Genomic DNA, 55,000 nt, shown 5'->3' on the forward strand with positions numbered 1-55,000 from the left:
TCCAGTGTTGGGACACATTCAGTACGGAGGTTTGGGTCATTTAGAGTCACTGAGTTGGTTACTAGTTTTATTGTTTCCTTTATTTGTTGTTTGCTTTATTCTGAAGGCCCGTTATCTGTCTCCTTCCCGCAGGATCCTGGACTTCCGCCGCGTCCCGCCTGTCGCCGGCAGACTGGTCAACATGACCAAGGAGATCCGAGACGTCACACGAGACAAGAAGCTGTGGAAGACCTTCTTCATTTCACCAGGTGAGCAGTGACGGACGCTTCCAGAGGGGAAACGGAGAAAAGTTCTTAAATATACAGGAATAAATGTGTTGACATGCTGGTTTCACAACCAATCAACTGAATATTGAAATCTACCGTCTTCAGTAAATTCTTCAACCTGCTCAAATTTAAAAATCGCAGCAAACACGGAAGAGGTTTTGAAACATAAAGCTCATCTGGTGGCCTGTTTCAGCAGGGATTAGTATCATCAGGGGACTTTAACTTGTGCCTGAGCATGACAGTTAATTAGTGGTGCAACTTTCTTTAATGTTTTTTTTTTTTTTACACATGGAAAATTCTCGCAGGATTAAAATTATTGCCAAATCAGCAATTAATGCAGGCCGGTGTGGAAACCTCCCGGCAGTTCCACTCGTGTGCAGAAGTGAGTTTTCGAGTGAAAGAGCAGAAAAGACTTGAGTTGAAGGTGTTTTGTTTCTCTGACTTTCAGCCAACAACGTGTGTTTCTACGGCGAGTGCTCGTACTACTGCTCCACCGAACACGCTCTCTGCGGGAAGCCGGACCAGATCGAAGGATCGCTGGCGGCCTTCCTCCCAGACCTGGCCCTGGCCAAGCGCAAGACCTGGAGGAACCCGTGGAGACGCTCGTACCACAAGCGCAAGAAGGCAGAGTACGAGATCCGCACGCAGGCTGTCTATCATCCTCACTGCCAGTTATCAGCACAAGTTATGTTCCAGAGCGAGATGTTCAGAATGCACGTGTCTGAGATGACAACACAGATTATTCCCTGTAAACAATTAACTGCAACGAGACGAGCAACACACAGATTAATTGTCTTTCAATTTGAATTGAGCCTCTTATTGTTATAGCTGAATATTAACCGTCATGTAACTGTAACTTCTTAAAACGCACCGTCCTCCTCAGATACATGTAAACCAGTGTGGCGTTTCATCAACTATACAAGATATGAAAGAGACGATCTAACACAGGGGTCTGCAACCTGCAGCTCCGGAGCGACACCTGGCTCTTTAGCCCCCCCCTGTGGTGGCTCCCTGACATTCTCAGAAGATTATTTATAAATTTGCTCAATACAGATTTTTAAAAATGATTTCATCTACTACTACTACTACTACTACAACTACTACTACTACTACTACTACAACTACTACTACTACTACTACTACTACTACTACTAATAATAATAATAATAATAATAATAATGATAATAATAATAATAACAATAATATTAATAATAATAGATATAATTTTTTTATTATTATTCATTAAATAATTAAATATAAATTGTAAAACAAAAATTATCGGAAATGCTCGTACAGAGTTTTGGGGTTTTTTTCTGGGAAAGAAAAAAGAAAAATAGGAATAGACAGAAAAAGGAGAGAAGGGAAAAAAAGATTGAAAAGGTAAAAAAAGAATTGGAGGGAAAAATATATAAAAAAAAATGACTGGTATCGCTAAAACTGCTCGAACCACGAGGAAATGCACACTGGCTATGAATAGTTAAATTGTTAAATTGGGGAAACATACATGAAGAGATGATAAGAGCAACAACAACAGAGAAGAGAAGAAACCAAAACCAATAATGAAACTCCAGCAGCCAACAGGTTATTTACAGATGCATTCATAAACAGCATAATATCCTTTAGGGGTTATAAATCAAACTGCAGGTGATAAATGGATCTATTAGCAGAAGCTCCTTGCAGGTAGAAAAGCCGCACTTAGTTTCCTCATTAAGGACAATGTGCTAAATAAGTTGGTTTATTTGCCACTTCCATGTTTTCCAGGGATTAGATGAGCTCACACGTGTGTCTGGGTTTCATGTCATGGTTGCAAACAAATTGGGCCCAATGTCTCCAAATCATTAGTTTTCAAACTAAACCTCCTGTATCGAAGACGTGTGAACCTGTTGTGGGGAATCTGCTCGAGTAAGACATGTCATCATCTTACAAATGAAGCGGGAAACACACATAAAAAGGCTCTAAATGAAGTTTTCCGACTGTTCAGGTGGGAGGTGGATCCAGATTACTGTGAGGAGGTCAAACAGACGCCGCCTTACGACAGCGGGACGCGGCTGCTGGACATCATGGACACCACCATCTTCGACTTCCTCATGGGTGAGTTTTTATAACACCTTGCTAAATATTATCCAGCTTTTCCACACTTTCACTTTGGTCCAGAAACTTTGTATTCAGAGTTTCTAGCTTTTTTCCTCCATTTGAATATTGGATCATAGGAGCTGCATTCAGAATCTGCTGTGTCTGTGTGAGCTGGACTGGCTCCGCCCACACATGCCCATCTTGGGAAGAGGAGAAAGTACTTCCCCTCGTGGTGCCATGTGCCAGAGCAGAGCTGCCTAATTGTGGGAGGAGTCAAAGGGAGGGCCTACCTTGATTGGGATTGGCTAAACCCCCGATGACACTATATAGGGTTTGTTAAGAAAGACATTAGAAAGTGAATCCTGCAGAAGATGAGTATTTAAAAATAGTCCCAGTCGGAACCAAACGTGATCCTTGCATTATCAGTGGAAGTCATATGTGTATTTTAAAGGTGCTGTTGTTATTCTATGTTTTTTCTTCCATGCAGGGAACATGGATCGTCACCATTACGAGACATTTGAAAAGTTTGGCAACGAAACCTTCATCATTCACATGGACAACGGCCGAGGGTACGTCTGGTGACGATATTGTACTTCCTGACGCTCTTTCAACCGATCAGTGAGAGAAAAAAGCACAATAACGTTTGATGGGTTTCTGACGTTAGGTTTGGAAAACACTCCCACGACGAGCTGTCCATCCTGGTGCCGCTGGTCCAGTGCTGCAGGTACGACCTCGGCTGTGGGAGGAGTCTGATCAGACACCTACAATAGATATGATTCAGTTTTGTTTCAACGACAAACATCAGTGGTGAGACTTTACGACTGCGACCTGCGTCACTCACTCCCGGCCTTGCCTTGCCTTGCCTTGCCTTTCTGCAGGATAAAGAAATCAACCCACTTGCGTCTGCAGCTGCTGGCGAAGGAAGAGTACAAGCTGTCCATGCTGATGGCGGAGTCCCTGGTGAGGGACCGCCTCGCTCCCATCCTCATCCAGCCACACCTGGATGCTTTGGACCGACGCCTGCGTCAGGTCAGTGCTGCCTTCCTGTTTCTACCGCACATTTAGACGAGACCATCGACATGCTCCACGAGTTTATTGCTCTAGATGTATGCAAACTAGATCTGGATGACAGGAAGAACTAGAGTAATGTGAATTATCCGTCCCCACCTGACAGGATTTAAAGGAGTTAACTTCTCCCGTTTTATTTCTCCTTGTGACGTGGTTCATGATCGCACTGACATTTCTAGATTTGTTTATATATAATAAAACAGTACATGAAAGAAACTTGACTTGAGACTTGCATGTGTGACTTGTCTGGGTGTTAGTTGGATTAAATGAATGATTTTTATTTCACTAAGTATGTCAGTAGCTTCGGACTCTACTTCCTGTCCTTGACCAAGACGTGATTTAACCTTAAGGTCTGCGATCAGTTTGATTCATTAATGTGAATCGAGTGAATCACAGACGTCCGTTCGCTGCCGCCAGGTGCTGAACGTTCTGTCGGAGTGCATCGAGAAGGAGGGCTACAGCTCGGTGGTGGAGGACGACCTCCAGGGGAACCGGGCGACGGACCAGGCCCACAACGCCGCGGGGCGGAGGTAGCTGCCTCGGGACGGCTGGACTGGACGCAGGAAACCGGACTGAGCCGATCCAGTCCGTCTGTCAAAACTGATCTTGATACGCAGATGAGCTCCATCTGTGCTGAATTTCTCAGAGGGCTTGAATTTTGGGGTTTTTTGTTTTTTTTTGCCCGCCTGCCTGTGTTTGTACGAGCAGAGGCTGGATGGGACAGGACCTATTTCTTTGGAGGCGATACCAGAGAGTGGAGGACAGAAGTGACCCTCCTGCTCCTGAACCCCCCCCCAGACTGTAGTGTAGGATCATCTCACCGACACCCAGCGACCCGCCGCAGCTACCAGACGCCTTCGCTGTGTCTGGTTCCGGAGCCTTTGGTTGAATTCAGTGAATTCTGAGGGAGCTCTGACGGGATCCCCGTCCCCCTTCTCAAGCTGAATTATGTGTTTCTACTTGTAGTTGGCAGGTGTTTGGCTTGAACTTCTTGTTGTCTATGTTATCCAACTCTTCTTTTGGTTTGCTGCCAAAGCGTTCTCTTGCAGGGTGTCTTTTTCTTCACTTTATCCTTCGAGATGGAGATATTTGATTGGAGTGCAGGTTTACTCCTGGGTTCGTCCATTAATTTTGCCCATAAATGTTCATTGTCCTTGAGAGAGTATTTATTTAAAAAAAAAAAAGAAAGAATCATATTTATTATTTGAAATGGGTACTGATCAGTGTCGCGTCATTATTGTTTTTATTGTTAAAGTGAGGGTGTAATTCCCTGTTTGTCCATAGGAGGGCGAACCGAACACATGGTGAAGTGGCAGGCGCCCAGTGAGGCTGAACCCACTTCACATTTCTGCCCATCATCACACATCAAAACCTGCTTTAAAATTGGTTTACAGCCACCACGAAATCCCCCACGTGTGTTTACAACGTTCTGTTCTACTGTTCCAGCTGCTTTCGGTGCAGCGGATATGAAGTTAGATTTATCGTACCAAAAGCCAAATGTGACAGGAATAGTTTTATATTATTGTTTCTTTGTAATATATTTGATGTCCAGGTGTTGCTGTCGTGGAGAGATTATTTTTCAGGTTGTATATTTCATTCATTGCCAACAGCTGATAGCTTAACTGTTGGAGTCAATGATTCAGTCACTGGCTGAAAGTTAATATATACAGTAGGAAAATCTAGTGCCTGTGCAATGATAGAAATACTTGAATGTCTGGTTTTCATAGCAGAAGGGTTCAAACTCCTCCAAGGTACGAGCTATAGATACGATTCGGAGGTCTTCATATGTGAATGTGCTGACTCCTTTTCATTGACAAGGGTTTTCTTACAGTCTTACGTTTCCATGTCCTGTGTGTGTGTGTGTGTGTGTGTGTGTGTGTGTGTGTGTGTGTGTGTGTGTGTGTGTGTGTGTGTGTGTGTGTGTGTGTGTGTGTGTGCGTGTGCGTGTACGTGCGTGTGGGGGTGGGTGAGTGTGTGTGTGTGTGTGGGGGGGGGGGGGGGGGGGGGGGGGGGGCCAATGAGTGGGTGAGTGGCTGAATCCATGGAGAACTGTAGACGGTGTTCTTGAAGTGAACATGCTTCTTCTTTTGGTTTTTAATTCCTCTCATTGTTTCTGTGGATTTTAGTTTGAAATTTCTTTGCATCATGGTAAAAGTGCAATAAAACACAATGAGCATAATGTTACTGCAGCGGGTTGTTTGTGAGGTTCGATCACATTGAGTAACATCAACAGGGATTCTCACAAACATAAACAAGCCCACATACAGTCCAAAACAGAGCATCGTCTTTTTGTGCATCTTCTTGAGAAGTTTAAGATATTTATATTACAAGCAAGCAACATATTAAGAAACAAGTCAGATTCTTAAATTAAAAAAAGAAAGAAAGATATTTGATCCTCAGTAGAAATGAAAGAAAAACTAAAAAGTCTTGTGGTTAGTGGCTCGAAGTGTTATTTGTGGGAGTGAGTAAATAATCATAGAATAGAATAGAATAGAATAGAATGGTTTTATTGTCAAACAAGTGCAATGAAATTAAAAGACAACTCTTGTGGAGTATAGAATAAGGCAAAGGGATAAAACCTATAAACATAAGAGATAAAATCTATAAATATATAGATATACATGGGAGCTAATAAAACTAAGTAGGGTAAAAAGAACAAGCATGACAGCAAACAAACAAAACAAGGTCTAAATATATTGCACCACTGATAAATATATATCCCATATATTCTCCATTAAGTCTATTTGTCAATCAACTTCCAACATCACAGACCATGTTCCTGGGCTCAACTTTTGAACTCAGACATTTAGTGAATTTGTGTTTTTTAAAGACACGGAGAAACACAGAAGTGCAATACTGATGCGACAGGAAATGACAAAGGTATTCGCCTCGTCGCACCACTAGAACCCCATTTTTAAAGTTTTAGTTTTTGCATCTATTATTGAAATAAACTGCTTTATTCTTGTCAACTTCTGCAGCTTCAGTGTTGATAACTTCCAATTTAACTGCTGATCATCCTCTGGAAAGACTAAGACAGTTTTGATAATGCGAGTAGTAGAGCTCACGGATTTCTGTGTTCGGATTTGGAGAGTAAAGAAAAACCAAACCGTTCCAGCAGCTTGCGGCCGGCCTGCAGGTGAACCCTGCCCAGTTCTCCAGGTCTTATCGCTGGTATCCGGGGGAGGGTGTCGTTGGACGGCGGCGAGGATGGCGTTGGATGGAGGAACGGCAGCCGCGAGGACGGCGGCATCGAACCGTGCAACAGAAAACGTCCCCCAGCTTCCCGCCACAGGCACGGCCGTGTTTACAACTTCCCACTGCACGGCTGTGTTTTCATAACCTTTCCTTAAAGAACAGCCTCCGGAAAAGCTCCTCGCTTGGTTTACATAAATGCATGTACACACACACACACACACACACACACACACACACACACACACACACACACACACACACACACACACACACAGAGCGTTGGATGGAGGCAGCGGCGTCTGGGACGACCACCAGAGGGACGGCGAGTGACCAGAACAGAAGCAAAGGGCCTGTAATCACTTTTAGACGGGACACGAGAGGAAACCTGGTCATGGGAGCGAAACACGAGCAGCTTATCAGATCTCACTTTAATTCAGTGGCCTCGTCTGTCCTCGCAGCTTCGTCTCAGTCAGTGTCTCTGACCAAACAAGTCACATTGGCCATTTGGCATCACTGGTGGGAGGACGACTCTGCGGACGGGTGAATCACGGGACCAATCTCCAGTTCTGAATCCAAAAGACTTGTGTGGGGAGAAAAAAGAAAAGGAGCAAAAAAGAAAAAAGAAAAGGGACAAACGTGTGTATGCGGAATAAAGCGTCTCCACTATCTTTTTTTATCATTTCTACAAAATACCTCAACCTGAAATATAGAAAAGCTAAATATTTGAATGCAGATTTGAATTCTTGTTTTCAACAGATTGAATTCAGAATACAGGAAAACGTACTGGACAGAAAAAGAGTGGAGCCGCCAAACCCTCCAGTGCTCCAGTCCGGCTGAGTGACCACCAAACCCAAACTACAGTACTTCTGGCTCTTGTACCTCAAACTCTCGGTGCACCTTCCCTCAAGGGATGTATTATATCATGAAGGCGGACAGGTAATAGACGGCACAGAGAAATCCTCTGAACTGATCCAAAATAAAGTGCGTCCTAATAGTCCCTCCTATCTCCTAACAGTCCCTCCTATCTCCTAACAGTCCCTCCTATCTCCTAATAGTCCCTCCTATCTCTTAACAGTCCCTCCTATCTCCTAATAGTCCCTCCTATCTCCTAGTAGTTCCTCCTATCTCCTTATAGTCTCCCCTATCTCCTAATAGTCCCTCCTATCTCCTTAGTCTCTCCTATCTCCTAACAGTCCCTCCTATCTCCTAGTAGTTCCTCCTATCTCCTTATAGTCTCTCCTATCTCCTAATAGTCCCTCCTATTTCCTAACCTTTCCTAACTCCTTTAGGAAGGTGGATAGGAAAGGAGGTAGGAGGGACTACTAGGATGCCCCCTAGATGTGCAGCAGGCCCAGTACAGAGCCAGTGTGGGACTCCTGTAACACACACCGGCCACACACGGAGGCCCAGCAGACCCCGGGGCTGTTTTCCCGGCCTCTGTCGCCTCCGATTGCCCCGTTAAGAGCCCTTGGAAATACACATCCCCCCGTTTCATAGACACGGAAACAATTTATAGCCATTATGGAGCATTATAGATAACATCTACAAAACTTCCCGTTGTTGACTAAACGTCTGCCAGACAGACACACACACACACACACACACACACACACACACACACACACACACACACACACACACACACACACACACACACACACACACACACACACACAGCGTTAGCAGCAAGAGAGTAAAATAAAACAAGTTTGCAAAGGATTTTGTTTGTTGATTGAGGCTGGGCTGTTTTAAGTAGAGTTGGAGAGATTAAGTCTATAAAAAGAAGCAGGGTCAAACATGAAGGCGGAGCGGCGGCCCGGCGGAGCAGCGGCCCGGCGGACCACCCAGAATCCCGCTGGATGTTTGCTGAGATGAGTCAAATGGTCGGTGTAATGGCTGAGACGAGCCACTACTGTTTCACATGGCTTCATGTCGACTCTGTTTGTTTATCAAATAAACTCGTGGGGTAAAATCTGGGTCGAGATATTTTATGTGTTTCGAAAGATTTTCTGCCATATCTGACAAAATCCAATATTCTAGGGCCTGAGTGGAGTTTGTAGTTTGGAGGAAAAGCAGACGAAGTGAAGCCTCATTTCCAATATAAAGTGATAAATATGTACATTTTAAAAGTGCGGCATTGCCTCACAGAGGCCAGAAGAGGCCAGTTTAGTTGCCACACACATTTAAAATATTACATTCACTTTGGACAATTCCATTAATATGAATTGTTTGTATTGTGCGTCTCAAAATTGTGAGTTGATGAATAATCGTGGGACATGAGGATCAATGTTAGACCTTTCATGTGAAGATTAGAAGGTGTTAATGTTTGTCAGGTGATGATGTTTAAAAGGCATTATGGGAAATACAGAGTCCAGGACTTTTTTTTTTTATTGCTTGATCTTCAGAAAACATCAGGTTACAAGTTATTTGTAACTTTAGATATTGACGTGACCAGTTACAGCTATGATTAAAAACGACTGTCCAACATACTAAAGTATTGACTGGTCCACCTATATTATTATTATTATTATTATTATTATTATTATTATTATTATTATTATTATTATTATTATTATTATTATTATTATTATTATTATTATTATTATTATTATCATTATTATCATTATTATTATTATTACTATAAAGTGGGCTATTCTCTTTTTTAAATTTTTTTTTTAATTCTTCTTCTTATGAGTTGAGTTGTGTCGTGTTTGTCGTATCCTGTCGTTTTGTTTTGTTTCATGTTGTGTCGTGTTAAGTCGTGTCGTGTCGTGTTTAGTTGTGTTGTGTTCAGCAGCTTTTCAGTGACACAACCAGGAACAGAATTTTTTACCGAACGCGGGGATTTTTAATATTCTATTAAAGTTCACATGTGGAAATCAACGAGGCTTCAGTCATTCATTTCACAGCAGACCACCATGACAATCTTCTATTTTTCCTTTTTTTAAACAAACAAATCAATTAGAAGGTCTTTGTGGGGGTAGAAAAGCAAGTGGGTGGTAAAAGCAAAGTGTCAGAGGGGTTGGGGGGGCGGAGGGCGGGTGGATCTGGAGCAGGAGGGGGCTGAGCAGAGCATGGTGGCAGCCCACTGCCGAGGCACTGTGGGGGCTTCGCTCACAACGATCTGACGCCCCCGACTCCTCGGAGCGCAGAGATGTTCGACAACTCCCACTACCCCTTCAACTGCTTCAACTACGACGGGGATGGATACCCTTCCTCCAGCACCGACCAGGAGAAGAAGATGTGCAGACCGGCGTACAGGTAAGGAGAGTTTCCAAGACTCTTGTTCAGTATTTTGGTATCTTCTAGTGAGTTTTACATAATTTCATACTAGAGTTAAAAGTAGCACACACCGCTTCTGTTCCACCACACACACATTTATTTCTTTAAATGTTGGTAAAAGGCAGAAATACAGATCTTAAATTGCAGTCATGATTCTTGTTTTGCCTACTAGTTTGAAAAATAAAATCAGTTATTAGTGGAAATTGTTTTTGTTTAATATGACTGAATGCTGAATTTCTTTTGATATAGTTTAAAATATTCAAAACAAAACCTGATTTTCTAACTTCATCTTATTTTAATTTCGTGATTCAACATCTAGAATTTGTGGTAAAATATTCACACAGCAATAAACTATATATGTAAAAAGAGAGAGAATCTTATTGAGGATTTTTTTGGTGGACGTTTAAGACCTTTAAAACTACTGATGTTTTTAGATGGACTGAAATTAAAAAAAACTCACAAACGGAATGATTTGCATACAAACAGTGGAATTACTGAGTGAATGAAATGAGGTAAATGTTAAATGAAGGATCCTCCTCATGTGATATGACTGTGTGATTTAAGTGTGTGTGTGTGTGTGTGTGTGTGTGTGTGTGTGTGTGTGTGTGTGTGTGTGTGTGTGTGTGTGTGTGTGTGTGTGTGTGTGTGTGTGTGTGTGTGTGTGTGTGTGTGTGTGTGTGTGTGTGTGTGCCAGTTACATCGCTCTGATCGCCATGGCGATCCAGCAGAGCCCGGAGCAGAGGGTCACTCTGTCCGGCATCTACGAGTTCATCATGAGGAGATTCCCTTACTACCGGTCCAACCAGAGAGCCTGGCAGAACTCCATCAGACACAACCTGTCCCTGAACAGCTGCTTCATCAAGGTGAACACACGCCTCACACAAACCTCACACATACCTCTCACACACCTCACACATACCTCACACACACCTCACACACACCTCACACACACCTCAACGCTCTGCAGGTTGTCCTGAACAAACACACCGTCACTGTATGTTTTCATCCAGTTAACTGCACTTTTCACTCCATCAGTGTTTTATAGATTCTGGAACTAAAAGAAAAAGAAAAGGTGTTGGCCTTTTGCCATGTTTTTTCTCTATAGATAGATAGATAGATAGATAGATAGATAGATAGATAGATAGATAGATAGATAGATAGATAGATAGATAGATAGATCTGATGGACTGATGTTCCTCCTCTCAGGTTCCACGGACGGAGGGCAACGAGAAAGGAAAAGGAAACTACTGGACCTTCGCCACTGGCTGCGAGTCGATGCTCGACCTCTTCGAGAACGGCAACTTCAGGCGCCGCCGCCGCCGCCGCAACATGAAGATCGGCCTGCGCGACTCGGCGGAGGCTCCCTTCCTCGCCCTGGAGGGCCACGGCAACCGGCAACCGGCCCCCTCGGGCCGGCGGGCCGAGCCCGTCGCCACGCTGTGCCCTTTGACCCCGGACAGGCCCCAACAGCGCCGCCTCGTCCCCAGCGACCCCCCACAGGGCAAACCCGAGTCCGAGATCAAGTTCAGCATTGACTACATCCTGTCCGCTCCAGATCCAAGACCCCCCCATGGCCACGCCCACTCTGGACCTACAGCCCCGCCCCTTCACGTCCTGGAGCCCCAACACCTGAACCTGCACTTCTGGACTCTGTGAGACATGGAAGTGACCGGACGTTAACGGGAGGATGAAGAGGTATAGCACACGCGCGTGTGTGTGTGTGTGTGTGTGTGTGTGTGTGTGTGTGTGTGTGTGTGTGTGTGTGTGTGTGTGTGTGTGTGTGTGTGTGTGTGTGTGTGTGTGTGCGTGTGCGTGCGTGTGTGTCCAGCGATCACGTTGTCATTAAAGTGTTTGTGCAGGACATAGTTTACAGTTTCCTCTCGATGCGTATAAACACACGGGAACCGGGTTTAATGACGTGTTCTAAAGGTTCTAAATGCCGTCCCACTTCTGTTGTGGACAAAACGACTTTCTTCACTCGAGAGAAAATATCTGGTTTCATCATGGCTGCTGTGATTTTATTTCATTTTTTTTTAAATATGAGTCAACTCAAGAAGATTGAAAATTCAAATGAAGAAGTTTCCATCAGTGTCACACGGGAAGTTCTGAAGAGGTTAAGAATATTAAAAACTTTATTGGGTTTTAACCTAAAACTCCTTTAGAAACAACTTTGTTTCACTGTCATTTTCATTCTGTGTGTCAGCTGGAAAAAATGAAGTCGTACCTGCATTCTTTGTATGTAAACGTTTCAGGGTTATTAGCAGCTTTTCTCTTTATAATTATAACTCTCGGTCCAGGTCATCATAATTAGGATGTGAACAGAGGAGGTGAGTGCGACGGCAGAGGCATCGAATAAAGTTGAATAAGTTAATTATTTAAACTCAAAACAAGACTGTGTGTGTTTTTATTTTCACTTAACCAAACTATAATAATAATGTGTTTCATCATGAGGGAACTGGTTCCTATATTCTACAGTTTGGAGTCATTCTGTCACACAAGATATTGATATATATATAAACAAAAATATATAACTAAAATAATAATAAAAAAAAATTTTAATTAAAAAAAAAAAAAAATATATATATATATATATATATATATATATATATATATATATATATATATATATATGTTAGTTTGTTTGTTTTTTAATTTAAACTTTTTATTTATTTTTTTTCTATAAATACAGCACATATATTTTATTTAAATTTTTTGTTGTCATGTATGTCATGTCATATTATAAAAAAAAAAATTTATATATATATATATATTTTTTTTTTTTTAATAATATGACATGACATACATTTTTTTTTTATAAAAAAAAAAATATATATATATATATATTTATATATATATTTTTTATTATTATTAAAAAAAAATATATATATATATATATATAATTTTTTTTTTTTATAATATGACATGATATATATATATATATATATATATATATATATATATATATATATATATATATATATATATATTCAGGATTCCACTGCTGTCATCTTTTGTTGTTCTGAGGAAATTCAAGTGTCTCAGACCCAATTTGCCTTCATATTTACGTTGTTGTTTCCTTCGTCTGACCTTTTGAAATCTTGATTGACTGACACTTAAATTCTAATCCGCGCCCTCCTTATTAAAGCTTGTCGTATTCACACGGTAAAAAGACGTTTCTCTTCCCCGAACGACCAGGAGATCAATCATGGCGCGTTCCTGCACTGTTGAAGGGACATTTTTCAATTTAACCTTTATAATATGTCTTGACTACATCAGGGGAGGGTTTCAACGCACTTAACATGAGTGGCATTTAATATAGCATAACACTTGCAAGGTGAGGCCCGAGAGGTGACCCTATTTAAATACTGGGGCCCCTTCCTGAACGGCAGCAGCGGCGCCCTCCCCCAACAACACCAACCAAGCCCCGACGCAGTTATAATTAAACACACCTTATGCCTCCTTTGCAAATGCCCCTCATCGATCTGCAGCCCTTTTTTTTTCTTTTCTTTTTTTTAAACATTCATATGTGAACTGCCCCCCAGCACAACGTCTGCAGCAGCACCAACGTTTATGGATCAGCAAGTTTCCATTAACAAAGTTGTTGATGTTGAGGAGCGGGGGCCGCCGCCGCCACGCCGCGGATATATTTGGGTAAATTAACTTAGCATAAAGTGCTCGGAGGCTCCGGGAGTCTTTGGCAGCTAAAGAGGAAAGCAAGGCGCCACTCAGGCCCGAAAAGTCAATGCACAGATGATATGAAGGTGTAGCTGGTGGCGCGGCGTCCCCATTAAAAAAAAAAACCCCACGACTCTAAATTCATCTTTGTGCATCAGTCCTGCTTAGTCCTTCGGACGTTTTAAGCCAGTTGTTTATAATTACTTCCACGGTGAGACTTCATTATGTCGCTCGCTGCCCAAGGTGAAATGAGCAGCTGAGGGCGAGGAGCAGGAGGACTGCAGGTAGAGGGAAATGAGAAAGCGCTGATCTGCAACAAAAAATAACAAGTAAATCATAAACACAAATAGGTCATTTTAATCTTGAGAGCTTGTTTGGTGACTGGATCCCACCGAGGCTGTGCTGAGCGAGGATAAATATGAGCGTTCTGTTTTGTTTTGAGGAAAGAAAATATTTTATTTTTATAATACTTTATTTCAAATTTTTAAACTTTTTTTTAATCATTTCTCTGCTGAAATGAGATGTATGAATGAACTGTGGGACGTAATTAGAAAGACATTGATGTGAGCTGCTAATGAAGATCAGTGAAACAGCCTGAGGGCTTTGACATAACACACGTCTCTGACCTTTGACATTTCATAGGCTGCATGGAGCCGCTGCAGGTGAAGCCATGAAATAGGATTTTATTTCTAAATGGCTTCAAGTGTGTGTGTGTGTGTGTGTGTGTCAGGAATATGAGTTTCAACGCAGGCAGATCGGAGACGTGTTTACGTTTCAACTAAGAAACACAATGGGAACGGCGGCACGCCGGTGACCGCCAGGGCTTCTAGAATGAAAATGGAAAACAGGCCGTTTAATGTAGGAGAGAAAAGGTTTGACATTAAAATTGAAAATGCAACTCAGACATATGCCAGATTTCTGTTTGAATCTGTCAGCTGGTATGTGGTTATGTGGGCGTTAAAGGGGACGCGTTTACTTTATTATATCACATAATTTCATACCTGAAGTTACTTTAAGTGCGATATCTGGAAATAAAAGCGTCTGAATATTATATCAGTCATATGATTTAAATCAGGAGTGTCAAACACATTTATTTTCAGGGGCTACATACAGTCGAGTGGGTCGGACAGGTAGAATAGTGCCATAATAACCTTTAAAGTTAAATTCTATAGTTTTTCTTTGGTGTGGTGCAGACTATACGATATGAAAATGTCATATTTTAGCAAAAACAAACAAGCAATTGCTACTAAAAATGTCTACAATCTCAACATAAAGCTCATTTTAATGAAGCTTTCTGGTGCAAAATACAGTGAAATGTCAAAAACAAACAAAAAAAAATATACTACTCCAGTAGCTGTTGCATTATGGGCGTTTTGACAAACTGAAGCTGAAAAAAAAAATTAAGCGAAGTTTAAAAAAGTAAAAAAAAATTTTTTTATTAAATTAAATTAAATTAAATAAATTTTAAAAGTAAATTAAAAAAGTAAATTAAAAAAAAACCCCAACAAAACACCCTCACCCAGACAGCATGACTTTGAGGGTTGGATTTGAAGAAGGAAATGATTAATGAGGGAAACAGGAAGCTTTGTGTTTGTTTTACTGGTGATTAATCCAATCCAATCCAATGTATTTATAAAGCACTATTAAAAACAACTCAGTTGACCAAAGTGCTGTACAACAATATAAAAATACAATTATAAATACAACAATACAGTGGCAGCACAGAATACACTTATAGCAGTAAAAGTCAACTTCAACACTGGTTAAAAGCCAAAGAGAACATGCGTGTTTTAAGATGTGATTTAAAAACATGAAGGGAGTCAGCCTGTCTAATGAACAGAGGTAGCTCATTCCACAGTTTGGGACCAACCACAGAAAACGCTCGGTCTCCTCTGAGTTTGCGATGCGTCTGGGGGACCGAAAGCAACGCATGATCAGCTGACCTGAGTGAACGTGTTGGGGAGTACGACACGAGCAGGTCGGACAGGTAACGAGGGGCAAGGTCATTAAGACATTTAAAAACAAATAACAGAATTTTAAAATCAATTCTAAATTGCACTGGGAGCCAGTGCAGAGAAGAGAGGACGGGTGAAATATGATCATATTTTTGTGAGCCAGTCAAGAGGCGCGCTGCAGCGTTCTGAACCAGCTGCAGGCGGGTCAGTAAGGACTGACTGATGCCGGTGTACAGGGCGTTGCAATAGTCCAGCCGGGTTGTGACAAAAGCATGAATCAGTATTTCAAAATGATGTTTTGAAAGTGAGGATTTTATCTTTGCGAGTTGCCTCAGGTGGAAAAAACTCGCCTTCACCACAGCACTGATCTGTTTGTCAAATTTAAAATGTTGATCCATCTTTACCCCCAGATTAGAAACAGTTGGTTTGACAAACTGTGTCAGCGATCCTAGGTTCACTGGGGCGGCAGTACCAGAAGTGCTCGGCCCCACTAGGAGGACTTCAGTCTTTCTGTCATTAAAATGTAAAAAGTTAGCAGACATCCAGGATTTGATTGCTTCAATACACTCCAAAAGTTGAGTGGCACTGAAAGCATTCTCACGCTTCAGGGGCACATAGATTTGGCTGTCATCAGCATACAAGTGAAATGACACCCCAAATCTACGGAGAACAGATCCTAGCGGGAGCAGGTACAGTGAAAACAGGAGAGGACCAAGGATGGACCCTTGCGGTACTCCATACGACAGGGGGGCTGTGGAGGAAACACAATCCCCAACTTTAACACAGAAACTCCTCCCTGTTAAATAGGATCTGAACCATTTTAAGGCACATCCCCGAATGCCAACCAGATTTTCAAGGCGATACAGGAGGATTTCATGGTCGACTGTATCGAACGCAGCAGTTAGGTCCAACAGCACCAGAGCCACAGTATGGCCAGAATCATTCAACATTAAAATGTCATTAAAAACCCTTAATAAAGCGGACTCAGTACTGTGGAGGTTCTTAAAACCAGACTGAAAAACCTCTGGGATCTCATGTTCATCCAAGAATGACTTCATCTGAATGAAAACAATTTTCTCCAAAATTTTGGAAAAAAATGGGAGCTTGGAAATGGGGCGGAAATTAGAAGGGTCGTTAGAATTTAGGCCCGGCTTTTTAGTTAATGGCTGAACAACAGCGTGTTTGAAACTTGCAGATTAAACTGTTCAATCTCCTCTAATTGTCTTCCTCTTATCATATAATTATGACATTCATTTGTCATAAAACAGGATTTAAAAGCCTCAAACTAATTATCATCCAGGCAGGTAAGTTCATATGAACAAGTAATATCGATCATTATCTGAAAATAATGACTTTGAAGGTGCAGTATGGCAATTTAGGGTTTCAAGACCTGGTTCCTTTTTTTAGTTACTAATTACTAAGAGCTTGTGTTTACAGTTAAATGATTTTTTCTTTATTTTATTGGATCCAGGTCAGACTGCAAGCTGGATTCACATGACTGGACAGATCAATCACAATGGTTATTTCCTTCTATTAGTTTATTAGGAATAGTTTGAAAAAAAAATAAAAATAGGGGTGGGATTTCTTTTTTAATCAGTCGCTTGGATTATTTTATTACAGAAAAATAGGTTTAAATAATTACATATTTACATCAAAGAAGGAAAACCACAAGTGGAAATTGACTAAAAACATCGGCAGAAAGACAAGAGGTAGTTTAATAAACTGTTGAAAGTGTGGATAAAAAAACTGCTAAATATTGAAATCTTTGGTATCAGTGCTAAACATGTAGCATCAATGAGCTTTCGTCAAGACTATTCCTTGTGTTTTATTAGATAATACACAATTATTGGCAGAAAAAAATATATTGTGTTGTGCACTTTAGTCTGTTTATTGATTCAATTGTGAACAAAAATCTGTTTGTTTTCTAACATTAAACACCGATATGTCACTAAAATGTGATGAATTTATTACAGAGCCCCTATTTAACGTTTTCGATTGAGCGTTGAACATAAAAAAAAACCCACGATGTCAGCCCTCATGCTTTAATTCCACGTTGAGAAATCAGACAATTAAGCTGCAAACCAACTTTCAACACAAACCGATAATTACAGCTCTGGTTTGTTGATATGTTCAAATCAAAGCGTCAGACGGACGTGCAGCTGATCAAACTCCTGGTTGTTTAATAACCAAGTTCTGTGCTGCAGAGCAGATCCATTGCATGTGAAGGTAAGACAACAAAAAAATGCAATGCAACTCCAATGCACCACAGCTCTGGTCTGTTGTTCACTGTGGATGTTTGAGGTTCACTGACGACCTTTCGTTCTCCCATGACCTTTGCGCCTTGGTGCCACCACCAGGGGGCGCTCGTCACCTGAAGGAGAAGACAAACACCATCAGGCAGGTCCAGGAAAAGTGAGTTCCCTCCATTTTTCCACTCTTCAGCAAACCTCATCACATCTCTCCTATCCAGTCGTTTCTCCTCGGGTCCTTTTCTTCTCCACGCTGTAAAAGCTTGAAAACAATCCTCACAAGCAGGAATTTCACACGAAACAGGCAGCCACATGGTGCAGCTCCTGCAGTACAATCAGTCTGGACTTTTCTAGAGGAATACTAAAGAACTAAAGCATCACTTTACCTCTCGGAGAACAATCCAAAAGACGCTGCAGCGCGACGTGAGAACTCGCCGTCCTTTATTAAAGCGTAGACGTCCTGTCCGGTCCTCCGTCTGACTCACACAACGTCTTTACTTGACCGGGAAACGAGACGCTGTGCGAGGGGGCCATGTTATGGGATGAGGCGATTCTGGAGGACCAATGGGGAAGCCCCTGGTGAGGGGCCCATGGGCCTCCGGGGTGATGGGGGGGGGGGGGGGGGGGGGGCGGGGAGTGAGGTAACTGCAAAGGGTTTACTACAGGTCAGCTACAGAATCTGATTGGTGGGTGGAGGCCTGACGTGAATTTAAAACGCAGACCAAAACACTTGCTAATGTTTTATTAGAGTTCATGCAGAAGTCAAACAACACAAAGAGAAATGAGAGATGAGGCAACTCAGGATAGTTTGCAGTCACACGGTCCTGATTACAATCCCTCCAGCAAGTTATCCAGCCTGCGTACAACCAGGTGCATCGCTTCCCCCGGCCAATGAACCAGGCCGACCCCGGCTGGTGGGAGAACAACAGGTCAAACACAGTTTTAAAGGACTCTTCTTTTTTCTTTGAATCTCCCCTAACAAAATGAGAAATCAACCGAGATTCAACATTTCTGTTACAGAACAGCTGATACTCACACTAAAACCAGGAAACAGAAGGAAAACAAAAGAAACTTCCCTTTCATAATGTGCAACGTGGATGCATTGTCAAAAGTGTCCCAAGTATGTTTAGTGTTTTGTTTTTTAAATATTCTGGTCACAATGTAAAACCACATAAAGTTGAGAGAAAACAGAATATTTATCCTTCATGAGGAAACTGGTGTTCATCCAACGGTAAAACTCACAGAACCAAATTAAAAGAACTATGACAAATAAGATAAACGAACCAGCAGCAATGTAGAAAAATCTGAACTCCATAAACAAAAGCCAAGAAACACTAGAACACACACACACACACACACACACCGTCATGACGATTTCTTATTCTGTTGCCAGACAAAGTTCTTTTCTCCCTTTTAATTTTGCACAATAAAGCATTTGTTTTAAAATACTGTTTTCAAGAGAAACAAAAATAGTGCTTGAATAAATTATTTCTAAATCTCTGCTCTAAGCGTTAATGGTTAATCACTCTGGGCGAAGTGTCGGCTGACGTACAGTACAGGTGGGGAAGTGTGCGCTTGTCTGGAGCTTGTCGTGATCGTCGCATTTATTATCGTCGGGAGGGAAATGTCTAATTTGTAGCGCCGCGGCAGCGGCGAGCTCATTTCTGCAAAAACAAATGTCATGTTTGAAAGGTCAGGCCTTCTAAGATGTAAAGGAGAAATGCACTCCCCCCAAAAAATAAATAAATGTGCAAATCGCCCAAATCCCTCATCACATAACAGGAATTTAAAAAAAAAAAATTAATAACGGAACAACTCAAGCTATCCAGAACTTTCCAGAAAAGGAAAAAAAATCTAAATCACAATTTTGGTCCTTGCAGCTCAAATGTAGGAGAGAAAACGTACAGCACGACATAAATGCAGCACATGTGCCGTCACTCAGCAAATCTGATGGTGCCCCGTGTGAGGCTCCACAGTGAGGATACGTTCAGCAGACTTGATTTTCAAAATCAACCGTAGCAGCTTCAGGCTCACAAATGTCAGCAAAAATAATCTCAATAAAATGTGATTGTTGAAATCATTGAACGCTGCATTCGATTCAGAGACTTTTCAAGTGTGGAAGGCAGAATTACAGGAACGTCTGTTTCCCTTTTTCATCTTTATAAGATTGTTGGATTTTTTTTTTTTTTTAACAAATCATCACATGTATACCATTTCCCTTTTCTGATGAAAACCGCCCCCCCCCGTCGAGGTACATCCCTATTGTCAAAGCGAGTGGAGCATAAACCCTTTTTTCAAACAAATCTACATTAAATTACCATCTCTTTCGTACATACAGCATGTAGCTTAAATATACACACGGCTAATAAACTCAACATTTTTTTCCATTTACAGATTTACAAATTCATCTCAGAAAGACTTGCGAGGGACTGATGAAGACATGGAAAGGAGACCCTGAAGGGTCGGATCGCCCCTCCCCCACAACGACCACCACGTTTCCGCGACTGGAGAAACGATCACGGCCTGTTGCGTCAATTTGATAAATGGACTTTTATACCACTCTAGACTGTTTGATCCAGATCAGCTGCAACATGAAGCTCTGCAGGTCACAACAGGCTGGAGCGTTTCTTGACGTGACGACAGTAGGAGCCTCCGACGCCGGGCGAGAGCAGTCGTCTAGCGGCAGAACGACACAAACCACCTGCTGGGTTGTTCCTTTGTGGTGAGGAATAAGCGTGAATAATTCTCTGCTGAATGAGGGGAGCTTTTGGTGTAACTGGGGAGTGTTTGAGTGTCGAGTCGGTCGGTCCCAGGTCGTGCTGCTCAGCTGCTCAGGTCTAAGGCTGGGGATCAGAGGTGGAAGCTGGGAGCTCTACATGGCGAACAAAGCGTCCTCCGGTCGGCCCGGCTTCTTGCGTCCGGGGGTTCCCTGCGCTCCGCCCGGGGATCCGCTCGGGGGGGAAGGCAGGCTCGGGGTCATCTCGGCGGCTTTGGCTCTCTCCTCGAGGAACTTGTCAAACTCTGGATGGACCGAGCCAAACGGAGAAAACAAACTTTAAATTCCATTTCTACAAATTAGTTTTTTTAAAAGGGCTCATATTCTACAAAATTGACTTCCTAAAGGTTTTCCAGCAGTACTAATCGTCTCCATACCTGAAATGACGACCCCAGAAGTGAAGACAGTCTGTCCTCTCTCTCCCTGGCTTGTTTCAGGTTTTAAAAAGTGTGTTGCTCCAACCAGCCAATCAGAAATCAAACCCTATATAGTGTCATTGGGGGTTTAGCCAATCCCAAACAAGGTAGGCCCTCCCTTTGACTCCTCCCACAATTAGGCAGCTCTGTTCTGGCACATGGCACCACGAGGGGAAGTACTTCCTCCTCTTCCCAAGATGGGCATGTGTGGGCGGAGCCAATCCAGCTCACACAGACACAGCAGATTCTGAATGCAGCTCCTATGATCCAATATTCAAATGGAGGAAAATCAAACTTTGAATAGAAGGTTTTTGGACCAATGAGACCAAGAGGAAGTGTTGAGAAGCTGGACAATATCACTCCTTTAACTACTTTTTAACAAAAGGCTAAAACCCATTGTCATTCAGTTGTCAACCTTTAAAAAGTAATTTCTGTAAACAAGTCCGATCTTCGCACCTGCTTCTGACTTTGACGTCCTTCACACGAATGCAAATGGAAAAATTTGGAATAGTTCTGTATTAATGTCTTATTGTGCTGTAATTCCACTCGTCTGGATCCACTTAAATATGGTTTGATCTCAGTTGGACCAAACGGAGAAAACCAGAGAAAAGTGACGTTTACCTTCACTTGTGACACCTTCCTCCCCTTCATCTCCTTTCTGTTGACAAAGAAAAAGCAAGTGTCACATATCAAACTAAGAAAACTCGGTGTGAAGCACCGGAAAGCAGAAGTCAGTCAGTGATTCTGTTCATGTTCCCAAAACCAATCGATTACAAACATCATATCCTGATCAGTCATTTGATTGATATTACACAATGTGGAGCCCGTCACCTTTCATTACCCCACACTCATGTTTTTATCAACAAACCAAGATGATTGATGTTACCAGTCAGTAACTCTCACACACACACTCATAATGTGCAAAAAAAAAGCAGAATATCGTAAAACGCTGTATCATTGGCTGTGGTCCTCGATCGCACACGCTACTTTAATTATGGAATCAAAACCAAACTTTTCACTGTAATTAAACAACAAAACTGCAGCAGAATAAAGTGCTTTTTCTTTCACAAGTCTACATTCAACAGTTCTTTTATGATAGTGACAGTTCGGGATGCACCGATACCACTTTCTTTAAAGATCAGCGCAAGTACGAAAAGTAACATTTAGTTGCTTGCCGATTCCAAGTACCGTTAACAGTAGTTAGTAGCCATTAAGCTTCATTTATACTCCATATGCAAACGATACGCGAAGGCTGAACCACCTCCGCACAGTCGACGTTACACACTCCTCCAACAGTACCAGCACTCCATACAGGATCAGACCAGGTACTGGTATCGGTGTCAGTATCGGTGCATCCCTATCGTCACTCCATCCTCAAAACACAGTGTTAGTAACTGTTACACGAAGCAGCGTGCTAAAGGTGATTGGTAGAAGGGTGAGGTTACGTAAGGCGAGGTAGATTTGCTATATTCTGGGTTCAAAGCTGATATGAAAGCGAAAAGGAGCGTGAAAAAAGGAAAAGACAAAAGCAAGCGGAAATTAAAAATAAAATCATGATGGGCTCACCACATCAGTACTCAGCCACTCCTCTATGTCATCCATGACAGAGGACTGGCGTCCGACACGCTGCGGGGGGGAGGGGTGGTGGAGGGTTGGAATGGGGGGGGTGGGGCACCACAAGTGGCCAGAAAAAAAAGGAAACAAAAAGCCCCAACAGAAAACATGACTTACAACAAACATCAAATGCAACTTAAAAAAGAAACAGAAGGTACACCCACACGCACGCACGCACATACACGAATGCCATGTAAAGCTGGTGATGATACAGTAAGCACTGTCACGCTTTACACCCCAGCAGAAATGTAGATATCGACACCACAAGACGACCCTTCGGTCACGACGCCGTCACAGAGAGGCTTTAACGACCCGGCTGCGAAAACTGCTGGAAGCTGCTGCTGGATTCGTTTCAAAACAGAAAAAAAAAAAAAACCTAGTTTCTGTTTGCTGAACGATTAGTTTAATCAAACAAGGCAGCGCAAACATGAGAAGATGTCGGCTTCGTCACACAGACACTTTCTCGCATGTTTTTCTGAGCAGCTACGAAACTATTGCAGAAAAGTTACTTCAGAAACAAAGACTCTGTTATAGCAATCCAACATGGGAATGTCTGTTTTCCCATTGTTAATGTTTATAGCGCATTGTTCTCTGCACGCACGTGTGTGGTTTTATTACAAAAAAAAAACCAACAGCACCCACTAGTGGCCTGGTATGTTAACTACATTGTTTTCAGAACGTTGCTGTGTAAACGCAAAGATTTTGTAAAAGGAAAACGCCAAAACAATGAGTTTTTACGTGAGACACTGTTGTGCAAACGGGTGGAGACTCACCCCTCCAGCGGCTGGCTGCATGACGTCCAGAGTGGGTGGAGCTCCTGCAGGAGGCTGGCTGGCTTCTGTGGTACAACTGACAGCAGATAAACAAAACTCGTTTTCTTCTACTTCGTTTTTCAATGCGTAAATTAAAACAACACAAACATAACAGGCAGTATGGGATGGAGTTGGTTCCCAGCATGTCTCTACCTCTTGTTGGGTTCAGACGCGGCTCCAGTCCTGGTCTGGGCGAACACGTCGAAGTCGTCCTGGGCAGGCGGAGGCTTACAGCTGGAGAGGGAGCTCAGTGTACTGCTGACACTGTCTGCACCCACATCTGGACAGCAAGGACAGCTACTTTCATTTCAAGTCACCATACACACTTGTATTCTCTCCTGGATGTTATCATTAGTTGTGACTAGGGATGGGAACCTTTCACATTTGAACCGATACGGTACCTGGGAACCAGTACGTGTTTATCTCGTAATAAAATGTTATAATTTTTAAATTTACCTTTTTCATTTCTTAATGTGTAAACTTTAACAAAGCTATCACAACAACATACAACATCACAGTTGTTTCACAAAATCTCTTTAACATAAAATGTCTTAACTCCAACTATACAGTGTTTTTTCCTAATAATGCTCAAATTAAAACCAACTCCACGTCCGCCCATTCCATTCCATTTCTCTCTGGAAACATTGTGAGGGTAGATCCAAGATGGTAGAGCTGCGATGATAGATCCAAGATGGTAGATCAAGGTGGTAGATCTGTGATGGTAGAACTGAGCTAGTCAAATTGTGCGCTCTTCAGCCTCGAGAAAAATCTAGTGCTTCGCCAGGAGCTCCCTCAGATTAGAAGTTTTCACGCCGCTGGCCTTGCATTTCGCGTCACAAATATTTCAGCGGCCGTAATCTGCGCCGCATTTTGAAAAGCGGAGCCTCTGGAGCGTCATCTGAACACGCAGCTACTGACGCCATTACGCTCAAGTGGCCGCAATGCTGTGGTCAAGTCCGGCTTGGAAAATCGCCTACTCTTCCACTCACTCAGTCACAAGGATTCGTTTAGGTAATGAAACATGGTGCCGTCTGATTTCAGGTGAATCTGTACTCTGTAGTACCGGAGTTTCATACTATATAAGAAGAAGAATATAGTTAGCGTACATACCCAGTCCAGCCAGGCGGGAGGCCAGCGAGGCCGGGGAGGAGGGCCGTCCGGCGGGGGCCGTCAGGTTGGGGGGCAAGCTGGATGGAGCTGCGTTGGGCAAGTTGCTGACCACGGCCGGGGAACCGGGTCCCAGGTCGATGAGATTATCTTCTGTGGCCTCGCTGAGGACCTGCGACATGAAGGAACAGAGCTCTGTAATCATGTAGGAACACAGAAAAAGGTTTGGGGGTTTCTGGTTCATGAGCAAAGCAAATTTTCCAGTGGGAGGCTACAAACAAGTACAAATACACTTCGCCGATGCCCGAAAAATAACATGTTGGAAAATTTAAAATGAAGTTATGGTGCATGACAAGCAAAAAACATAGAAACTTGCTGATTAACTCGAGGAAAACATGAAAATGTCTGAGGACAAAGGAAAATGAACAGACTCTCTGGAAAACTGCTTGTTAAGGGGATCTAATGTTTCACTATGAGGACGAACAGGTGCAACTAGAATCTTTTTAATTTCATGGAAAACTTTCTATGAAAGCTATTTCTACACTCCCTGCATGAATGGAAAAACTCAAAATGGGTTCAAGGAGTATATATTTTCAACTTTAGTTCAATAATCATGATTTGAAAAGGGAAAAAAAAAGAAAAACATCTGAACTGATGGAATACGTTATAAAAATGTATTTTCGTGATTTATGATCTCCAGCCGCCAGAGTCCAATCCAGCCACAAGACTAACTGCAATATAGTCATTTGACCATTAGGGGCACACATTCATCTGTATTGTGTGGAGATGATCAGGAATAACACACAGATGTAGAAATGTGTCTACATTAATGAGAGTTTCCAGACTTTGACCAGTTATTTTGATCATAATATGAACTAGCAGACTATATTTTTTAGTTCCAGCATGTGACTGAATGACTGGATTTTGAATAAACTATTTACATAAAGTAAATGGTTTATTAAAAAGCCACTGTGATCTGTAAGTTGATATTGTTGAAATTGCAGCTCTTTTATTCAAATTTCAGGTTTGTCATTAGTTGTGAATTTCTTTATGATATATTTGGAGCACAAAAACAGAGATTTAGAGTTCTAGTTATATATCATAATGATAGTATTTTCTAGGGTGACTTGAGATCAAATAGTGCTGCATGTGGAAGCTGAAGTAAAAGTTTGACTCCCCTGACCTAAACTATCATAAAACAAAAAGGTATGAACTATTTCTGTGTATTTATAATAAATCTGGTCGTTTCTCTAGTTCAACACATTTATGTAAAAGATTTACTCTCATTGTCCTCTTAGTTCAGTCTCCTCTTGTTAAAAATAGACAAATTGCCAACCAAAACAAACCCCTTATGAAACCAGAAGAACAGCAGGGAGGGAGGAAGGACACTTCCTATTTGTGCTCGTCTATCATGATCCTCTCGTAGTTGTTAAACTCTGACAGTCTGAGAATGCAAACACAGAGTGACAGTGACTTTAGGCGGCGTTTGGTCATTTTACTGCCGTCTTAAGATCCTGTCAGTCCGTGCACCTCCGGCTTCGACATGTCGGGGCCGCAGAGTCAAAACATGCCATATGGGGTGAAAGACACAGGTGGAGGAGGGGCCCATACTACTCAGCCATGTTTCAACTGTCGCTGTGATCACTGAACAGGGATGGGGGGGGGGGGGGGGGGGGGGGGGGGGGGGGGGGGGGGGGGGACAATGTTTTCATACTTGCCTGTCTCAGCTAGCCACAGAAAAACAGAAAAGAAAACAGAAAGGAAGAGACAGTGAATACGATTGGCATGCCTCTGCAGGGTCACAATGTAATGGCGGGAGAATTATGGCTGATGTATCATGTCCAAATAAGTGGAAACCCCATGAAGAGGCGGGAATGCTCCCAGGGTGTTCAAACCTCATCGATATATAAACAACAACACACAAATAGCACAGATTAGTTTTGTCACTTCAATTGTGTGACGTTTTTCTGCAATGATTTTAAAAAGCTTCAGAGGAGTGAATCCCAAAGCAGTGAAATATGGGGATAATACCTTTTATTTTATTTTAAACAAAATAAAATTTCCAGACAAACTGACTGAAATCTTTATATCATTTCTGTTAAATCCAATACTGGATTTTCTCGTCTTCTTTTCAATAATGTATAAACACAATGTTATTCCTGAGGTAGCGACAGGAGCTCATTATGAGGCACAAACTTTGATAAAGAAAAGTAAATCTGAGATTAACTTAAAATACCTTTTGTCTAAACAAAAATAAGATAAATTAACTGAATTTTAAATCAAATCTCATATAAAATAAACCAAGAAGAAAATCTCTTCAATAAACAATCAAAAGGCTAATAACTAATAACCTTTGGTCCCAGTTTGGAATTTACCAGTTGAGTGATCAGCTGTCTAGGGAAATAGATTTGTGTCTCATTTGAGTAGAGAATCACTCTCTTGCAATAATAGCAGACTTGTTATTTTTTGACCCGCGGAATCCAAAATGCTGAAAAAAAACCTCCGATTTGAGTCTGAATAGAGCTTCCTGTGTTTTGAACTCGCCAGATGCCGCAGCCATAACTTTGCCGTCGTCACCGACCGAATGCCTTGCTGCAAGACGTCAAACACGAAGTGGCGTTTATCAAGGAAGGGAAGCATCCATGCTGTTTGTGTTGAAATGCATTTGTATTCTACTGATTTAATTAGTCACACGATTGTATTGATTTCTAACAGTCTCTTTAATAACATTTCAATGCTTCTTGACAAGTTATGTTGGTATCAATGTTATTCCCTTTCAAACTGGGTGAATTTTGCAGTGAACATGCATTTGCGGGATGTGCAGCAGAACTTATTCTATAGCTTGGAGAGTCCGGTCTGAAGCTACAGCTGAGCTGCTGCCTATTTTAGTTTCACTTTTCCCATTAGACTGTGGTTCACACTCAAAATCAGATCGCAGCAGAAAGACATGAATGAATGATTTTAAGGAAGCAAACAGATGCGCCGGGTTTCCACTTAAGTCGGCATGTACATTGAACAAACGTCATATAAAGATATAAGGCAACATGCAAGTTCCCACTATGGACACTGAAAGGTGCACAAAATGTGAGGAAGACTGCAAACACTGTGACACAGGAGACGAAGCTCAGAAGACAGACAAGAGGAGTTCTCAGTTCGAACCAAGTTCTCCAACTTAACGGCTGACTCACCCCATTGTTGACACTCTGCGCTGTTGACCTCCCGGACCTGAACCTCTCATACCTGCAGCCAGAAAGACGGGACACGAAAGAAATGAAGGAAATCTGTGCAAACACACCCTGGCACTGGTGTCAAGACCGGCGTGGCCGTCTGCACTTCCACCAGAAGACGCGAGAACGTCAGCTGGTCGTTTCCTCACCGTTCGTAGCGAAGGAAAATGTTGTTGAGGTCGTCATTGATGTGCAGCAGCTCCTCGGTCACGGCCTCATTAGAAACGCAGGAGATGAGCTCCACTATCCTCTGCTGCATTGCTCTGCAAGTCCTGTTCAGCTCCTGGGCAACACAAAATGCAGGACACTGCTTCTTTACGGGTCGGCCCGTCACACACGTTCAAACACTCCACAGAATAGACGCACACACAGAAACGACAGACACAGAGTTGGTCTCTTGCCTGCAGCAGCTCATAGTCGGACGCATCCTCTTGTCCTGGAACCATCTCGGTCAACATCTCTGACATTACTTTGGTGTTTCCTCGGACGACGTCCAGCTCACTGCGTAGCCGGCAGATCTGAATGACGGAAAGATAAATAAATTCAGGTACAATTAAGCCAGGGGCATCAAACACATTTCATCTTGAGTGGCCAGTAAAGGACCAGTAAAACAGTTCCACAATGACCTTTAAATCTAAACTATAAAGTTTTATTATGTTGTGGCACAGAGTACACGTGATGAAAATGACAACAATCTCAAAAAAAAAAAAGAGTTAATTTTAATGAAACCTTCAGCTGCAAAATACAGTGAAATATTAAAAAAAAAACTTTAGCTGCTGCGTTATGGGTGTTTTCACAAACTCACACTGACAGCATGGCTTTGAGCAACGAGGTAGTCGTCTTTCATGGCAGCATCACTGATATCTCAACTCAGGTCTCAGTGTTTTGTCAACTACTCTTAAGAAGCTTCTTTAGAAAAAAAAAAAAAAAGGCTGGTTTTTTGGTGGTAAAATTGGAGCTTCTTTAGGGACGATTTTAGCTCACCGGCCCTGAATCAGACTATTTATAAGAAAACAGGGTCAAACACAAAATATATCTTAGTCGATGCACTGAACGATGATCCCACATGATGTCATTCAAACTGCATTCAAAGATCAACTAAGAGTGCTTCTGATTTCTTCTATGTTCCGATTGTGGCGGGAAAAAAATCTGAATATCCAACCACTAGAAGCAAAAAAAAATTAAAAATTGATATATATATATATATATATATATATATATTTGTTCAATTAACTGATGAAAATTAGTGAAACTAATCTAGTCAGACAAGATGACAGCACAGGTCGGGCAGTGAAGTTATGGAAAAAGGTTATGAACGGGGAAAAAAGTCATTAGAGATGATGGAAAAACTTTTTATCAGATTAGATATTTCAATTTATTTTAGCAAACCATGTATAATCTGTTCAGATTGCCAATTAAATTCTTTACTTTCTATCAACTCCATAATCTATAAATTTCCATGAAAGGAAATAAAATTAGAATACTGCAATAAAAAAAAAATTCCATTCCTAAACCAGATCGAAATAACAGATAAATAAAAGTTTTAGCCACAACCGAGGTAAAGTGCTGAATAAAAACCACCCAGGAGAACTTCACTGCGACGCGACAGGTGGTGAATAAAGAGGCGGTTCAGTTCATCTGATCTCTCCGAGTACTGGAGGGAAAATGTCCTGGCATTGGCATCGGGCCAGATCCGTCTGCACTGGTGCTTTTTAGACGAGTACAGACGGATTACAAAGTTCATTCCTGTGGGAACGAAGTGTTTGAGTGACATGTCTGATCCAACCGTCTGGCATGGGCACGCCACTGTACCTGTTCAGGTGTGGGATTGATGGAGCCCGAGGTCTGCAGGCTGGGGACCGGAGGGGCGGTGTACGCCGGTGGGACAGCAGCTGGAGCGGGCTGAGTGGTGGCGCTGAACTTGTGTAAGGTGGAGTCGCCCTCTGGAGCTGATGCAACCTTCAGAGAAGGAGAGAACTACTAATTGTAAATCTCTCCACTGGAACTTCAAGCACACATTGAGGCGGCGGGGTGTGACGCCTCCTACCCGTTGGGGTGTGTGTATAGGCGACAGGGTTTCCAGATCCGACATGGGGAACTCGATGCCTTTCCTTTTTAGCTCCTCGTAGATCTGAACCACGCCCGTGAGGTCCGGACTGCTCCTGAATGCATCAGCCCATGCCTGCAGAAAACAGAGGGTAAACAGAGAGAGAGAAAAAAAAAAAAACAGGGAGAGTGAGGGTAAAGGCTGGGCTGACACAGCAAACAAAGCAGGTGGTGTGGGAATAGCTTAAAGAGCCTGTTCGCTCATGATTTGGGTTTGTGTGCCGTGAATGCATTCAGTTGAACCACAGAGCCTTTACTCTCCCAGCCACGGGTCATTAGAACAATTCCAAACAGGACAAACATGCACTGTTCAGGAACCAGAGCACAAGGACTTTGTACTCCAAACATGCTCTATTCAGTCACTTTTCAAAGCAAACCAGTGTCTGACTGGACTTTAAAGCGGGGACGTCACAGCCGAGCCACACCTGGGAATAATCTGACGAGAACAAATCAACATAGAACGAGCGGAAAGACGCCCAAAGCTAAAAGAATTATCATTTTAAAACAATTATCATTCACGTTGTCCTGAAGTCTACAGAATTTTAATTGATTGTCTGAAAAATGCCAGATTCAACATTCTGACAATATGATTTATATGAGATTTCAGGCTCTTCAATTTTACTTTTCCATTGTGCAACATGGATGTAATGAACTTGGTGGAACAGTAAATTTGACTGTATGACGCCATTCTCAAATGAATCCGAGGTGACAACCACGAAGAATAACAAGACTATTCTGTATGTCAGTGATTCCCTCAGTGTGGGCGGCAGCGAGTAATCCATTTTGTAATGAATGTGGTATTACTATAAAATTAGACATAGAATTTCTTCACCTTGAAGTAACAGTTTAGGTTTTTTTTTTTAGATCGAAGTATACATCTGTCATTCTTCATTTATCTGACGTCTATTCACAAGGTTTTATCTTGAAGTTAGTTTTCCATTGGGAGGTGTGGCTCCACCACACTTTAAACGACACCTTGCTACGACTGTGAAACAGACTTCATGACAAACAAGAGTCTCTGATCACATTCATTGAAAGGGCGAAAGTCGTAGTAAGAATCACACATTTTGACTACTTCTTTCTTAAATGTCTGGAGCTGAAACTGAAGCTGCAGATGCATGAAAAGTGTTTTCAAATCAGGGTTGTTTGACAACATTTCTCAAATAAATGTGAATGAGATATTGTCGAGTGTTTATGGACTTCTGCTTTCTGATGTGAAATTCTTTCTAAATTACCGGCTGTGATGGACTGAACTGCACAACGATTCTACTGAAAAAGTTATTTTGTTTTTCATCTGGATGCATAATTAAGACACAATTCATTCATATTGAATTAATTCTCTCATAACAAATCAATTGGTTTCTGGTGAAAATGCATTTGTCCATTTCAGTCAGTTTTGAGATTTTAGGATTTGGAAGTTGGTCTTGGGAATAGGTAAATAAACAAAGTTAACAGATAATTAAACTGGTGGTCTAGTAAATGTTCTATGTTGGGAAAACGTTTAGGGTATTTTACTGTCTTAGAAATCATCAGACTGTAGTCTTGATGCAGTGTCGGTGTCGCTTTGTCTCGTTCGGATTGCTAATAATAATGTCTTGGATTTATAGAGTGCTTTTTTCGCGCTGACTCAAAGCGCGTACAGAGACCATTATTCATTCATACCAGTCCCACCAGTGGTGGTAAGCAGTGGTGATAAGCGCCAAAGGCCCTAACCCTAACCCTTCCGACTACCACCAACATTCATACAAGGCAATGTGGTTAAAGTGCCTTGCCCAAGGACACAACGACAATGACTTTTTGATAGAGCGGGATTCGAACCGCTCGACTGACTCTACCACTGAGCCACGATCGCCTGCTGCTCATAGCAGCAGTCACATGCTGCGGTCAGTTGACATTAACCAACAGATCCATGACAACACCACGATTGCTCATCTTTCTTCGCAGACAGCTGAGATCACAGAGTCTAACCACCTTTAAATATTCTTTTCTGAAACGAAAACACAAAAAACAACGCGTTTTCCTCTGAATCGCCGTCGTTTCAACGGGGCCTTAATTGCACCGTAATGCTTTTATCAACTGTAAACTACACTCTTCAACACCTGAGAGACGAGACAGGTGTTCAGGGAGCCGCACTCTGCATCCACAGTCTGCTGCCCACCTGGGAATCGGCCATCTTGCTCGAAGAAAAGCAAACCCCACTCCAGCTGTTGCACGAAGGCAGTGCAACTACGCAATTACCAAAACCCACACACCATTTTCTCCAGCCCGACCCTCCCGTCACACACTTGTTTGTCTAATGACAAGATACACAAGAAATAATTAGACGCTCCCTTCTGCCTCAGGGCGACTCTCCAGCCCTCCAGGGTGCACGCCGTAAGTTGTGGTCACGTGGATTCCCGGGTTGAAATAAGAGGAGCTCACATGAACCTGGCAGAGTCACCCAAGCTGAGACAGGTAACCGGAGCCCTGGAGACGCTGCGCTTCCACCTGAGGCTCTGCCTGGGGATGACCGGCCACCTCCTGCACTGCGGTACATACTGTAATAAACACCAACGCCACCCACAAACCTCTGCTGACTTATCATATAAGTTATTATATACTGACAGACAATGACCGACTGACCGACAATGGCACACAAAATACAGACAATCCCAAAGTCCAACAAGCTTTGGCAGCTTAGATGACCGTAACGGTGACAAATATTTCATCCTCACTATGACAGGAACAAACTTTGACACAGCACTTCTTGTACAATGACAAATTGTGATTATAGGCACTAATTTTAAGAAAATATAATTTGTCCTAGAGTATTTATGAAATTGATATGAGGTATAAAAACAGTAAAAATGCCATTCCAGCCATGTTTTATGGCATGCACTGATTGAATAATCAGGATACATGCAGCCAGTGCCACTCATATCTTACCTGAATCAGGGCGAGGACTTTATCTTGAACGATGGTGGGCGGGTTGTTTTTAGGAGAGATGATTTTGACAAGAACGCCCTCTATAAAGTCCCTGCTGGTCACTAGGGCGTGAAAACGATGGCCACAGTTTTTCACACACGTCTCCAGAACCTGAGGGATCCAAACGGAGAACGTGACTTTTCACAAATAAATCTTTTTACAGGCATGTTGAGAATTTGGAAGGACAGTGTGAAAGTGAATTACGAAACACATCGAGTGGCTGGAAGGATTTTGATCTACGTAATGTTGCATTGTGTAAGAGGGGAAAATGACAGCACCTCGTTTAACCCTTGCCCCATGCATCAGATTGAAACACTGAGATTATCTTCATAATGTTTACGAAGGTGTTACGGCACATTTTGACTCACCGTTAAAGCCAGCATCACTTCCCTGTAGTTCCTGTTGCCATTCAGCCTCTTCTTCACCGCTCTAATGGCATCCTTTGGCCTGTAAACACACAAGAAAGATGCACGTTAAAGCAGACATTACACAGATATAGCAAAGTAAAACATCACTGCACCTCTACGATGGAGTGATAAGACAAGACATATCACACGCTACAAGCATAAGTATCAAGAGACAAGTGTGTGCTTCGATTTGGATTCTCACTGTCGTTGCAGTGAATGGTAAAAGTGGTCTTGACTTCTCACAATTTTGGAACTGGTGCTGTAACAGTTAAACGAGACGATTAACACTAATTTATTATATCTCAATCGGTGGTGGCAGCAGTGGGCTGAATACGTGTTTGTACGTGAACAAAAGTAAGAATCTGATGTCTCTCTCACTGCTGATTTACAGTATGCAGTGTTGGAATAGACCAACCTAGGCCGGTTTACAACCTCACTAATCAAACAAGACCTGGACTTCACACAGAAACATGCAGTACAAGGTAAATGGAGCAATGAGATAAGCAACAGGGGTCTGGCATAAAACCCATCTGACACAGGTAGTGCTGGATTCACTCTCATACTGTGACACACATGTCAAAACCAAGAAGAAGAAAGCCAGTTCAATGTGTGAACAGCAAAAGATAACGGATGGATGATTTATTCTTGTGCACACTGATGAGTAATATAAAGGTTAATTATTGATTTTTATTTTATGAGTTACTCACCCATCCTCTGTTTCATTGATGATATCACATATTTCCATGTTGAGGGTCCAGTCTTCACTTTGCAGGGAGCCATCGGTGGCTCTCTCTGTGACAAACAAGCAGGAAAAGACATCCAGAGACATGAAGGAGCAACACACTGATAAACACACGACAGGCTAACAGGGCGAGCTAACGGCTAGCTCCACTCAGCGACACGTCCACCGACACGGGGGAAGGAACAGTCTGCCCCGACGAGCTGAACTCCGACTGAAGAGCCGGGGATGACGGAAAGCGGAGCCCCAGCTGGTTGGGGTCGAGTCCCGCTCGGTGACGGAGGATGTTACCGTCTCTCCGGGTTAGCGAGGCGGCTAAAGCAGCCGCTTCCAGCTGGACCAACTCATCCAGTGACGTTAGCATGTTGCTAAAGGCAGCAAACCGCGAAACGGCCCTCACAGGAACAGAAATCGCAGACACGACACATGCACACATAACCGTCGCGACCTAAATGTGTGTGTACGTACCGATGCAGTGCCCCACCGAGGTACTGTAAGGATTTCCCAGAAGGAACTCCATCTTGCTCGATAACAAACAAGTCAGTCCATGAGACGAGGACGATACATGGGGAAAACGTCCCTATGGACCCGCCCACGCAGCGACATGATTGGTGGAGAAATCCTGACCTTTACCATCATTGGTCAGAATTAATATCCATCAACTGCTGGAAGGGCGACTGTAAATAAAAGGGAATCAAGGGTTGAGCCAATAAGTCTGATATCGTCTGACTGTGGCGTTCATTCTGAGATTACATGTCACTCAGACGGATTAAAATAAATCATGACAGACACAAGTGACAGGGCTTTTCCACGCAATGAACTTTGGGGACTTCTTTTGCTTTATGTTTGTAGAAACTTCCAACACAGACATGCAAGGAAGGATATTTTATTTGTATTGCATATTTCAGGCACAGTTCACTGTGTTTTACAAGGAAATAAAGATAATACATCAAAACAAAACGATTAAGCATTCTAATCTTGAGCGATTAAGATTATGAAATATATTAAAGCAATTACAAAAAAATCAAGGGGAGAATAAACAAAGATCATCTAGCTTTAGTAAGATAAACCTAAGAAAAATCTATTGTTTCATGGAAAACCTGAGCAAATGATATTTCAAGGTCTGAATTAAAAGAAATGAGTCTGTCTTTTGTTATTTTAATTTTTTTCAATAAACGACTTTTATTGAACTTTTTTGTTGCTGTAAACAAGTTACACATTTACAATTTTAGAGCATAAACATGGCTGCTATTTTCAGTTTTATCTTTATAGTTTAAGAAAGAATATCATGAATGACCTGCCACCCACCTCTTTCTTCTTTTTTACTGCTGACAATGTTATCAAAAGGTTTTACTGTCATGAAAGTGATAAGTGTCTTGACTGTGGAGCTAAGATAACTTTTGTCCGTGAACCTGGGGCTGCATGGCGGTGCAGTGGTCGGCACTCTTGCCTCACAACAAGCAAATGCCCCCCATTTCATATCCTTGATTGTATGATAGCCAGCAGGTATAAATGCGTATGGATGAAGAGGTCAAACAGACTGGCCGGTGGATGAAAAAAGTGGAGTGATGTTTTCAGATTTTAGCCCAGAACTCAGCAACATTTTGGACTAGTAAAATCTATTTTGCCACTTTTTACCAAATATAATCTATGTGGAACTACAAAACCATTAAAATGAGGTTGGCACAGCTGAAAACACTATTTTAGGGTGCAATAATATTTCAGAACTTCAATGTTAGCTTTAAAAAAAAACAAAATATTTCACTATCTGTAGCCATTTTTATATTTTGAGCCATTCCAGCTGTTTTGCCTTGTTTTAAACTCTTTTTTAGTTGAGGTTGAATGCCGTTAAAGATAGTCTGGATGCCAAAGATTAAAAATGTATATTTACATATGCTATAGTGAGAAAAACACCCCTAAAGAAAATCCCCCAAAAGTGATACCAATTTTGACAAATCTTGTCACAGGTAGGTCACAATGACTTTGGGATGTTTTCAGGATGGATGAAGATAAAATCAGATCAGTTCAGACCAGACATATAAACCATACCTTCTGCTGCCTCTGAGACTAGAGACACTTGCATGTATGCAAAGTACTGATGACCTGAATATCACAAAATCACTGAAAACTAGATTTAAAGAAGTAAGAGGACATGTATCGCGGCAAGAAATCATCAAATGATGGACATCTAATTGAATTTTTCTTTTGAGAATTGTAGAATCTGCAAGTGCAAATGTGAAGAAATCACAACGGCGGCAGGACAAACTATCATCAGAAGAATTACTGTAACCAAATAGCTTTGCTGCTGATGTTCAATAACATTTAAAATGTTATTTAATATCCTAATGAAACCTGGCAGGTAGTTTCCTCCACTGCAAAAAAATCAAATAAAAAGTTATGCACTTAAATAATTCCAGAAAAAAAATCCAGATGCAGTTTTCTTTAATGCAACGTGAATATTTTCACATGCAGAAAGCCTTTACAGTCACTATACACAGAACAGTTTGTATTGCATTGACAGTCATTTGCATCACTTTTCCTCACAGGGAAAAAGAAAAAAAAAGGACATGGAAATGGCATTCCACCACCAAACAGACGTCATTCACTATTCTGCTATAGTTGCACGTCAGAGTCAGAAAATGTCACGGGGGACTGAGAACCTACTGGAAACTCTGAAGAGACACTCACTTGGCAACCGCCGCACATAAACACTGCAGGAAAGACAGGCCACGGGTTTTACTGGAGTGAGACGACTTTAGCAGATCGCTGTGAAATGAAACTAAAACGGGACAGGTTCCGTTTGTACGGAGACAAAAGTGTTCATAACACCGTGGCGGCTGCTGCGTTCCGAGATCCAGGGCAGCTCCCACGTTTCTCAGTCCTGCATCAGTTTCCTCTTGACAGTTGAACTCTCGGATGAGAGGTGAACGAAAAGAGCTCCGGCGGCGGTCCGAGCCCGCAGCTCGAAATTGTCGTAGTCGTGCGCCCACTCCACGTTTCCCCAGCTTCGAATCTGAGAAGAAGACGCGTAGAATCACTCAACTGTCTGCAGAGGAAATGCTGAATGCGTGTTGGACCCAAACAAGCAAAACTCGGACTAAGAAAGGCAGAAATCAAGTTTGCCGAGATGATTTCCGCTGCATGCTGCTCAGTTAGGTTTAGTCAGGAGAAAAGTTGATTGACATTGTGGAGTTTTAAGTTTTTCTTTGTTGTGGCGCAAAATAGTCAGATTAAATTATCCATATTTTTTGACAAAAACCAAACAATTAGTACCAAAAATGACTACAATATCAACATCAAGTTAATTTTAATGAAGGTTTCTGATGCAAAATACAGTAATATGGATTGGAGCCTCTTGTGAGACGGTTTTGGCCCACAGGCCTTATGTTTTACACCCCGGGTTGCAGAGCGTCATCTTGCAAAGCTAAGTTTACATTTTCTCTACTTTTGTCAAATAAAAATCATAAAATAAACTCTATTGAACAACTCTAAGGGTGCCAGGTATGACGGTGAAACACTATTCTGATACTTCATTGCTCTCCTCAGGGGAAATTGTTTCTTTGAATTAAACCATTCATATTTAACCTGATCTCCACATGGAGGCAGTGAGCTGCCGCAGTACAGGGCGCGAGGAGCTGCTGCGGGATTTGAACCTGCACACATCTGAAAACAAGTTTGCTTCCCTCACTTCAAAGCCACCAACACCCATGGCTTTTTATTGGCTTTGGATCACGTGAGCCATTGGCCAAAACATCAATTAGATGAAATTGTGTTATAAGGGAGGCATCATGCTTCCATACCTGATACTCCTCCTCCAGCCTGGACAGCAGCACCGCCTGCTCCACACTCAGATGCCTGTCAATCATCCCCAGTGACAGAACAACAGACTTCAGCTGTGTGATGACAAACTCCAGTCCTGCGCGGGAGAAATCACAGTCACCTTAATATACAAAACAATATTTCCTGGGAAAGCTGCATTCCTGCAGTGGCTGGGGATGTTTTACCCGTCAGGGACCAGAAGTTGTAAGAATTCAGATGTTGCCTGAACGTGTCTTTGGTCTCCTCTGGAATCTCCGGACCCAAAATGTTTGAGGACGAGCCAATAGTGACATTATACCTGCAGACGGGTGTCGAGAAATAAAGATCAGGCGAACCATTTCATACAGGATCTTAACCGAGAACATTTTGTCGTTACCGGTTTTCAATCCAATGCAGCACAGGGTCCCACTCGTTCTTCTGCAGCTCAACCAAACCGTGGGGCTCGTCCACTCTGTAACTATACAACAAACACAACATCATTAACCAGCATCCATCACTTCACTTTATCGCCGTCTTAAGTCAGTAAGAACAGATATGACCACTTTTAAAACACTGATTTTGCCGACATAAATCTCTTAAACTGCTTCAGTCCTGCAAAAAACTACCATCCATCCATCCATCTTCTCCCGCTTATCCGTTTCCGGGTGGCGGGGGTGGCAGTCTGACATTATTCTGTACTGTTCTAGCGGTTTAATAAAGTGTTGTACTTAATGACAGAGGAGGGTAGTAGAAAAGATGTGACGCCGAAATTAATGATGCACAAAGGTCAATACTTTTATTTATTATTATTTTTTTTTTAATCAGTGTTGAATGTGTTAAACATTTGGCAAACAATTCCCTTTCCATCCACATGACGTTTGGGGAAAAAAGTCCTTTCTGTGTCGCTGTTTCCCTGGGAAGGCTGTATTCCTGCAGTGGAAAAATAAATCTACCCAAATGAACAAAAAAGTCCAAAGACTTCTAATAACCTTTGAGACCATTAAAGGAGTATCAAAAGTAATAGAGCAGAGGTCAATGTAACACTGAATGAACTAATCAACAATGAGAATAAAGAGCATACCAGACGGTGTCGGTCTCCAGAAACTTTAAAGCAGCGTTGATCATTTGGTCCTTGTTCCGCTGGGTGGGATTATCCAGAGCTGTGTTGCACAGTGTGGTCTGCAGGAAGAAGTTCACAGTCACTTCATATTTTACATTCATACAAGTTGCATAAAACAAAGCTGACAAAGATTTAAAGTTAAATTTGTAAACAGTCGTATGTTGTTGTTTGTTTTTTAAATCTTGTGCCAGTTAATCCTGGGGGACTTTTTGCCTGACTGGACTATTGTAATGAGATGTCATCTGTAAAAAGGTACAAACATGAAAGGTGTCATTTTAAATACAGTGATCCAAAAAATATATATATATATTTTCTTTAGCCATGCAGTTGAATGACATTTGTCATACACACACATCAAACTGTGAAATAACAGTCCGTGAGAATGGAATAGAAACACTTCATTAATTAATGGTGTGACACAAAATGTTTTTCAGACTATAATGATAATAGTTGATATTTCAACTATATAGTCATAGCAACATCTCCATGTGATTTACAGAACCTTTTCCCCGCTGTTTAATAGGAACTACTTCCACTTGTATGAATACTTTTTGCAGAACTGCAATGAAACTATACAAGTAAAACAAATACATGATGAAGGCGGCAGATCACAAAGCAGAGTAAAAGTTCATAACCCTCAAAACAGCTTAATAACCTATTTTTCTGTTCTAATGGGGGGAAAATCATAAAGTTGATGGACAATGTGTTGGTTTTATTCGGTGCATCATTGAAAAGAAATTCTGCAGTATTGCACCCCAGGTGTATAAAGGTCAAAGTTTGTACCAGATGCATTGTGTAGAACTTCAGGGTCTCTCTTTGAGCATCCCACTCGGTTGCCACGGCAATGGCCAGGGCTTCATTTGGCACTGTGAACAGTTTCCCACCTGGAGTCTTCAGTTTCCTTCTGTCCAGGTTTATCTCAAATAAACCACCTATAAGATCCATTTTAAACACTGGATTATTGTTATATCAAGGTTTTCTCCATGCAGGGATACAAAAATAGATATTTATAATTCTCATATCAAAGCAGGACGGGTAGTGAACTTATTTCTGGGTTCAACGGTGGGGATCACTATAGCTAAATGGCTTCTCCCAAATGTCTGAGAAACAAACAATTACTTAAATCAGACACAACTAATGAAGAATTTACTTTCTAATACACTATTCACGCTTACCTTCACCTTGGGTTATGGTAACATCTTCATAAAACTTCTTTCTCTCTGGTTAACAAGAGACAATAACGTTGATTGCATTAATCGTTAGTCGGGTCAGAAGTTGTATGAATTGTGAAAATCTTTCTTACCTGTTATGGCTGTGGAGTATTTAAAACTGCTTGTTAAAGGCTGCTTTCTTGGGCATACTTCACAGACAGACAGTAGTTTCCCAAACTGTCTCTGGATCTTAGCAATACTCCTGAACATAGTAGAAACCAGGTGATGTTTTCAAGCTACAAATGAAGCAAAGCTGACCGTTTGAAATAATTCCTCATTTAACAGGTTGAAGCAGCTGGTGCCTTTTCTATTCTTGTTCCCACCGTAAGGCCGAACTCGCCGTTTTTCTATTTTTCTGCTTCACAATTCGTTTCCATCTTTTCTCTCGTGTTCAAAAACACGCGTGTGACCTTCCCGAGTGCTTGACAGCGCCGGGAACTCTTAAGTTGTGGGATACGTAGTTTTTTAGATGCCTTCGCCCATCCCGTCACAACAGGACGGAAACTACAGAAGATTCACATAATTACTTCCGTACTCTAAACCAATGAACTTTGAGGATGTTGCAAGGGCGTGCTGGGTCGACCAATGAGAGGAATGTATGCTGGCGGTCGCGTCAGAGTCCCCTCACTTTGGTGGGAGCCTGTTGGTGCCAGGCAAACTGAACTGTGGCGGTATTAAGTGGACTTTGGATGTCGCTGGGGCCTCCTCAGCCCTCCTTCACCGCTTCGTAGACACCGACAGAGTTCCCAGCCAGTCGGCGCCCAGCCAGCGAAGCGGGAGCCATGCCTGTCCCTGCTGGATACCTCAGCGAGTCCTCCGACGCGGCCTTCTCATCCTCGGCCTCGCTTATCCCGCCGCCGCCGATCAACACGCAGCAGCCCGGTGTTGTCACTTCGCTTTTGTACAGCGGCTCCAAGTTCAGGGGCCACCAGAAGAGCAAAGGGAACTCGTACGACGTGGAGGTGGTGTTGCAGGTGGGTGGCAGTGTGGCGGGTGTTTGGTGGAGGTGTCGGGGGCATTTGGTGATCTGTCAAACGGGCGGTGGGATGATTGACAGCCCCGGCCTGTCCCGGAGCAGCTCGCCCAGCCAGTGGATGGAGCCGAGGCTACCACTGTTCCAAACAGCCCTTATCAGCTCGGAGCAGCTTCGTTTTCCTCTTGTATCTAACCATTAGTTAGTGTCACAGAAATTCAACTTGAAAGATTAAAGTCATTTCGTATTTTTTTCTGAAGGCTGCTCTGAATGACAACATTCAGGATTTGAAATATACTGACTATACATTTCTTTTGAAAGCATGTCACTATGGAGGATTCCTACCTGTGTGGATACCTGAAGATAAAAGGCCTGACAGAGGTGAGGGGATTCGTTTTCAATGGGTTCAAATAAATATAGAAACTGCGAGAAAAACACATTTTTCCACAGAAACACCTTCTTGCGTCTCGAAAGATGTTTAACATTTGTCTCACTGAATTCAGTAATCGAATTTCATTAGATTTTAACGAGTGTTTAATGGTAATGACTCCAAATTCTTATGTCTATATGTCTCCCTTATTATTAATCACCATTTCAGAACTACAGACATACCTGCTTCTATGAACATGTCAAATCAGAATCTATTCTACGTACATCTATGGTATTTCTTGTCTGTATCTCCTTCACATACATTAAACATGCAGAACAAGCCTCACTGAAATTGGAGCTTGAGATAAACCGATAATCCTAATGATAAATTATTAGCACCTTTAGTTTTATCACTTATGTACATGAGATTAAAGTGACAGAAATAATCACCATATAATTCCTCTCGAGTGGATGTGTAATTGGTTTTCTCAGGTATGAATAAATTCATTCTTGAGACTCACGCGTTTGTTTGGAAAACAAAACGCCTCACTGTGTTCTTTTTCGTTGCGTAGGAATATCCGACTCTGACAACATTCTTTGCGGGAGAGATAATCAGCAGGAAACGGCCATTTCTCACCCGGAAATGGGACGCCGACGAGGATGTGGACCGTAAACACTGGGTAAAGTGAAGACCTTTTTTTAACCTGTGCTGTCGTGTGAAGCTCGGCGTGAGGCTGCCTTATCCTGACTTCTTCCCACTCCGTTCCGATTCCAGGGCAAGTTCCAGGCTTTCTACCAGTATGCAAAGACGTTCAACTCTGATGATTTTGACTACGAGGATCTGAAGAACTCGGATTATATTTTCATGAGGTGGAAGGTAAAGACGCTGCCCAAATGAAGGTTGTTCTTGTCTGCTGCCGCGAGGCCCTGCTGACGTGATTTTCTCACCCCCCAGGAGCAGTTCCTGGTCCCTGACCACACAATCAAAGACATCAGCGGCGCCTCCTTCGCTGGATTCTACTACATCTGCTTCCAGAAATCCACAGCAACAATTGAGGGCTACTACTACCACCGGAGCTCTGAATGGTAACTCCACACTGCCGCATGAGGTTGAGTCTCTCTAGGAATATGAGCGGGCATGCTCGTTGCTGGATTAAATCCCAGACCAGCTGGAAAGTCTGAGCAGAGAGGAAGAGACGCTGTTTTCCAGTTTGATTGGAAATTCAGTGTCATTCTGTATTTCTCTGCGGGAGATCATTTGCAGATTGTCGTGCCTCTTTAAGCAGCCCGAAGTTAAAATGTGTAACTTTCTAAGAAGGAAGTGGAACACGCCACCTTAGTTTGACGCATGTGATTCTCGCAGTCACACTGTTTTTATAGAAGCCAACTGAGACCTGCTTGAACTTGACGTTGAGGTTGTTCTTGGGTATTTTCACTGAGCTCCTGTTTGTACAAAAACCCTGTTTTATCTTTTAATCCTGTTTTCCTTTCAGTTTTTGTTTCCTCATTTCCAGCTTTTGGAAGAAGATTTAGATGTCGTTCCACAGAAAAACCCTTTTCATAGTCGCATATAATAATGATACCAGTGTCCATGTATAAAAGAGAGAACGGATATTAAAAGGGCATAAAAATAACAAAACTGTTATTCCTCAAAGTGAAGGTCCAGCTTTTCAATGCTGATGTTTTCACTTGTGCGTTGTCGTGTTAACATTAACTTGATGTTGTCACATTATGCAAGTTTAATGATCAAAACAAACAGTCGTGCCCTAATCCCTGATACTTATCACCAAAAACACTCTGCTGCAGACGAGGTAGTTCACATTAGAGGATGTTTGCTACGTGACATGCATTAAAACTACTTTATTCAAATAATTTTTTGAGCTTAAACCAGTGAAATCAAAGCAAATATCATAATTGATAAATGTGATTCGAATTTAAGTTATCTATTATACAGAGTTCCAAAATAAAGTTCATAGTGAACCCTTTTTATTACTTGCTGATCTTCCTCTCTTGAAAACCTGGACTTTAATTAAAAACAGGACATCTCTGTTGGAAAAGCGTCTGATTGGCAGCATCCAGAGAAAATCATCTTAAACTCAGTGTTGATCTGGAGGGTTTCCATTGAGCCTGATGTGTTGAACCGGAGCCGTGCAGTCACGTCTTTATCAGCAGCTGCTTGCATGTGATGTAACCGGGAGGAAACTCAGGAGTTTTTGCTGCACAAACATAAACATTGGAAACCAACCAAAGCTTAAAAAAAACAAAAAAAAAACAGCAGCAGCTTTGGCCGTCTTGTAACTTGAAGCTGTTGTGACCTGCAGGTACCAGTCGTTAAACCTCACCCACGTTCCCGAGCACAGCGCCGCCATCTACGAGTTCCGGTGACCCCGGCCCGGCATCGTGGATCTTTCTTTTGTTGGACTGAGACTTGAGTCAAAGCAGAGGTCTGCAGATGCTGCGGAGGAGGAACCGGAGGAGGAACCGGAGGAGGAACCGGAGGAGGAACCGGAGGCCGACGGGGGACAAATGAGAATCTGGGTTGTTTTTTTTGGTGAAACTCAAACTTTGACACTTTCTAACTGCGTGGAAGGACAAACGGGACAAATGAATGTATGTGAAACGAACAAGGACGGGAGTCCCGACGCGGACCTCCTCTCTCATCCTCGATTTTTAACGTCTGGCTTTTCAAACGCTTGGCACAGTTCCTCAACAACCTGCTGACGCACAGCCGGGCGGGCGGGGATTCCCCGTCGCCGTTTTTCAGCTTTCGTCTGGCTGCGAGTGGCGTGAACACATGAGACTAACGTGGACGAGGATTCCTCCCGAGGAGAACAGGAAGTCTTCATGGAGAAGCGTCTGGGTCGCGGCGACACACAGTCAGAATCTAGAATTGAAGCTTTAAAGCCCCGACGCAGAGAGACCGTATTTTTAGGCTAAGCTGGTTCTTCGTTTGCCTGCCAAGAGTATATTTTATTATTTTCCTTTATCATGGCGGGCACTGAGCGGCACTTTTCAAAAGGCTACAATCAAAAGTGACAGTGAAGAAGCTTCCCTCTCCCGTCTGGAGCTCCTGGGGGGGAGATTACTACACATAGGATTGCTGTGGATCTTTGCATTGAGTTACATTTGCACAAGTACGGTTATGTTACTAAAAATGATTGCAGTTATCGACATACACTCACTTCCCAGTACACAAGCTTCAAAATGACAGTTGAGTTTTTTTTTTTTCTTTGACTGGATCTGAATGGTTTTCGTTCCGTGGACGGCGCAGAGCCAAAACAATCGCCACGATAAGTATTTGGAAACCCATGTATTTTTTATTCCTGCACAGCATCAAACAAAGAGCCTTTCTTCCTCCTCGCGTGTAATTTTAAAGTAACGATCACGTCTCCTCGACTATGCAACACTTTCCAGAGAGCACTCTCCAAACACGAGACCCCCGCGTCTTCAGAATTTTATTCTATCCTAATAGTATATTACAAAGATCTATCGTCATTGAAAGAAAGTATTTTTGTTGAAAATTGTCTACGATAACACTTCCCTCCCCGATCACGTTCCCCTCTTCCATGTGACGGTGCCATCTTTTTAAAGCTTATCAGAGTCGTATTGTAACGGATTGGAAGTGTGTTTGTCTGAAGTTCGATTGATGGTGTGTGTGTGTGTGTGTGTGTGTGTGTGTGTGTGTGTGTGTGAACAGAGTTAAATATGGATTTAAAAGAAGAAGAAAAAAAAGAAGCAACATTGAGTGTGTCTTTCTTCCTATTTTTTATTTGTGTTCTGAAGAAGCTGCATCAATAAGAGTCGGGTTAATATTTCATCACGACATTTCGTCACCTGATATTTGAGAAGGGATCAAGAGTCATTTCTACCCTGCACTGCCCTCTGGTGGGGGAGAGTATCCACTGCACGCCCCTGCAAAGGTACGTTTTAAGGAAGTTGTTGCAAATGCAATACTAAGCATATATTTATATAATTTAGACATTCAAAATGTTATGCGTTTTAATCATAAAGCAGCAAATGTAAAAACATTGCAGGATTGTTCTCACACATAAGAGGCTGCGATCCTGCCTGATAAACCACCGAGCAACTTGTAAAGTTTTCATAGAAAGAATACACGTTATTTTTTTACAAATTTCTAAAGAGCGGTGGACACAACATGCCACTCAGCCCGTGGTAAGTCGTACATGGAGCTATTGTATATCTACTCCAGTGGAAGAATTCTCACCTTGCATGCTGGGAGGTTGGAGTTCGATTCCTGAATGAGGCGGTCGATGGTGGTACTACTTCTTCTGACTTCTACGAGATGTCACTATCCGGTTGAAAACGTGGCGAGCACCGACTCCGTTTCTCTGACCGCCTCGTGAAAACGCTTCGGTGCCTGTTCACATTCAGGACCCGCCGCCTGTGATCTGATCACGTGAAACGCACATGGACGTCAGGTGTGACCCGAGCAGAGACATCGGTATGAAAGCTCGTTGCTCAACGACACGCTGTCGTTTTTTTGTTGTTATTGTTTTTACATTTGCATCAGGAGGTTTCATTAAAAAAAAGATCTTTATGTTGAGATTGGTGTCATTTTCAGGACTGATTGTTTGCTGTTGCAAAAATATAGACATTTTCCATCACATCGGCTCTGCGACACAACAAAGAACAAGTTTAAACTTTACCTGTAAAGATAAGTATGGCACATCTTGCCGCTCTGGCCCCTGAACTAAAACGAGGAATATGGTGAAGCAGACAATAATTCTGGACAATAATCTGAACGATATCGCAGCCGTAAAACAAATGACGGCACACTGATGCTAAGAACATTATCTATTCCAGAATAGAGCACTTCTTCATACAAGTGGGTGAACAATCATTAATTACGTCAACCAGTTTTGAAACGCACACGCACGCACACACGCACACAATTCATATCACTGCAGACAACCAAAAGTAGAGCAAGTTACTTTCCCACGTCATAGATAAAACAAACTACCTTTTTTTTTTATTTCCCTGCCTGGCATACTCAGATGTCAACAACCTTGTCGGCAACAACCTTTAATGATGGGCTGGCAAATAAATGTAATGGAGTAGAGATTGCAAGTTACCAGAGGGCATCTCTGAGGGAGTGAACAGGAAACTAAATGACAGTAAAAACTTAGGTGGATGGAGGACAAGCGGGAAAAAAAGAAGACATTTCCATTGTGGAGCTGCCAGCTGAAATTAAGTGATGAGAGTTTGAAGGAATGCGCTCTGTGTGAAGAGAATGTTTATATAACCTGGTGAACCCCACCCTTCAGGAAACTCTGGAAAATCTGTCGCTGATCTACGGTAATACTTCATCGTGGGTAATTTGAAATGAATGAGAAATCAAATCCAAGAGAAAACGGTGCTGAGGTGGAGTTTCTGATCCTCTGTGTTGCAGACACGCAGACTGTCCTGAAGGGGGCAGCAGAGCAGGTGGTTTCCTGGATGACAAGGGTTTTTGGTCCTCTGCAGGATGAAGGCCAGGGCATCTTGTCTCTCCACGCTTTGATTTTTTTTTTATTGCTATAAAAGGTCAGACTGGTGCAAAGCGGGCGCGTGCAGAACAATAAGACTTTATTTCTTTGTTTATTTCACGGGATCCTCTGATGGTGGCAACGGACGGAAAACGTGAGCTTGAGCTGACGCCCTTAGTAGTAAGTCTGGTTCACATTCTGCCGTGACAATGAAAGACAAAGGCTCCTGTCTTTCCGTGAAAGGCTGTGACACAATTTTATCAGCTTAAAAAAACAAACTTGCTGTCAATCAAATGTGAACTCTGGTAGTTGACTTAAATTCCCTCCAAAAATTATTTTAAAAAAGCCCATAGAGGTTAATCGTTTCCTTCTGTAAGTCGCAGATGTTTCGCCTGCTTCAAGGGTTCAAGGGTTTTGTTGTGACCATCATTTATTCACCTTCTCTACCGGTTCTATCACGCTGCTAACGGCGCAGGCTACACCCAGAACTCAATCACCAAAACACATGTGGGCTCGTCACAGTCACCTATTAAATGTATTGTGTGTTTTTAGATGGAGGAAGATAAGCAGTGCATGCAGGGAATTCCACAGACAGATGACCTCTGTCTGCATGTGAACCTGGCCGTGAGGCGATCCCGTGGCCTACATAGATTACCTGCCAAATGTCTGGACACACCTTCTCAGTCAAAGTTTTTTATTTTCTTTTTATTCACGACTCGTGGAATCTCACTGAAGGGCATCGACAGTATTGTGCAGCGTTGTGACGGTAAAGCCGGGGTGGGCAACTCATTTTCTCCAAATAGAAACATGAAAAATTAACTATTGAGCGCCGAGAATTAAGAAATATCTCTTGATAAAAAAAGGTTGATTTTTTTTAAACACAATTTTTATGAGACATTTTCTTTTTGTATATTTTTCTTTCATTAACTTTCATTTTTCCCTCACTGTAAAACACCAATTTTTGTCAGTTAACAACTGACCTTTGGCTAAGCCCCGCCCCCTGGACACAAACGAACCAATAGCATTTAACTACCAACCTGCAGAAAACCATCAGAGCTGATGACTCTAATGTGGTTATCTTGGCTATTTTAGTCATTTAAGATGCAAAAATGGTGAAAAACAAAGTAGAACTAGAAACAAGGATTTCTACAAAGTAAGGCAACATAATATAATCTGAGCAAACTAGTCATAAAATAATAATCACATAACGTGAGCAGCGATGAGCTTCCTGGAGCTAAGGGGGCGGGGCTTAGCCATAGTTACTCATTCGATTGATGAATATCTTCATGATGCTTTATGAAGTCCAGGTCGGAGCTGGAGCGTTGACCACTTCATATATAGTAATCTGATTTAATTATCCATCTGTTCGTGTGGCTTAATTTCCTTTAATATTATTAATATTGTAATATAGTGAGCTATTCTCTTTATTGGTATTTCTTCATTCTATCCGATAAAAACTGTTGTTTCAGTTGGGACCGTGTGCTCAAAGCATTTCACTGCACATTATACTGTGTATGATTGTGGTGTGTGATGAATGAAGAAGTAAAGCACTGAAAAAGGGATGGCGGAGGCTGAAAGTGACGCCCTGAAGGGGGCCGCTGGTCAATCACAAGGTAAAACACACGTCCGCCTGTGTGGGAATGTTCAAGTCGCCTAGCAGGTTCATCCTTGGAGATTCCAGAGACACCAACAGGCACAGGGAGAACATGCAAAGCGCTGATTCTTATTCTCGGCCCTGAGTCTGTCCACTGTGCAGCTTCCCTGCGTGGATGTTTGCAAGGTTTTCCCTTCAGTCCCACCGCTAAAACCAATGCACTTTAATTGAACAAGATAAACAGCATAAACAATAAAAGGTTTCCTTTAAAAGAGAAAAGTTCCCGACAAAGGAGGCAACAGAAGCAGGAGGGGTCAACAGGAGGAGCAGTCGAGGACCAATCCAGAGCCTTAATACTGGACTAATATGACAGGGGGGGGCGCGGCCAGGGAAAGTACAGGCCTCATCAATAGCAGGGCTTTTTAATAGTAACACATTCTATTACTTACTATTGTCTCACTGTTTTGCTTTTGTTTTATTGTCTCAACGTGCACCAATGGAAAGGCGTGCTCGGCTTTTGTTTCGAAGCAGAATGCCAGATTTCATGGAGTCGGATGAGGAATGTTTCCAACATGTCATTACACAACTGAGAGATCCAAGACATCCAGGACCAGGGGTAGAAAATACTTCAAACAGTGGAGGGGCTTCATTATTTTGACCCTGCTTATCCCACTGTGACGGATGTGAGTGTCTGACTCTCCTCCAGGTTCTCCGGGGTGGGGGGCGTTACTGTGTTTTTGTGAAATCGTAACCTGACTTCACACATATACATAGATGGACGGATGAATGGATGGATGCACAGATGCACAGATGGACGGATGGATGGATGGATGGATGGATGGATGGATGGATGGATGGATGGATGGATGAATGGATGAATGGATGAATGGATGGATGCACAGATGGATGGATGGATGGACAAATAGATGGATGGATTAATGATGGATGGTGACACATTATATAACAGAGGTTTTCCCAGACGGTGCCTCATTATGAAACTACGATGATGTTGCACGGTGCTTTCAGAAAACTGGGCCATCAGTTACGGTAATCGTCCTCGGTCACATTTCTGGTTTTGCTGGAAGAAAACAAATGTGGAATGTCTCGATCTTTGTTACGGAACAAAAGATGAATTCCTATGAAGTTGATTTTGTAAATCCAGTATGTCCGCTCATTCAATTACTGACCTCAATCCTCTTTGCTCTAAATGTTTGAAGTTGCTGCAGGCGGTGTAAACCTAAACCACAAAACGGTGGATCTTGTAATGATTGGGTAAGATATGATAGTCAAGTGGATATAATTTAGTTGGAGAGACTGAAAACAAAAGAAAGAATTCAGGTTGTGTAAAGTAAACAAAAGAAAAAAGTAACTTGGCTGGAGACGAGTTGGGTTAATCTCCATTTATCTCATTCAAAAACAATGACACTACATTTTTTTTAATCTACAAGAGAAAACTACTTAAAGCATCATTGTGGTTCATCTGCTGCTCGACGTTTTGCGTTACATAACCACGAGTTTCGTGTTATTCTGTGCACCTGCGCCAGCGTGCCGATGTAGTTCAGGGGCCGTTGGTTCGGTTTCGTTTCTCATGATACTGAAAGCCTCACCGGGGTTACCGCGCCAACTCAAATGTCATTGTCATAAATTATTACAATTCCCCCAGCGTGGCGCCAATAAAAACAAAGTGCCAGCGCGAGTATTCCAGGTACTATATTGCTCGCGGGGATTCTCCAAATGAGGCCGCCCATGGATTTTGCTAAACGCTTTGGTGAGGAGCCACCATGGCGGGCGGCTCCGTTTCAAGGCGGCTCTCAGATCTTGCCAGTCGTTAGTTTTATGGTCTTTCTCAAACCGGTCAGTCCTGCTTCCTCCATCTGGATTTCCATACATATTGTCCTTCTTCACACACAGAAACTGCGAGGCCGGAGACCACCCCCCCCCCACCACCACCACCACCACCCCACCCCACCTCACCCCGCGCTTCAGTTCGCTGTCCCAACAACTTCATTGATCCCCCTCCAACACGAAAAACACTTCACATATACTGTACTAGTCACACTAAGTAAACTTTTCTTTTTCGTCGAGATACTCCTGTTGATCCCAGCTCAGTTGGTAGAGCATGAGACTAACAGTCTCAGGGTAGTGGGTTCGTGTCCCACGCCGGGCGCCACCTTCCCGTGGGCTCACCACCTGCAGGAAGGTTCTTAATCGGTGCGATGTGATCTGGGTGACGGTGCTCAGACTGACACCCCCGCGACCCGGAAACGGATAAGCGGGAGAAAATGGATGGATGGATGCTCCTGTTGATCTTTTTAAAAAAAATGGACAGGAACGCAAACTAATGTAGTCTGGCCAAATGACCTGCAGGAAATGTACAAGCCCCTCAAATGTGAGCAGTTTATAGCTTTATCAGCATTAACAAAACTTTGATATTCTTTGCACATCATCAGCATGACTGAGTTAAAAAGGTTTCCTGTCATTGTTTCATGACCACGAACTCCAGAAGTTCAACATCATTAACCAACCGAAGTCTTGGTAATAGTTTACCAAACATGAGGAAGCGGGTTGAGATAATTGACGGGTTCCATTAGGCCTCACCTTCATCCTCGTCTGACATATAAATTACCTGAAACTGCAAGAAAAAAAAAAAAAAAACCTCCACGTTCGGGTTTTCAACTTATATCTCTTGTAAAAGCAGGAAGCGACTTCAGCCCGACTTCGTCCGTCCAGATGAGTCCAACACAACATGACCTTTGTACAGACGTACCGTATGGCTGGATCGCTGGGCCACCGAGTCAAATGACATTCAAATACGCTAAAACGAGCATAAATAAATAAATCGATTTTTTTATTTGATTATTCAAGTAGTTCTTAAGATGTGGTTGTTTCCAACCAGAATATATTTGGTGTGAGTTCAGTTCAGCAGCTCGGTGGCTCATGGGTCCAGGTTTCCGTACCAACGTTCAGACTGATAGTCGGACATGTTAGAGGAGAGTTTAATATCCAGTCCATCTGGAGTTTATCACGTCGGTATTAAAAAGCAATAAAGTGTGTTAGAGTTTGATACGGCTGCAGAAGACAATCCCCATATCTTAAAGGCTCACGTAGATAAAATGCGGTTCCTCCTCGCAGTTTTTTCATTTGAATATTTGATCTTTTTCGTGGGTTTCAGTCGCAAACAGCTTGTTGATTTGTGGTGGTTAGATTTCTAACAGGAGGGGTCAGAGTGTCTGTATGGATCAGGCCTGTCAAACACGTTCTGCTTCATAACACAGTAGATTTAAACTTCAAAGTTTTTCTGTGTTGTGGTGCAAATGTCTACATTTTAAAAAAAAAAAAAAACCTGACAAATTACTCCTGAAAATGTCTACAATCTCAACATAAAACCGATTTTGATGGAACCTTCTGGTGCAAAATATATCGAAATGTCAAAAAAAACAACCTTATGTCGCTGTTTCATTATGCATGTTTTTACAAACTCCACTTTTCTAGCTTTCATTTCAGCATCACTGATATCTCGGTGTCGCGTTGCGTCTCTTAAATAATTAGTTTCTAAATTAGTTTTTTCTTTGACATTTTGATCATTTCCCTGGAGGTTTGTCCGGCCGGATTGGAGCCTCTAGCGGATCAATTCTGGCACAAAGACCTTAAGTTTGACACCCCAAGACGTAGACAATAAGATATTCTGTGGTTAGTTTGGAAGCATTAACAGGTGGGCTGATTATACATTCATCCATCTTTTATATCACTTCCTCCATTCCTGGATTCTGTTCAGGCGGTTGCCACAGTGGTTTAGTTCAGGTGGGGTTTGGATTTTAACAGAGAGGACGTCTTCAGTGTGAATCTCAATAATTATGCCATTACACACCTTCGAGATACACATCAAGGAAAAGAAAACATGGAAGAAACATGAAGCGGCTGTGAATCACCAGAATAATTTGTAAATTGCTCCATACAGGGTTTTATATATACATGGCTTGAGTCATGGTTTCTGTGAATAAGGCTTGAAATACAATAAAATCCTCATGTAATTAACCCTGCGTGACATGAGTGTGTAAGCACCGCTGAGTTCCTGCCACCGCTTTGTATTTACGTGCACACAACTTCCTTCTGTAAATGATTGAGGAAAAAACAGAGACTTAATTTCTCAGAAGCTGCTTTTCAAGGACGCACGCACGCACGCACGCACGCACGCACGCACGCACACGCGCGTGTATGCGTGTGTGTGCGTGTGAGCTGCTGACAGAATTGTTCCTGACGGAGTGTGTCTAATGTCTCGTGTCTTCGTGTTTCTTCCATGTTTTCTTGTCACGCAGGGTTAATTACATGAGGATTATATTGTATTTCAAGCCTTATTCACAGAAACCATGACTCAAGCCATGTATATATATAAAACCCTGTATGGAGCAATTTACTAATTATTCTGGTGATTCACAGCCGCTTCATGTTTCTTCCATGTTTTCTTTTCCTTGATGTGTATCTCGAAGGTGTGTAATGGCATAATTATTGAGATTCACACTGAAGACGTCCTCTCTGTTAAACTCCAAACCCCACCTGAACTAAACCACTGTGACAACCGCCTGAACAGAATCCAGGAATGGAGGAAGTGATATAAAAGATGGATGAATGTATAATCAGCCCACCTGTTAATGCTTCCAAACTAACCACAGAATATCTTATTGTCTACGTCTTGGGGTGTCAAACTTAAGGTCTTTGTGCCAGAATTGATCCCGCTCGAGGCTCCAATCCGGCCGGACAAACCTCCAGGGAAATGATCAAAATGTCAAAGAAAAAACTCATTTAGAAACTAATTATTTAAGAGACGCAACGCGACACCGAGATATCAGTGATGCTGAAATGAAAGCTAGAAAAGTGGAGTTTGTAAAAACATGCATAATGAAACAGCGACACACTCAATGTTGCTTCTTTTTTTAAATCCATATTTAACTCTGTTCACACACACATACACACATACACACATGCACGCACACACACACACGCACATGCACGCACACACACATGCACACACACACGCACGCACACACACATACACGCACGCACACACACACGCACGCACATGAACGCACACACACATGCACACACACACACACACGCACGCACACACACATGCACACACACACACACACATGCACGCACGCACACACACACACATGCATGCACATGCACGCACACACACACACGCACGCACATGCACACACGCACGCACACACACATGCACACACACACACATGCACACACACACACGCACGCACACACATGCACGCACACACACACACATGCACGCACATGCACGCACACACACACACACACACACACACACACGCATGCACACACACACACACGCACACACACACGAAAAATAAAAAAATGTAATATGTTTGATATTTACTTTTAATTTACGATTAATTGAGATAAAGGGGCTGACTGTATGAGTTCTTCTTTCTGCTCCCTTTCATTCGGGAATGTGTAAACTTTTGTTCTCTATTGAATCGTCTTTAGGTTTACAAAGAATGAAATAAACTAAAACTAAGCTTTGTGTTCTTTGCACAGTTAAAAAGTATGTGACTGTAAATCAGTGCCTCGGTCATCAGCTGGATGACGTGCAGACGATGGATTTATCACTAAGAACCAATAAAAGCATAACGCTTTTGCCCTACTTGGCCCACTCCTTCTCCAAAACGCTTAGTCAGGCAGAGCTTGGCAATGTTTGTCCCAAGCCACAGTGGCCAGTCATTAACTGGACCTAATGGCATGTTGTCTGAGGTGTCCTTGTACCTAATCTTTGATTTTCTAATATACTGATGATAGCAGATTGGAATAAATTCGCGCTAAATGATGTACAACTAATAAGAGTTGGCCTGAATTTAACACTGCTCCAGAATATGTGTGCTGTGTAACAGTGAGGAGACACTTTTATTTAATTTCACCCCATTAAACGCGCAGGAATGCTACACGTGTCCCTGCGACGCCCAGTCAGACACGAGGGGAAACAAAAGCTTGGATCGGAGCAGCTGGTCCACTCCTCTCTGATGCTTCCTCACCAGTTGCAGAGCGACACGAACAAAGAGGCGATTGTGCAGCCAGTCCAAGTCAAACAACGCGCTGCCGCGGCGGGGCTTTGTGGAAAATTCTGGTTAAAAAAAAAAAAAAACAAGTCTGGTCTTTCTGGCAGGGCGAAGATGTAAATCCCACACGGGCCGAACTCGACACCGATCCTCAGACGTATCCTGTCCCGGGTGCCTGCGAGCCCGGCGACGGCCGCCGCCAGGAGGAATGCTCACGTACACCAGCCACAAGGAAGTTCATTCTAAGTCCGGGCCGTAATCAAATAGATGTTTCATAATACTTCAATTAACCAGAATTGACATAATTAAAAAATAAAATGCATAATCTACTGGCTCAACTTAGGAGATAACAACCCTGAGTAAACTCTGGCGGGAAGGTGCAACATCATCTCTCTGCAGGAAGTCACAGAACAGAAGCTTCAAAGGTCTAAA

At 42.4% G+C, this 55,000-nt stretch overlaps 5 protein-coding genes across 10 annotated transcripts in view; 3 read left to right on the forward strand and 2 right to left on the reverse strand.

The window, feature by feature from the left end:
- Positions 1-4,579, forward strand: part of fam20cb (FAM20C golgi associated secretory pathway kinase b) — a 55,317-nt gene extending 50,738 nt beyond the window's left edge. The window contains exons 5-11 of the mRNA XM_080472447.1: positions 133-248; positions 715-895; positions 2,248-2,357; positions 2,827-2,908; positions 3,004-3,063; positions 3,218-3,368; positions 3,825-4,579. Of these exons, the coding sequence (XP_080328573.1) occupies positions 133-248; positions 715-895; positions 2,248-2,357; positions 2,827-2,908; positions 3,004-3,063; positions 3,218-3,368; positions 3,825-3,941 (817 nt within the window). The 3' untranslated portion in view covers positions 3,942-4,579. The remainder of the gene's footprint in view (positions 1-132; positions 249-714; positions 896-2,247; positions 2,358-2,826; positions 2,909-3,003; positions 3,064-3,217; positions 3,369-3,824) is intronic.
- A 5,124-nt stretch (positions 4,580-9,703) lies between these two features.
- Positions 9,704-12,267, forward strand: foxl3 (forkhead box L3). The gene is made up of 3 exons (XM_080486430.1): positions 9,704-9,863; positions 10,579-10,747; positions 11,091-12,267. Exons 1-3 carry the CDS (start codon positions 9,757-9,759, stop codon positions 11,538-11,540), a joined length of 726 nt encoding a protein of 241 aa, XP_080342556.1. The 5' UTR covers positions 9,704-9,756; the 3' UTR covers positions 11,541-12,267.
- Positions 12,268-18,489: 6,222 nt separating this feature from the next.
- On the reverse strand, positions 18,490-34,537 carry tom1l2b (target of myb1 like 2 membrane trafficking protein b). Of its 5 annotated transcripts, none has more exons than XM_080464882.1 (15): positions 34,400-34,521; positions 33,900-33,984; positions 33,154-33,232; positions 32,747-32,896; positions 29,763-29,897; positions 29,528-29,674; positions 28,117-28,233; positions 27,865-27,998; positions 27,677-27,728; positions 24,492-24,660; positions 23,535-23,661; positions 23,343-23,418; positions 22,522-22,581; positions 21,577-21,613; positions 18,490-20,784 (listed from the first exon to the last, which is right to left on the reverse strand). In XM_080464882.1, the coding sequence occupies exons 1-15, from the start codon at positions 34,449-34,451 to the stop codon at positions 20,636-20,638; spliced, it is 1,569 nt and encodes a 522-aa protein (XP_080321008.1). In that variant the 5' UTR covers positions 34,452-34,521; the 3' UTR covers positions 18,490-20,635. The 5 variants fall into 5 exon arrangements, with proteins under 5 accessions (XP_080321008.1, XP_080321007.1, XP_080321010.1 ...); XM_080464881.1 differs by having other exon boundaries at positions 29,528-29,692; positions 34,400-34,490; XM_080464884.1 differs by lacking the exon at positions 22,522-22,581 and having other exon boundaries at positions 18,491-20,784; positions 34,400-34,537.
- A 1,820-nt stretch (positions 34,538-36,357) lies between these two features.
- On the reverse strand, positions 36,358-40,480 carry atpaf2 (ATP synthase mitochondrial F1 complex assembly factor 2). 2 transcript variants are annotated; one of them, XM_080468605.1, is made up of 9 exons: positions 40,384-40,467; positions 40,153-40,296; positions 40,025-40,069; positions 39,633-39,781; positions 38,811-38,908; positions 38,127-38,207; positions 37,936-38,048; positions 37,732-37,847; positions 36,358-36,944 (listed from the first exon to the last, which is right to left on the reverse strand). In XM_080468605.1, the coding sequence occupies exons 2-9, from the start codon at positions 40,268-40,270 to the stop codon at positions 36,807-36,809; spliced, it is 858 nt and encodes a 285-aa protein (XP_080324731.1). In that variant the 5' UTR covers positions 40,271-40,296; positions 40,384-40,467; the 3' UTR covers positions 36,358-36,806. The 2 variants fall into 2 exon arrangements, with proteins under 2 accessions (XP_080324731.1, XP_080324732.1); XM_080468606.1 differs by having other exon boundaries at positions 40,031-40,069; positions 40,153-40,480.
- A 156-nt stretch (positions 40,481-40,636) lies between these two features.
- On the forward strand, positions 40,637-45,146 carry LOC308112853 (glucose-induced degradation protein 4 homolog). The gene is made up of 6 exons (XM_080468627.1): positions 40,637-41,034; positions 41,355-41,414; positions 41,975-42,082; positions 42,178-42,279; positions 42,358-42,488; positions 43,724-45,146. The coding sequence occupies exons 1-6, from the start codon at positions 40,843-40,845 to the stop codon at positions 43,785-43,787; spliced, it is 657 nt and encodes a 218-aa protein (XP_080324753.1). The 5' UTR covers positions 40,637-40,842; the 3' UTR covers positions 43,788-45,146.
- Positions 45,147-55,000: the final 9,854 nt, after the last annotated feature.

The sequence above is a fragment of the Lipophrys pholis genome (genome assembly GCF_963383615.2).
Source record: "Lipophrys pholis genome assembly, chromosome: 1".
NCBI lineage: Eukaryota > Metazoa > Chordata > Actinopteri > Blenniiformes > Blenniidae > Lipophrys > Lipophrys pholis.

What these genes read in the sequence shown, in the direction of transcription:
- atpaf2 (XM_080468605.1), bottom strand. Translation starts at nt 40,270, where the DNA reads ATGTTCAGGAGTATTGCTAAGATCCAGAGACAGTTTGGGAAACTACTG. An exon ending in TACCATAACCCAAGGTGAAG is followed by an intron (nt 39,782 to 40,024) that starts GTAAGCGTGAAT and finishes TGGATCTTATAG; the next exon opens with GTGGTTTATTTGAGATAAAC. An exon ending in AGTTCTACACAATGCATCTG is followed by an intron (nt 38,909 to 39,632) that starts GTACAAACTTTG and finishes TTCTTCCTGCAG; the next exon opens with ACCACACTGTGCAACACAGC.
- tom1l2b (XM_080464881.1), bottom strand. Translation starts at nt 34,451, where the DNA reads ATGGAGTTCCTTCTGGGAAATCCTTACAGTACCTCGGTGGGGCACTGC. An exon ending in CTATACACACACCCCAACGG is followed by an intron (nt 29,693 to 29,762) that starts GTAGGAGGCGTC and finishes TACAATTAGTAG; the next exon opens with TTCTCTCCTTCTCTGAAGGT. An exon ending in TGCAGCCAGCCGCTGGAGGG is followed by an intron (nt 22,582 to 23,342) that starts GTGAGTCTCCAC and finishes TCCCCCCCGCAG; the next exon opens with CGTGTCGGACGCCAGTCCTC.
- LOC308112853 (XM_080468627.1), top strand. Translation starts at nt 40,843, where the DNA reads ATGCCTGTCCCTGCTGGATACCTCAGCGAGTCCTCCGACGCGGCCTTC. An exon ending in ATATTTTCATGAGGTGGAAG is followed by an intron (nt 42,280 to 42,357) that starts GTAAAGACGCTG and finishes CTCACCCCCCAG; the next exon opens with GAGCAGTTCCTGGTCCCTGA. An exon ending in TACCACCGGAGCTCTGAATG is followed by an intron (nt 42,489 to 43,723) that starts GTAACTCCACAC and finishes TGTGACCTGCAG; the next exon opens with GTACCAGTCGTTAAACCTCA.
- foxl3 (XM_080486430.1), top strand. Translation starts at nt 9,757, where the DNA reads ATGTTCGACAACTCCCACTACCCCTTCAACTGCTTCAACTACGACGGG. An exon ending in ATGTGCAGACCGGCGTACAG is followed by an intron (nt 9,864 to 10,578) that starts GTAAGGAGAGTT and finishes TGTGTGTGCCAG; the next exon opens with TTACATCGCTCTGATCGCCA. An exon ending in TGAACAGCTGCTTCATCAAG is followed by an intron (nt 10,748 to 11,090) that starts GTGAACACACGC and finishes TCCTCCTCTCAG; the next exon opens with GTTCCACGGACGGAGGGCAA.